Source organism: Saccostrea cucullata, unplaced genomic scaffold, assembly GCF_032062105.1.
Source record: "Saccostrea cucullata isolate Sc308-1 unplaced genomic scaffold, CSIRO_AGI_Scuc_v1 ctg102, whole genome shotgun sequence".
In the NCBI taxonomy this organism is placed as follows: Eukaryota; Metazoa; Mollusca; class Bivalvia; order Ostreida; family Ostreidae; genus Saccostrea; species Saccostrea cuccullata.
The window spans coordinates 758,759-817,500 of record NW_026938483.1 but is presented as its reverse complement, the minus strand read 5'-3'; the positions used below and the strand labels follow the sequence as shown (position 1 = coordinate 817,500).

Sequence of the window (58,742 nt, the reverse complement as noted above, 5' to 3'; positions counted from 1 at the left end):
CATTTTCGGCAAAATATTTAGTACTTCGTAAACACCACAGACTAGCTCCCATCACTTTTTGGGGTAGAGGAAATAAACATTTTTAATGTGCATCATTTTTTTTCTCGAAAAACAGGCGTGTGTCCTTGCACTATCCTCATTTCCTACATTCAGCTTAACAATTCTATTTTTATACAAGTCACGTGACAAACAGCTGATACAGATAACTGTAATAACTACGGCCCAGTTCTATCCATTATTGATTGCTATATTACATTTTCTACAAGTTGCTTTGTTACATTCTTAAAAAAGAAGTAATACAAACGGTGCAAAGGTCATATTTTCCACATATTTTCCACATCGGTCCTTAACATAGCTGAGTTCGCAAGTTCAATGACCTTGTCAGCAAATACAATTTATCATTGAGTCAAATGCTAACTGACGTTTTTTCATACTTATTGTTAGTCTTTTATTTATACACTGATCTATGGATTTTCCACTTTTCCAAACTATGACAAGGGGCACACGGCGGATGTGACCGGTCGGCTCACTTCTTCATGGCACCTGATCCCACCTCTGATGTTTTGGAGGTCCGTTTTTGCTCTGCTCCTTTTTGTATTGTTTTATGGACTTCTGATCTTGAATACTGTTCGTTTTCTCCATATGTTTCATTCATTCCTTTGTCGATGGCTCATTTCTATCTTAAACGTCTGAATTGTTCAGGTAAGTACCTGATCTCACTTCATGTTTCCATGGATCCCTGATTTCCCCCCTGTTGGCGATTTATATTGTTTTAAGTTTCATGCAATTATTCAACTTCTCTGTCTTTACATTTTCAACTTGTTCATACTCTCTGTCTTCATGAGGAAAAATGTTATTAATAACATGTATACGAGGGGCGTTCAAAAATAATGTCATTGGGGCTCGGAAAGAAACAAAAAAAGCTTTTCTATGACTTAGTCTTAATGATTTTACTAAAATATTCTTTTTCAATTAAAACGCATATCCGTAATATTCTCATTCAATTTCTAATTGTTTTTCGAACACATTTTTAGTATGACCCTTCGTATACTGGAATATTGCAGATCCTATGATTTACTGTACTTGTTTTTTAACTTTCTGATAGAATGTTTTTCTAAGTTTAGGAAATGAAACAAGTCAAAGGTTAAGAGATCTGGCAAAATTTGTTGGTGTGACAAACATAAACTTTCTGTTTATCCCCCAAAACACCTTTACTCTTCATGGCATATGGTTTTGGACGCCGTCATGAAGACATTTAAGGACATACGCAAGGTACCTTACCTACTGATATTTTTTCAAGATATTCTAAATTTAAACTTATATAATACCAATACATGTTCCGAGACAAAAAATCAGCATGCATTACCAGAGGTTTTGAAAAGATATCAAATTTTGAAAATTTTGCATTGTATAAAAATTACAAAACGAAAATTCCAGATTTTTCTTCATCAAAAATTGTATTAGAAGAGGGGTACAAATCGATATATAGACATTAAAAATATTGCACACAAGTCCTTCATTTAGTGGAACTCTTCATTTCCAGGGAAGAACCCAATAAAGTTCAAACTACGTAGCGTATTACCTTAATGTAGTGAATTCCTCATTCTGTTTCCTTCCTCTCATAAACCTTTCAATTTTATTTGCAAAAAAATGTTATCTAGACTCCTCCAGAAATTGAACTTCTTCATCGAATATGAATTTGAACAACAAGACCACTAATACTTAAGAAAATAGCAGATAAAACTGTTTTATGCTCTTGCAATTCTTTGCTCTTCTTATTAGGCCTTTTCAGTTTTGTCAAGTGCATCTTATTGTATACAGTGAAACTTCTCAAAACCGGCCCCCCTGAATACCGGTTCTCCCTCAATATCGGCCGATTTTAAAGGTCCCGGCAGAAATCTTAACATTCTTTTACCAATAAATTCTCATAATACCGGCCACCCCTGAAAACCGGACACCGGCCACTTTTTTTTTGTAACAAATTGTAAGAAACATAGGTAATTTCCCCTCATAATACCGGCCACTTTTTCTTACCCAAGAATTCTGTCATCGGCCAAAGGGTTGTAATCGGCTGATTGTAATGACCGGCCAAAGGTGTGAAAATGATCGGAGATCGGAAGTGTGAAAATGGCCTCAAGGGTTTCCTAACCTGTGCTCTCGAGTGTAAACAATAGCACGGTCATTGTACACGATTGATCTAAGGTGTATAAACATACATGTAGTTTGGTTTTATGCATAAATAAAATATTAAATGACCAATGACTTGTAAAATATAAACAAGCCGTCGTCGCCATGTTTTTTGCATTCATACTGCATTGTGGATATAAACGGCCTTATAATTTAACAATGATTAAATACAAGCTAACCAAAATAATAATAAAAAAAAAAATAACATCATTCAACATTACTATTTTACATGTTATAGTTGTAAAATATTTTGTTCATGTTTATTATTTATTTGATTCTTGAATTTTACAGATTTTGCTTTTGTTTTTGTTTTGAGGGCTTAAAGCAAAATGGATTCAAGTTTCATTATCTGTTAGAAATTCATATAAACGTGGATAAGTACGATTTTTGATTTTTTAAAATAATTGTTTGGATATTCCTACACGCTGTCGTGTTCACTCATTTTCAAAATAGGGTGACCTTTGAGTATTGAACTTTTTTTTACTATAAAATGTTTCTTTAAAACAGTATGAACTATCCCCAAAATGATTTTTATCAATTTTGCTATGTGTCTTAAAGTCAATAAAACAAAATCAGTGATAATTTGTTGAAATTTCGCAAATTTACATCGGTTGTTGTAAGTCATTTGCCAAGGACTGTACCCATTTTTTGATGCCCATTATATAATTTTTGTTTATTGAAATCTACATGTTCACTTGTTTATAAAACAGGCATTGGTTGCTGTAAATTACACATATTTCAGTTAATATATTTTTGGGAAATTTACAAGTTTTACAGCTCCTTAAATGATGCGTTTAATTTTACTCTAGTTCACTGATTTTTGACCATTCATTTTTAATGCAGTGTTTCGAATAGCCCTTGTTTTCCAGCTTCCCACGATGAAAGAATGCGATGAAAAGTGGTAACACAAACTGTTATCAATTCATTAAAGATTCAATAATGAGAGAATGTTAAGCTTTATGTTATATGACTACTATGTTGTATGTCATCGAGCTAATGACATTATTTATTGAACGTCCCTCGTTTAATAACTTTATAGGAACGTTTACTCCGTGTTCTAAAAGTATAAATGTATACAGTTGAATGCTTTATACTTGTTATTATCGCATACTTGGTCAAGCCCAGAAATACCAGATAGGATTAACCAGGAAAACTAAAACCACATTCGAAAGAAAGAGGATGTTCAATGTTTTGTAGTTGTAAGAAATTTATTTCACGTTTATCAGGATGTTTTGAAATTTTTATAAGTAAGAAGTACTGGAAAAAGTGATTTTTGTTGGTTTTCTTGTTTTGTTTTTAAATATTTTCCTTGCTAATCTTTAGTATCAAATACCTAATAGATTAAGTTCTTTATGCAATGGATTGGACTTAAATGCCATGGCAAAGCGGATAAGAGACGTTACAGGGAAGTGTTTGTGGGAGAATTTGGCTGTTTAACTCATTGTCAAGATGTTTTATTCACGCTCGCAATTTTTATCACACGTTTAGGTATATAGAATCAAAGTACTCAGAAGTACAGAGAGCCGGGCTCATTTACAGTAGAATGAATTTCTTACATGAATCACGTTTATATTCTGATGAAAAAATTATTTTAAAACTATCAATATAAATGATAAGACACTGACAGTGAGTTTTTCAATCCTAATACCACGGTCCGAATATGTTAGAATCAGAATTAATCTGGTACCGCAGCTGAATGTAAACAAACAAGCCAGTCTGGTTTCCTCTTCTGCTTTACCTAGTATGTGTAGAGAACTACGATAACACTGATTATCAAAAATCCTTACGCTAATGAACTATGTTCTTTGACTTAGGACTGAAGTTTTCAAAGTCATTACTACTAATGTTTATTCATATAGATAAAACTTCGTTTTATTATTGTTGCTTTATTTAGCGTTTGTATTATCTCAAAAGCGGTTGAGAGTAAGAACTATATTTTTGCACGTAACTTTAGAACATAACCTACTTATTCAGCCAATCAAATGCTTCCATTTCTCGCAAAAAATCGATTCTTCATGGTGAAGAATTCTTTTATTTCTGAAATATTTAATGGTGTCTGATTGGTTCAGTTGACAGATATATATGGGTGTGTCTTCAATGGTTTTTGTTCAGCACACAAAAAGAAACTATTCAAAGCCACGTGCTGTTTACAATGATATTTAAACTTTCTAGGCCCTGCTACACTTTTTTCCACTGTAATCTTTTGTCGCCTTTCTGAATATAATTTTTTTCACATTTCGGTACATACAGAAAATACAACCATCGTCATGTATATCAGAGATGAACCTTGTCTTTGAAGACAAATTTAAGTCACAATTTTCATCAAATTTTTATTTGACCCTAGACAGCGATACCCACTCCTGCTGACTAGGGTCATTTTTCTAAAATATAGATTCTTGTTACAAGGATATTCATTAGTTCAGTAGCTTTAATACCTTCTCCATACCATATCCCCAGTAAATCACTTACATAGCATCGTTTTTGAACGAACTTTTTACAATACCAATTTATTCCAGTTTCATTTTCCCCCGTACAAAACTACATTACCTTCATATTCATATACTGTAGTAAAAAGTGGGGGGGGGTGTCATTCTTTCATGAACATTCAATGAAATTTTCGATAGTAAAAGTCATGTCTGGAAAGAAGCCCCCCCCCCCACCTGTTGCTACGTGCCTGAATCAAGCTATTTCATAAAATCCCGTGCTAACCTGAATGGTTTGGAGTCCATTCTGAAACCGCGTGTGTTCGATAGTGATTGCGTGCTCGATATGTACAACGAGCGGTCAAGTTGAGCATTATATATGACACAGCCGTGGGAAGAGTTTATTTTTAATCCATTCATTTGATTGGCTGAGGTTCTGTTCTATGTCAGTAAGATCATATGAAGAGAAATCTTCGTCACGAAGAATGGGCTCCGCTTCGCTCCGCCCATTCTTCATGACGAAGATTTCTCTTCATATGATCTTACTATTACTTAAAATGGTGACTATGGGATTGACTTCCTGCCTTGAACAGGATGACATAAGCCGACAATAGCTCTTTGAGCAATAAGCCCGGCTAAAAATTAGGGCTGGGACGATACAACCTTTTCTATATCGATACTATCCCGATATTTGAGCCACGATACGATATGTATCACGATATGTTTAATTGCTTATAAAATCTTTTTTTGCATTGATATAAACAAATTATTCTTTGCAAATAAGAATAATTTATTCAAAATAGTTGTTTATATGTTGTAAAACAAAAGAATTTTACTCAAAAGGTGTCAATTATTATTTATTTCATATCTATATTTATATTAAGCTTATTTATCTTATATATGTTAAATAAACAAAGAAAAATAGAAGTAAGATTTTTTGGACGATATTTCGATATTTCTTCATATGTATCGATATGCGTATCGTCCTCACAGATATCACGATATATCGATATCTCGATATATTGTCCCAGCCCCACTAAAAATAAGGGTCTTTTTATAATGTAAAAATAATACTTTTATCATTTCTAGAATGTGACAAATACGTGTAAATTATCACTTTTATTCAAAGGTTATATTAAAATATTTTTCAGTTGGAAAAAAAAATAATGTTATGCATTCTAAAGGAAATCCCACTTGTTGCTATATAGAAAAAAAAGGTCATATACGTATCTCGACCGTTTCTCAAAAAAAAAAAAAATAACATTTGGAGTTTACATTTCAATTTGACACAGGAAAAAACAAGGTGACATCAAAACCATCTAATTAGAGGGATAATATATATTGTAAACAGAATGAAACACTCTCTTCAGCTGATTCGAGAAGGTTGAAGGTCCAGATGCGACAAAAGATCTTCGTAATGCAATCGAACTTTCCTGCAGGTGCGTTCAGTATCCAGCGGTTGGTGTGTTCGTGAGGCTGTCAAATTAACCACTGTATCCTATGATATCAAAACAATTTATGCAATTTTCTTAAGTTAAATCTGTATTTAAGAATGTAATAAAAATAAAAATGTCAGAGGTGTTGTTCTAAACCAGTACGGGTTTGTGTGAGCGATCATAAAAATGAAATAAAAGAACACACCTGTGTATTTCACTTACACTTGCGTGTGAACCCAGTGGTTTTATCCTGTTTGTAAATAGCAGATTGGAATGTATTTTGAAACGAGTAAAAATTGAATGCAAAAGGAATGAAGGCTAAATTTTCTTTATTTCATCAAAACTTAAATGATATACGAAACACATATTTGAAAATACAGCACAAGTTTTAAAAAGCAACTGAAAATGTGAAACAAAAATCATATAAATGTGGAGAAAATCGTTCTTTACAAACAAAAACCATTTATCTATCATTTGGGTTATTTTAAATGAAAAATGTTTGAAGCTTTCCTTTGGAATTTGTACTTTTTTATTATTTTAAAAATTAAATTTAAATTAAATTTAAGATAATAAACTTTCTGTAAAACATATATGTGGTTGAAGTTGTGTAATGAAAATAAAACTTGCAGAATATTGTATACTCAGGTTTCAATATGCGCTTTGGAAAATTCAGAATTTTGTTTTGTTTAGATATTTTTGCACGTGTTCATTTGTTGATTAATATTTGAAAAGACGTTTTGTTTATATCTATTCCATTATTGGTGTATAAATTCGATCGAAGGTGCAGAAAATTAAAGTGTATACTTAGGTTTACATTTATCCAATATCATAATTGTTTCATTTCTTAGAAACTTACATTTTTTCAACAAAACACCATTTTCAATATAGCAAAAATAAACAAATGAATAACAACAAGCAAACAACAACCGAAAGAAATAAAAAAGCAAAAAACATCATACAACTCAACAAATTTCAACCTCTTTTAATAAAAACTTGACAGGTATTTGTTATTTAGTAAATATAAAGTTCCACACTAGACTCTGTATTTGTTGTAAAAAAATTAAATCAAATTAAGATTCAACCATCACAGCTGCGGATGTGTTCTAAATGGTAATTTATTACAGATATTTACCTTTCTTAAAATTTTGTACAAACAATTAAGCACTGAGTGATATTCATTTTAAAAATCTACTATTAATGAACAGAAAAACGCACATAACCGTATTATGAAAAGTTGTTGCTTTGATATAGCTTTTGTCATGCATCCACTATCACTGCACTGTAAGAAATGTGTTTAGAATTCAAACACTTTTCTAAACACTTTTTTGTCACCTTCTTTTTTATATGTTTAATTCCTAGACATGTCTAGTTTCTAAACACGTATGAGAAAGTGTTTAGAATGGAAGCACATAAGTGTTTAGATTCTAAACACTTTCTCATACATGTTTAGAAATTTTACATGTTTAGGAATTAAACATATAAAAAAGAAGGTGACAAAAAAGTGCTTAGAAAAGTGTTTGAATCTTAAACACATTTCTTAATTTTGTGCTTAGAAATTAAACATATCTAGATTTAACATAATAAAACAAGTGTAACTGCAGAAAAAACTATAAACACTTGTAAATTTTGACACAAAGAGCATATTACTTAATACACATAATATTGTCAAAATTTTTAAAATATTAACCGATATAAATTATTCATCATAAGGCCTCTGATTGTTTAGATATGTAGATACTTTACAATTGTTTGGTGTTCTTTTAACACAAATTTAATATTTTGATCTCTATAAGTTTAATCAGCATGACAAACATTATATTTATAAGGCAGGGATGGGCAACAAAAATAAAATAAGCTGGCAATTTTATATCAAAACTTCCTTTAATCTTTTCAATAATGCATCAATAAAGATATTTCAATTAAAATTATAAAATATTTATTTTATATCATATTTTGCATATGATTAATTTCAGTGTCAATCGGTTGCAGAATATTCCATATGCCAGTCATCAAAATGTCAAACTTGATTAACTTTCAGCAGTCCTAAAGCACTACATAGCACCACATGATATAATATCCCATCAGTATTAAACTGCCAAAAAGTAATCCATTTCAAATGCACAAGGAAAATCACAAAATGATAATTTTAGGTACATGTATTCAAATCCACTGAACATTGTCGAATTAAGGGTAACCCAATACACTTCATAAAAATACGTTTCTTAGTGTTGATCACGGAACAACAATTTGCACTTGAAGATGACGCCATGCACAGATGCAGGTACTTTGATACATACATGTTTTGAGTTCAACCCGGACTACTCACATAACCTGTAGGAAAGAAAGTCAGATTTAAGTAAAAGGACCGTATGCTGCCCATTGAAGATGACATCAATTTTTCAAGTTGCATTGGAAACTATACTTAAATTAAAACAGTTATTTTTAATGAAATTATATAACCTCCTCTCCTACAAGTCTATAAACGACCTCAAAGGCACTGTTTACATTGCTCGTCGTGGTTTAATAATGCAAATCTTAATAAAAAGAAAACGTACCTTTAAATATATTGCAGTAAAAAGATGCCTTTCAAATGATTTTCAATATTTCTTCATGTTTATCCGTTGGTTTGTCAGTATCTCTCCTTGATACGTCCCTTAAGCCTTTTGTGATCTACTTTGTTTCGATGGCCGCTCAAATTAACGTTCAAATATACGAGTATCTTTGTCATTTCCGGGAAGATAACTCTGCATTTCACAGCAGAACGTGTTTAATTTCTAAACACATTTAGATATAAAACATGTTTAGACATAAGTGTTTAGTTCTTAAACATATTTCTGTACATGTTTAGATCTAAACACGTCATGGAAGTGTTTAAATCCTAAACACAATTTTTACAGTGTGTTATATACTCATATGGCATTAAATGTGTATAATACTCTAGTATTTATGTTTGTGTACTATGTGGACAATATACTCAGTATATTATGATGTTAATCCGATCATGTTTTTTAATTCCTTGAATTTTTATAAGTAGATACTTTACCTAAAGTTTTGACTAAATATGGTAAGATACAAAGTTGATAATCCTTAATCGATCATAATTTCCTTTTATACCCTCTGCCCTTTGGTTATAACTAAGGTACATTTTAAGCTTAAAATCTTGTAGAACATGAGTTTAATGGGCAGCAAAGGAGTAAGGAACGGTCTTTTATATAAACTTACACCTTCGTATCATAGGTATATAAAATACAAGATGTCGTGAGATTCTAGGAGGATGTTATAACGATAGAACATCCACATTACATTGTTACGGTGTGGTTACCTCTCCGTCTGAGAGAGAAACCTGATGAAAGTAAAAGTGTGAATATTAGAACTTGAGGAAGTGCAACGAGATAATTAAAAGACATTGTACTGAAAAGCCGTAAAACGTCAGAAAAGTGCGGCATGTCGTAAAATGTCAAAGAAGTACAGCATGGAAAAGAAGCCTCCAGTCATGATATCTTCACGACTTGATGTTCCTATATGTTTGATGTATGAACAGAAGTAAACAAAGTTTGTATTTTTGGATCTTTGTGTTTAGTATTTTCTCTTTATAGAATGATAAGCACATTCACAATCAAAAAATAAAACTATTAAAGGGCATAGAATCCTCGGTTTTTTTGGTTTTAAAAGATTGACACATGTTACAACATGAAGAAGTTGCAGTTTGTACACTGTCAGGCTCTAAACTGAATGCCTAACAAAGCAATTATCGTTTGCTTTTCAAATTTTCATATTTTCCAAAATTACCTGCCCAATTTCTACCAAACTTTACAAAAAGCATCATTGGGTAAAGAGATTTCAAGGTTTCTCAAATGATAAGCCACGTTTTTTTTCACAAGAGATATCTTAGATTATTTAGTATTTTAAAAAAGGCATGTTTTAAATGTTTTTTCCTCTAAAGAAGAAATTGGACACAAGAATTTATATTATGCAAAAGCTTCATTAAATAGTTAGTTTGAATTTAGATCCTGGCCAAGGAGGGTAGAGTGGGGCAACATTGTTGGATCCAAGATTAATCTAGGAATATAGACAGAAATTGTATTTAAAAACAATACATTGATATGGACGTATCTTCAGATAGTGAAGAAAATAATTTTATATCCACAAGGATTGCATGGGGGCACGATTGAGAATCAAAGCTTTATGGGGAAAAACATGAGCAAAGACATGAAAAGTCTCATTGAAATAGATGCGTCGTCACGTATTGTATTTTTATTTTTGATGAAACATGACCCCGTTGGTACAGTAGGGATATGATGTATAATCAAATTTTTACATAGAAATCTGAAGGAAAAACGTTATTTTTTTTTTCAAGAACAACAAAGTTGTGATCAGTCATATAGACATGGATGCATTCTCTAGCAGTTTGATTAAATAACGTCCCTGGTGGTAAGGTAGGCAGTTAATAAGCATCCAAATTTTGACATATGGGAAAACAGCAGAGTCTAAGTGAGTCAGGGGAGGCAGGTGAGCACTGTTTCCAATGTCTCCTCATCTGTTCTTTGTTTAAAGTCCATTCGTAAATGGCTTTAACTTTTCAATCGTCAACTTCTTTACTTTATGCAGCAAAAAACCCATATCCACTTCATATAGGGTTTATATATCTTAATTGATTCGATACGTGAAAGTCTGCTGTACATATGAACAATTTCTAAAACAAGGTTAGTTATTGACAAATAAGTTGTTGAAACAAGAAAATCAACATTTTTGTTTAAAGTAATCTTTTTCGAACATTTTGTTGTCGATACAATGACCTTTTCAGTAAATGCCGGTGCAATCTATCATTAAGTCAAATGCTGACTGACGTTTTTCATACTAATTGTTGGACCATTATTGACATACTGGATTGTCGACGAATTTTTCCTTTATTCCCCGATCATGACAAGGAGCACACGGCAGATGTGACCGGTCGGCAGGGGATGCTCACTCCTTCATGGTATCTGATTTCACCTTTGATTTTTAGATGTCAGTGTTTGCTCTGCTCTTGATCTGTTTTATTTGAATGGACTTTGAGCCGGAATATTTTTCGTTATATACCTCCATATTATTCAATGCTTCGTCATTATAGTAAAAAATATCAAAAATCACGTCAAAGATATCAAATAAATTTATTATCGTAATTGAACTGGTACAAAATCGGCCTTTTCATGACATGATGTATTATTCACCATCGAAAAAGTATCTGCGTTTTATGTCGTATCATATTCTTTTAAATCTATGTAAAACTGCTTACTAATAACTAAAACAATTTAGTGTATTAACACATTAAATGTGTTGCTGTGTTGTTGTAATTCAATAGATTAAAACGGGTAAAATACATTTATAAAGCATGCTATTTGTAAAGTGAAATTGTTCAAATAAAGAACAGACTTAAAATTTGTAACATACTTCATATTTTAATATATATGAAACACATGGAGATGACGGACAGTATTCAAGATCAAAAGTCCATAAAACATTATAAATTTAGTGTATGAATAATGGACTAACAATAATTAGGAAAACGTCAGTCAGCATTTGGTTCCATGATAAATTATATTTGCTGACAAGGTCATTAAATCGACCACAGAACTTACGAAATGATGACTTTAAACGAGATTGTTTATATTTTTGTTTCATCAACTTGTTCATCAATAATTAACCTCGTTTTAGAAATTGTAGAGCATGCTATATAAATATATATAAATAGAGCAGAGGTTATAACAGATTTCTTTCTTTATAGAAGGAATGCGAGACAACTTTTATTTAATTTGGCAAAAGTATTAACATTTTATTTCATCTATTTATTAACTGTAAAAATTTCCACCATACTGAAAATGCGTAAAATATTAAAATACGTATCATTCAAAAAGCAATAGACAACATTTTGTCTTTTAAGTGAAATCATAGATTTAGAAATATAATTCAGCATATGATACAATATCAGATAAGATTCATTTATTTATTGTTGTTTTCTAAGTTTTATGAATATCTCGATAAGATGACAAACAGTATAATATATGAACAATTTAGCAAGAGCTTAGCAAGCATTTTAAATCATTTTGTATGTTTCTCTCTCAAAGTAATTTTCTGTTAGGTTTCTTTAGCAAGATATCTCTCGAAATTCCAACTTAGCCGTTGTAAGCGTTTAATAATTATAACAAATACAATGCACTTTGTTTGCTGGCAGTGTGCTTTCTTAATACATGTACATTAAACATGTTTAGCTAGCAAAATCATATGCGCACAAAGATACTGGAGGACGTACTCGTGGTACTGATTGTATCTCAAAAAGTAGACAGCAAATATTGAGTGCGACTTTGTTTTGACAATTGTAAGATATAGAATTTATATTCCATGCTTAATGCCTGTGGAATGTGCGATAATGATATTATATGTTATTTACAAAATATCATTTACTCCGAGGGTAAACTCGTCAAGGTATCTCCTCGTGCATTGTTAGAGTTTCATGATTGATTTGGAAACAAAATGGCACCGTGCTGCTATGTCGATTAAAACTTGCCATCAGCCAGGGTCTCCACAATGGCTAAGCGACACCGTTCATTAAATGGCGTGTTTAAAATTAGAGTCAACGACGTATTGAGGATCCGTCATTGAAGATATTTTGTATCTTTTTCATAAACTTGTCCAGGTCTTTCTTCTCAACAGACCTCCAACAGAGACTGTTTGTCGAACAAAATTGGGTAAATAAATTGTTTAATTTACTCCAGAACGATACCTCAGGTTCCCGCCGGGCCTAATCGACTCGAGAACGAGGCCCGGCGGGGGGAATCACAACGACGATGATGAGTGGAGTGGCATATCGTTACCCTCAATGTCACAGGGTGGGGAAACTCGAGACGAATATGAAAGGAACGAATTCAATATAGGCTCCTGAATAGACTAAACAGTCAGTCATTTTCTGAATATGATAAATCGTAGGCATACATTCCAGTCACTTCTAAAACTAAATGAAAAATCAAATTTGTTTTTCATGTTTTGCCTAAAACTTCTCTAAAGCGTGATTAACATACCACCAAAATTATGATATGATTGTTGTCTAGTCGTTACAGATATGATGAATGTGGTTTGCTCTCAGATAAGGATAGTGTACTTTTAGTTCAAGATAAAATCAGTGATTGGTTAACCTGTGGTTTTGTACATATTGTGAAGCAATTAAGATTAATTTAATTAGGTTTCAACCTAATTATTTCATACAAGGCATACATTACTAACTTATGATTTCTTTTAAGCAATGTCAGCTTCTGGAAGTGACCTGTCTTGCAATTCTTTTTAACAATAGGAATCAGAAACAGAAAAAAATACAGATTCTTAAAAACGTCAGAGGGGGCTTTAATACTCTATGAAGCATATGAAGATGACAAACAGTATTCAAGACCGCAAGTCCATAAAACAATACAAAATACGAGCAGAGCAAACACTGCTAGGGATCAGGTGCGATGGAGGAGTGAGCTTCCCCTGCCGACCGGTAACACCCGCCATGAGCTCCTTATCATGATCGAAAATAACGGCAAAATCCGTCGTCAATTCAGTATAAAAATAATGGACTAGTAATAAGTATGAAAAACAACAGTCAGCATTTGACTCAATGATAAATTTTATTTGCTGACAAAATCATTGTAACGACATAGAACTTGATAACTATATGATTACTTTAAACGAGACTGCTGATATTCCTGTTTCATCATTATATATATCTTGTCTCATCCTTAGCTATATGATACGATTATGAGCAGAAACATGTCTAATTCTAGCAATTTGTATTTTGTAAATATAGCTTATAGGTTTGGGCAAGTAATATTATATACACCAAAATGATCAACCAAATGTTGGTATAAAGGAATTCGAGCATTGTTACAAATATTAGAAAACATTGGCTATTCACCTCAAGGAATCTTTGTTTTACTAACATTTAATTATCATCATTGAAATCTGCATTAAATATATAGCCACGTCCCAGTTTATTAAGTTCATTATGAATAGCTCTGATCCAAGTTTCACTGTTTTTTAATCTTTCTTCCAAGCATGTTGTGATTTTAGTAGAAAGTTTTGTGAACCCTTTAATTTTAAAAATATTTTATGATTTTCAATTTCCTAGATTCCCTCATAGGCATTCTTTCAAGTTCAGAATACACAAGATTGTTACAGACCCATTTCTTTTTACAGAAGAGACTGCGCATTTCTTCTACATCTGGAGCTTTATGAAATCCCCTCACTTCTGCTCCATAATAAAGAATACTACAAACAAACATTTTAAAAGGTAAACTCTGGGTTTCAGCAAGGAGGTGATTGTGGAATATTACTTAATAAAAAAGGAAGGTAAAGATAAAAAAAGCTGAAATCATCTCGTTTGTCACACAATTTTTTGATAAGTTGGTCCTTATATCATCTATAGTAAAAAAAATCAAAAATGAAACAGAAACTGCAGACTCCGCACGGTTTCTTTTACTTCAAGTTGTACTGGGATATATCGAGTGGACGTAGGAATGAAAATAATTGTTAATTGATAAAACATCGTCGACATACAATAGTTTCTAAATGTCGAGTTGAATGCCAAGGCAAGTGTTTTCCACTTCTCTTGTAGAAGTTTTTGAATAAATTCTGTTCAGGGCACATTAAAATATGTAAGCTGATCAAGAAGCCCACTATGGTCAATCTGTCTTCCAGCAGTTTGTTGGAAGACTTAATCGACGAGGAATACGTGAGGAATACATAAAGGTGGCCAGTGAGGAACTCCAGCATCCTTTTCATATCAACTTCAGAGTATGTGTACAAAAAGATTTGTTTTTAACGAAGTAATCTTGCTGATGACTCAATTGTAAATATAAGATGCGAAATGCCAGAGTTTTGTTTTTATTGAAGAAGCAGCTGTTCATTATATCAAAAATCTTGACTTTATCGTAAGGAATAATTGTTGTACGAAGTATAGGAATATCGTAAGATTTGATGTTTTATACTTTTGAAAAATTTAAAGTTTCTAAAATTCTTTAGAGTTTTTGAGTACCCATGTTTGATTTATACCACTTCTAGAATATGCTATTGCAAATTTCGCCTGAAATTTCTCCTTTAGAGCATTTAATATTTTGTATGGAGTAAAAATAAGAGCTTAGTAGAGCATTTGCGAGACCCAACAATTAATTTATCTATTTGTAAAGATTTTCATAAAGTTTAGGAATATTACAGGAAAAGTAAATCGAACACGACTTGTTTAATTTGATATTAAATGAATTATACATGTACCCAGGCCAAAAATGTTATTTTTAAAGATTTTCTTTTTTTTTTTTTTTTTTTTTTTTGGAAAGTGAATTGTGAGTATATGTAGGATTTCCAGACATAGAATTAAAATCAAGTTCTTCCAAAAGACAGTTATTATAATAACATAAAAACAAAGACGAAATTGTTAGAAGCCTCATCTGCGGAAACCATTATATATTGCTCATGTAGTCCAATTCTTTCTTCACTTCCCATGTAGAGAAATTGGAGGGATAGACAGATTGCCTTTTAGTTTTCTGTAAGAATCTAAAATATATTTCTAAAACACTTCATCCATTCTGACAAAGTATTTGTGTCTTCTTTTAAGATTTATTCCAAAGTTTGGCGTAATCTTCTAAAGGATTTATAATATCAAAAAAATTATTTTGTTAGGTTATCATGAAGGCTTTTTCTATTGAAATATCAAAACATTAAACAGTTATGTCAGATTTTGTGATAGTTTTATTTTTAAATTCATTTGGATACATCGTGTCGACATATGAAGGAAACTAACTAAATTGTTAATTAATAATATGTCGTTGATATACATAAATATCGAGTAGAAAGTCACATAACATGTTTACCTCTTTATCATGTTTAAGATTTTGAATGAATTCTACTTCATATGAAAACAGATAAAAAAACCTGGGAAATTTCGACAGATCGTTGAAAAACCTGATCTCTAAAAACTATACATAGATCAGAATCTCAAACATCTTTTCAATATAAATTTCAGAGCACTTGTTGAACAATTAGAATGTTTAAACAGATAATTTTGCAAATGTCCGCTGAGAAGGTAAGTAAATTTGCAAGTTCTTCTTTTATTAAAAAAGCAGTTGTCGATGATGTCAAAAAGCCTGCACTTTTTTTAATATATCCTGCAGAATAGTTATATAATGTCGAAAAGTCATATTTTTATGTTATTGATTTTGGTCAAATTCTGTAAAAATTCCCTGTTGTTTTTAAGTACAAACATGATTTATACCACTTCTTGAATATACCCGGTATTGTTGCATATACTATACAACTGGAGTTTCTCCTGTTTTCTTTTTTTCCATGAAATTCTTGTAAATTTTTAAATAAAATACAAGTAAAGAGAAAACAAGACCACATAAATTTCAAGTCTTTATAACAAATGTGTTTTATTTTGGAGAAAGCTAATAGTTCTCTCAAAAAGTAGTTTTAAAAGGTTTGAAAATAATTGAAAACAAAATTCTTTTTTAGTTTTTTTTTTATTATTATAATTCAGTATTATCATCTATTTACAATGAATTGTTTTTATGTTCTAACATTTTTTTATCTAGATCTTTAACTATATATACATTGTACTATTGAATTGCAAATCTTATTTGTAACAATTTTTTTCCGATGCGAGAAATGAGTCTCAGAGCAACTTTGATAACGGAGACAAAACTACAACTCCCAAGATACATCTACATTCAGGTAATCGTCATAAATATACATAAATACAAGATCTTAAAGTGTTTTTAACTTTTTATGCAATATTTAATCTGTTAATTAAATATTTACTCATTTAAGGGATGTCTTAAAAATCAGTATGGTGTAACTGTTTAAATTTGTTGTTTTTGTTATATGGAATGACTCTTTAATTTTGATTAAAATTGAGTGAACAACTGATGAAAACTGTTTATATGGATCAGAGAGAACATTTAATGTTTGCGTGTAATGTGTAACATGGATTGTTTATTGGTAATTAAAATAAGACATTTGTTACTTATGTAAGTGTATGTAAGTTATTGTATACTCTGCACATTTGTAATTGAATCTTTTCTCAAACATTGTCAAAGTTTCGATTAATATTTCTTAGAAGAAAATGCAATTACATGTAATATATCAAGTAAGAAATACATTATTCTGGTGCAATTATTTAGCAGGACTGGATGGCGAGGCTATTTGGAAAACAATGTCAATGAGCAGTGTTTTTCTCTGAATCAAATTTCTTCACAGATTTATTTTTAGCACCAAAGTTGGACATCATCGCGAATTCATTTGGCCCTCCAAAGTCCACAAAAGATCTCTCAATAGAATTATTAGTTTTACACCAGGACTTTAGAAAACACAAATTGTCAAATATGATACCTATATTCAGCCTATTGTCCTAAAATCGGAACCCTTTATTTCACCCAAAGGAACAAGGCTTCATAAAGCATACCCGAAACAAAACACAAACTCTGTGAGACGTGGTTAAAAAGACAAACTATAATTTGGCGCTCTGCGTGGTTCCAATGAGATGCACGCGCCCAACGATACATAAACAAAATTTTGCATATCATGAATGACTTCCATTTGGCATATGTGTGAAATCCTAACCATTAGCGACAGGAATGGCATCGCGACAATTACCGATAGAGCCAATTTCTGATACTCGATCTAGCTTCGGGATCGAGAGCCTAACACGTTTTACAAATGCTGCGGTATTTCCCGCAATCAATTAATACAGATTTACGATCCCGCAATTGCATTTCGTGCATGCGTTGAGAAATTAGAAATTATAGAAATAACACGGTCAATCGTTGCTCATTTACCTCTGCATAAAAAGTCTTTTTTTCCTTCGTATCAATTACTAAGCTAAAAGGTAAAGAAGTTTTTATTAATCTTTAAATTGTCAAATATTTTTTGAAAGAATTTTGCATTTCATAAAAGTGGACTTTATATGTGTGTCACAATTCTCTTCATGACTTGCATTAATAAAGCATTTTGTTTAAGTAGCTCCAACACTGTGTTTATCATATACCCACATCACCTGATTTATGGTGCAAATCTGTCTTTCTACCTATCTAAAATGTCAACAAATAGAGATATCTTCTTCTCCCGCGAAAGTTTCTTTCTTCCTGAAAGGCTTTTTACACAAAACAAACATGTTCCTACGACGAAATGCGAGTCCGCGAGTAGGCCTACGTTTCGAGGATTGAATATCTGATCGAATAATAAATGCAAGTGAATAAGTTTGGTCGATTAATTTCTGCGTGAGAGGGGACAATGACAGGGGTTTCTTTTTTTCTTTCGGGGCAGGTGCAGGTCCCAGAATCGCGATATCGCTTACGAAACTGGATGACTATGTTAGAACGGTAGAAAGTAAACTTATCTGTCACGAAAAGTCTTTAGTTATATCTAAAAACGAAGAAATTTCATATACTTATTGTACATCAGTTCCTTTAAGTTTCAAATTATACAGTGTATTATTGAAAATAATATGTAAAAATATTTTTATGTTTTATTTTTTAAAGCTGTAATTGATAACCTTGTAAAAAATTAATGCAGTAAAAAAATTGTCCGGGAGCAAAGCGTAATAATATTTTGTGCCAGTAAACTTTAATTTTCTCACAAGAATAAAATGGGTTTTTTTTTATTTATTTCTCATCTATTTCTTTTGCAGTCGCTCCAATATCATATTCTCTAAATTTAACACCTCAGGATCGACATAAAATATCGTGTTTTATAGCGCATTACATTTTCTATTCTTCATTTAATTTTTTTAGTAAATAAACACATATAAATCTTTTTCATGTAGACGCTTGACGCCTGAAATTCACAGGAGAGTCCAAGAAAGGACTCAAGGCGAACTAAGATGTCGTCTATATCAGACGGATTCAAAGACCCACCAGCAAACCGAACTGCGGGTGGGGGACAATAAAACTAGCAGACCTATACAGAAATGGGAAGGTGTTATCCGTGAGGGGAGAAATGTCGATTATTTTCAGTATTTTAACGTTTCATAGCAGTTTAATTTAGTTCGAGAAAATCTACGGAGGGTAAAAACCCGCGCTACATAGTGGTTTTATTGCAGATTGAGGTACCTTAAATGGATTAAGATAGTATTGAGTTAATTTAAATCCCGATCCTCGTTGAAGTGAATTTTTATGTCTCTGAGATCTATCGCAAACGTGTGAATTAAATGTTTATTGCGCATAATACCGCAAATACTGTCCATATACGATTAAGAAATTAACCGACTGTGATTTTTCGGGACAGTAAATGTGTGCTAATCCTCAAATTTTCTTTCTTATAAATTTGTCTTTATTTGATGTCTTGTTCAAAAGAGAAACTCATACACAATCAGACATTTGCGTACCCTTTGAAGTTTCTTGTTTACGAATCTGTTGGTGTCGTCTTCTGAATATTATATGTATACCTAAATTTTATACATTTTATTTGATAAATATATTTTGAATATCCTTACTCATCAAAATGATACTGTACATACAAAATTGGAAAATATAAATTTTTTGTAACCTACGGTACACTACCTTCATTTTTTCAGGAAAATACCTGAAGGCGGTCTTTCAGCCACGAAGACTTTTATTTGTTCAAGCTGTAGATTTTAATTCATCCAATATTTTCGATGTAAAATTATTTGTAATTTTTCAACGTCACTAACTGCATATATGCATGCAAATTAAAAAATGTTGGTACATTTTTTTTAATTCATGAAGTAAACATAAAAAAGTTTCCTAAGCAAAGCAGAAAGCTGTATATTTTATTAAAAAAAAAAAGATTATATGTGGAAAATATAATTCTATTTGTTTTTAACCCATCATCGTTTTTTAAGAATCTATTTTATTAATTATGAAGACAAAATAATGATATTGATTAATTATTGATTTGAACATATTTTATTGACAAAAAAGGATGATACAAGTTGAAAACTTAAATTCTTCTCCTTAAAAACACATAGTAATTGTCATGCAAAATGATAGCAAAAAAGTGTACAAATAAGAGTCAATAAAAAGCTAAATCTAATTCATATATAAATTTATTATTTTATTATTAAACATGTACTTGCTGGAGCAGCTTAGATTGAAAAGGCAATCTTGATTTTTTTTTTTTTATTTTGTATAAATCTGTCCATTTGTAACAACATTTTCAAATTTAAGAAAATAATTTTGACACCATAATGCGATAAAATTTATTAAGTATAATTTCATAAACAGATGAAATTTCAGTTTTTAAAAAAACAGGAACATTTTCTATTCAAATCCCTGCTTTATTAAGTCCATAAAATATTGGAGAACTTTATAAAAAACAAAATGAGCATCGAAAAATTATTTTGCTGAACCGAGAGAAGAACGTAATATGCTGTCACACAATTTTCTGCACATTTGCATCTATAATTTTCAGTTTTCTATTTTACGAGTTAGGATAATTACAAAGCGATTTCGCATTAAAGAAATCAAATAATAAACCCTCTATTTATATCGGTTTAATCTAAAATAGGGAACGCCCCCTACATTTTTCACATATCGCAGACGCATTATCCTGAGTTAATTGACCATATTGCTACCGTTGAACACGTGACGCGAAGTCGATTATGATTGGTCGATGACTATTGAACTGAAACTCTCGCGCGACGTGGCTCCCTCTTTGTTACACAGTAATAAATGTAAATTTTTAAAACTCAGTTCATTTTATTTGACAGAAAACGATAGCAAAATACTGTGATGACATTGATAGTGATGCAATAACAATGACAGCCTAAAATTCTATCGTTTAATTATATTATCAAGTATTTTCAAATATTTCCTGCACAAATTTTGAAGAAAAATGGAGACAGGGTCCGTTTTTCTATATTCACCTCCATTTAGGTAAGTGTTTATTTTTCAGTATAAAAACATTAATATAATGCAATTATTTACTTAAAAAATATTTATTTGTAGAAATCTCTTTGTCATAAGGCCGTTTTTAAATCTTTAGTATTTTGATGGAATAAGAAAGTAACCAAGTGTCCTGAATATAGTTTTTTTTTACCCTTTAAGAATAAGTTTTTCTTAAAAAAATATCAATTCATGTAAAATTTGTCGAAAATATGACTATTTTAAAAAAAACTTGTCTTAAAGGCTATAAACTGTAAACAGAAGAAAGTCAATATTTCAAATGAATATCAATAACCTTGAAAATAATTTTCATAATTAAACAATTTTTATCATATTTTTATATTTATTATTTATATAAAAATTGAATTCTTCAAACAAATATTAGAATTTAAATGAACGCTTTATATTAAAAAAAATTACTTCAGTTTATTCTCATTTAATAGTCTTTGGGCCTGATTATATTTTTAAAATTAATTTTTAGGTTTATTCCATTTGTTTCTCCATTTATTCCTCTTTGAACAACTGATAAAGAAATAGATTTTTCTATGAAATTTTTATGCAGAATGCACAAAAAGCGCATGTAGGAGAATTAAATCTTCTTACAGCACTGGTGAAATTTCTTTGTTTTAATTCATTGATCCAGTCGGCAGTTACATGTATCGGGTGATTAATTATACCAGTCTGACATCCATTTTCTACACGCGAACTTATCGGTCGGCGAAGACATGCCTCATAATAGCTATTTTCCAGTCACAAATTTTGGGAACACAATCTCCTCTGTTCTCGGACAAATGCACAGGAGTAGAATGGCAAATCTGTTCCCTTGACCCCGAGTCTTACAAAACTGTCGACCTTCTACGAATCCATCATACTGAAAACAAGGCGTGCGGTTTTATATAAAACCCGAGGTCCTCGACAGACTGGGCCTATTGCACCTGTAATGTGGAATCTCTGTGATTTAGGGCTGTAAATTTCCCTCGTGATCGACACCCGGAGTCGAGCGCAGTGGCACCGCATTCTAACGACATACCCTTCTCACGAGACCTCGATCTGTAGGAGAAATGTGAGAAATGGATATCAAAATCCAGGAAGAAAATAAAAAAATCCCCTATTTCAACATATATATATCATTAATCACATGCAATAAAGCCCGACTATTTCTCCTTAAATTCTCTCTGCTTTTGCCCCCCCCCCCTCCCCCCCTCCTAGAAAGAAAAAAAATAATAAAGTTGTAGTCATAGTTAAATTTTATTTATGAATGATGTACAAATCTTATGAAAATTTTTTGTCAACTTTTATGCTTTTACAACAAACGAATTCTGTGTTATGAATAATATGAAATAAATCCAAGTCTGTTCTAAATACCACGGTGACCATAACAATACGAAAAAGTTGCGATTTCTTGTCTCAGTAGAAGCTAAGTTAATTTTAGCCAATCTCGTACTGACCATCATTGTCAGATGTGATCTTGTTTTTTCACGTCTATTATCCGTGGGTACCAGACGATTAGTGGTCATAGTCAATTTAATGAATGATATTTTGATACTTTAAAACATTTAACTTAACTTTGAAAGAGTTATCTTTTGCCCGATTACACAAATGAGCATTTAATATTCATAATGCACAGCAAATTGACAAGAAGTGAAACAATGCGGATTAAACTATGTGAATTAAATTTGGTTTAAACGATTGTTAATGCGAAGTGAAATTATACCAGTTGAAAGGATGCAGTCACTTTCCACAACATACAGTGTTTATGACTTTCTTGTAATGTTTTTTTTTTATTATTATTCAAAACCGACAATATGAACATCAATTTATGCAGCTTTCAGATAAAGAAACTAATCATAAAATATATTTCACTCTAAAAAAGTTCAGTAAGAAATTTCAACAAAGACCAATCTCTTCTTTGAAAGGTCACAAAAAGTCTAATTGCAAGTGAGCATGTTTTGGCACCCTATTAAACTGAATTTTAAATTTACTTTAAAAACAGTTTAAAGGTATATATACGTAAAATAGTGGTGAATTGAAAATTTGATATTCCTTCATTTGAATTACGAAAAAAATATCGCTGAAAAGAACTAGTAATGTACCGGTACTACAGAAAAGAAAAGAGAATATCTTATCCTCAATCAATTGCTAAATTTCATACCAATTTGAAAATATACAAACACAATTAAACTAGAATAATTTATGTTTCATCAATGTGATTTTGTTATTGCTGTTTAAAAAAGTGATCTTTAATGAATGTAGAAAAAATACATCAAAGACTTTTGTCGACCGACAAATTATTAAAATTGTGATTATTCAGTGTTTCGTTGTTTCTGTAATGAACTATGGGAAGGCCTTTGTAAGGTTTGGGAGGGTGGCAGGGAACTCCAGAGAACCGTGTGTCTAGAGGTCCAATGAACAATTCTTAACTACAGCATTCATTACATATCGTGTCTCACTCAAGCGACATCGGCGCGGATCAAATTCTCATGGGTGTGTGAAATTTTTATAGCAAAGAAGAAAACTATATCTCCGGCAGCTGTTTCTTTTTCATTCATTTTAATGCAAAGATGTCATCACTAACACTTTATGATGCTGAGTGGTAAAATATAGGATTTCAAGCAATTGACAACATTTCTCGCATGTCTTTTTCCCTATTTCAGACCTATACCACTTTATGGAGGTCAGAGACCCGCCTTCGACTTCTCAAGGTATGGAGCACTGAATCCATCATGGCCCGGCTTGTTCCCTCCGTCTCCATGGAAACTGGGCGATGTTGCCAATCCCACAGGAGCACCTACGCCAAGTCATCTTGCAGCGTACAATTTATACCTACAAGAACATATCAAAAGATTGCAAGAAGCTACCTTTCCGAAAATATTTGATGGCACATCAACCGTGCAGCCTCCAAGATTGAATGGGTCTGCATCCGGTGAATCACAGAGAGAAGAGGAAATTCGGAAATCTCATTTGACCTTGGTTTCTCCGACAAACAATAAAGAGGTCAAAAGTCCCACTTTATCCTCATTTTCCGATTCCTATGGATCGCAATACAACTTGGGTAGGAAACTTTTCCCATGTCCTCAGTGTAGGTATACAACTGACCGCAGAAATAACCTTAAACGCCACATGCTTACAATGCATCAGACGTGTTCTAAGTTGTTAGAATGTTGTGGAATTTTATTCAATACCAAAGCTTCTTTACGAGAACACTCTATGATTTTCCACTATCATGGATATACATGTTTTTATTGCGGTCGAAGATTCTGTAGAAAAGCTCTGCTGAAGCGTCACTTGTCCGTACACAATGGACAGAAAGACTTTGTATGCACTGTCTGTGATTACGCAACTAGCCATAAAAGCAATTTAGAGCGCCACCGGAAGGTGCATCTGCGTCAAGATGACGCTTCAGACGAAGTCTCAAATGAAAACGAGATGGGGTCTGAAATGGGCCCCTCTGACCCAGAAAAGGACGCAGAATGTGAAAAACATGAAGATATTGACGTTTCGGTTTGTTCTGACAGTGAGGACGAAGAAATCAATGTGCACACGGACTAACACACAGACAAATATGGGCAAGACGTATTGTTTTCTATAGTTGTTGATTTTTGTCACAAATTCTTATATATTGACTGTTGTAAGGTAAACACATTTCCTTATTACACATTTTGTGTTTTATTCTTATATATTTGAATTAAAGTAATTTATGAAAAATTATAGCAAATTTTCAATTCATTTTCAATTTCAGCATGTTCAGTATATGGAGGTGCTATGTTGTACAGAATGTATATTTTGTAGTAAGGAGTAATTTCGTTTCCATCCTCAATGTTATTATTCTTTTATTTATTTATGAGAAAAAGTTTTAGTTCTCTCTAAATCACGTGCACCAGAGAGAGATGATAGCGTCCCGGAATGCCGGTTACCTGGTTAACTAATACCTTCCCTCCCAGGTATCCGGTCCCTCTGAAACTTATCGAATGTTACCACGCATCTGTCAAACAATGCCCAAAACGAAAGTGTCCTTTTCACATTACATGATCCTAAAAATTCACTCACGCAGTATAATATGCAACAACAATGTAAAAAACACCGGGTTTATTTCCGTGTAGTTTGGGACACAACAAGAAAACTGAGCTCTCTGGCATTGTTTCATAGTAATATTATGTCAGTTCAACAGAAATAGCAGCTCCCCACTATTGTTTGGGGATAGTATCATGTCAGGGAAGCAGATTTAGTTGAATTTACCGAGTAGAAAAAAGGAAAAGTCGACCTCGGATAAGTGTCAACATTTTGGAGGGGAAAAAAATAAAACACAATTGAAATTTACTAACAAACTATTATACATAGAGACAAAACAGTTTGGAGACTGCCAGTGCTTTTAGGTCACGAGAAAATAAGGATCATTTCATTTTGTGGTATTTCTGATTATATTATTAAACGTATTTCTTGAATACGGACAGACGAAACAAATAAGCTTTTTCTTAAAAATTATGAAAATAACCAATCATGACTTTAATTAAATGAGTTTTAAAAGTAAATAAACTTAACAGCAAAAGTTTTAAACTTTTTTATTTAAAGCTTTACGAATATATCCTTATAGAAAAAAAAATTAACTGAATTATAGATTTATATGGGTGATTACAGAAAGGTATCGTTCTGAACATCATAGAAAGTTTTAATATCTATGTTATATATTTATACGTACATCATTAACAACCAAAATAAATCATAAAATGAGTATCAACACAATTGTTTGTATCATTTGTCCTTAAAGAGAAATCATTAAAAAGTGAAAGAATTTTATATGCAATTGTTAAATACATATACACATTATTATAATGCATTAATTTAAGAATCATAATGGTTTTTTAGCTTAACAATGAATGCATTTTAAACTTTTAACATTCCAAAACAACATTTGGTTTAAATTTCCCTTTCTGTCCCACTCATACTTCACAGAAAGGAAAAAAAAATTAAACCCTTTTCATTATCTACGAGGGCTATTCAATAAATAATGTCCTCGGTGCTCGGAAAGGAACAAAAAACGCTTTTCAAGGATTTAGCCTTAATGATTTTACTTAAATATTCTCTTTCAATTGAAACGTTATGTCCGTAACATTTTTATCCAATTTCTGATACATTTTTGAGTATTGCTCTTCGTATACTGGAATATGGCAGATCCTATGATTTCCTTGACTTGTTTCTTTCTTTCTGAAAGGTGTTTTACTCAAGTTTGGAAAATGAAAAAAGTGAAAGGGTGAAAGATCTGGCGAATATTGTTGGTTTTACAAAACATTAACTTAAGTTTCTGTTTATCCCCAAAACTACTTTATTCTTCATTGCCTGTGGGTTTGGACGCTGTCATGACGAAATTTAATGTAGTGGATTCCTGATTCTGGTTCCATCCTCTCATAAACCTTTCAATTGTGTTTGCAAAAATTTGCTTCCTAGACTTCTCCAGAAATTGAACTGCCTCTCTGAATAAGAATTTGTATAACAAGACTACTAATATTTAAGAAAATGACATATAAAACTATTTTTGTGCTTTTGAAATTGTTTGCTTTTTTTCAGACCTTGGCTGTTCTTGTCAAGTGCATATTACTGTTAATTTGTTATCTGGGTTTAAAGCAATGAAATCGAGTTTCACTTTCTGTTTGAAGTTTAGACAAGCGTGGATTACTTCAATTTTTGATTTTTTAAAATAATTGTTTGGATATTCTTACACGCTGTTGTTTTCACTCATTTTTCAAAACAATAGAGTGACCATTGAGTACGTATACTAAACTTTTTTTTACTGTCAAATGTTTCTTTAAAACATTGTCAACTAAACCCCAAAATAATGCCCATCAATTTTAATATGTTCAAACATCATTAGTGATTGTTGAATTTCGCAAATATTACATTTGTTGTTGTAAGTATTTGTCGCTTAGGACGGTACCCATATATCATTTTTGTTCTTTGAAATCCACCTGCTTATGTGTCTATAAAACAGACATTAGTTGCTGTAAATTTCACATATTTTAGGGAATATTTCTTTGGGATTCTTAACGAGTTTTACGACAGCTTTCATGAAGCGTTTAATTTCGCTCTTGTTTACTGATTCTTTACCATCCTTTTTTAATGCAGTGTCTCGAATAGCCCTTTCCAGCTTCTCGCAATGAAACCATGTGATGAAAAGTGGTCAAATAAACTGTAATTAATTCATTAAAGATTCAATCATGAGAGGAAGTCACTCTTAATATCATATGATTTCTATATTGTATGTCAAAGAGCTCAGGACATTATTTATTGAACAGCCCTCGTATTTATCATTAATATTCAACAGCAAACATCCAGTTTATTTCTATTTAAAACACAACATCCAGTTTATTTCTATTTAAAACAATTATCAATTATCTTTAATCTTTGTCAATTAGTCCTCTACAATGATTTAGAAGTTTTAAAAATTCAAATTTGTATGATTGATTGATCTGTATGTTATTCAACGTCCCTCTCGAGAATTTTTCACTCATATGGAGACGCCACCACTTGCCGGTGTACAGCTGCAAATTTTGTCCTATACTCGGCACTCACTCAGGGCCATTGAGCAGGGAGGGATCTCAATCATGCCAGCATCTACTGCGACACGGGACCTCTGCTTATACAGTCTCATCTGAAGGACCGGTCTCCACATCCCACAGTGGGATTCGAACCCGCGACGTAAGGATCAACTCCTTACTTCGCGACTGAAATTTTTGTATAGAAGACAAATTTTCTATTTTTAAGTTAAGTTATAAAGGATAAAAATATACATCTGGAACCATATTTTTTTTACTTATATATTTATGTTATTTATTTTATCATCGATTCACTTTATCATTTGGTCTAATGTAAAAATGAAATTTTGATTGTCTCATTGTTCAAAGAAGAGGAATTTACAGTAAAAATTAACATACTATAACTACGGCACTATGTTTGTTTTAGTTTCATAATATTAAACTGATGGATATAAAATTAAAATAAAACTGCATAAAAACTATTACTATCTTTATCATAGCGAAGAGAAAAGAGAGTTAAATTCGGTGTTACGGGCATATAATTGGGATGAATTTTCCGTTAAAAATGTCCTTTAAATTGCATCTTGTAAACCAAAACATATCTTGATTAAATAATGCTGTGCATCTTTATATTTTTTCAAAATTTCGTAAAGTCCATCAGACCATGTTATTAACGAGCTGCAGTTTGCATCTGGTAAGTTATTCAAATCAACCGTCACAAATATTACTTTTATTATCATTCTTTAATCTATTAATATGCATTTTTAAACGTATTTGTAATCGGACATAAATTTGCATTTTCTTGATTATTGATATTTGTTATTATTTGATATGCTGATTAACCAGACATTGTTTGTACATTATGCATCTGATAAGGACTCTACATAGAGCAGAGAAATGCACATCCATAGTTCGTTAAATGGAACTCGTACTGCCTGCTTACGCACCTCCAATTATCCCTCCGCCAATATCGCCGGCCACGAGAACTGACAGAATGATAAAGACATTTACTTCTGAAGATAAACTTAGAATGTGGCTTAAGGGATTTCTAGCGATGTAACTTGCCTGTGATATTCCTTGTCTTTTTTATCTAGTTATCTTTAATTTACAATTAATGGCCTGGGTTGATTCGCTACATCAGAGATCCCGGCGCTCACTTTCAGCGACTAATGGCGTTTAATTAAAGTCGTTATCTCTATGTGATGACAATTGACTTTGAAATTCTTTACAGTAGTTAACACATATTTATGACTGTTTTCCAAGCGTGTCCGATTCCTCTATTTAATATCAACCGGTATTGCACTGAGTGTCCGTTTTGCTCCGAGTTAGACAATTTAGGCGTGAGCCGTATCCTATTTCGTGTGTCATTTCCGGTTGGGCCTTCGGGAGCATTTATCATAATGCAAAGATAAAACAAACTAAATTTTATGCTGATCAAACACCACATTGATTTTTGTTTAATCACTGCCTCTCGCTCACCTTCCATTTCGAACAACATTTCCTCGCCGCGATAAAATACCTTAAATTGATAGATAATTAACCATAATAAGCTCCGTAAACGAGGCAGAATTCGCATAATTATGGCGATTCTATTTGATATCTTGAGTCTGTACGGGGAAAAGTCATAACCGTTTACCGATTTGAATTTAAATATTTTGTTTTGGATGACAGAGAGAGTTCCCTTGGCCACGCGGCCGATCGATCATCAAGATAGGTACGATAGTCAATCATTATTTTACAGCACTTGACAAGGAGCTATATTCTGATGGCGGAATGCCACGGCAGGAGCACGCGACCACTTGAGAGAGGTGTACGCACTGAATGGTCCATTCCACCTTATCGCCGATTGCATCTAAAAAGCAGTTTGTTCTTTAGACGAGCGACACGCTCTTCCACACTTACACTAAGTCCATTATCCGAAATAGTGAATTAAAAGTTTCAAATTTATACATTATTAAAAGTGATTTGAAATAAATGCCCTATTAATTGAATGTTAAGAAGAAAGGATTTAGTTATTTCTGCACAACAAAGAAACCGTCTCTTGCATTTATTACATCAGCACTTTAATCACCGAAGGTTAAAACGGTGCAGTGTTAAATGAAAACTGACTGAAAAGAACAACTGTGGATGATTATAGGTCCCCTATAGCGCGAATTCTTCAAGTCAGTTAGAGGAAATATTAACTTTTTTGACTGGTTTTGAACATCCTCAATTTCTTGCATCTTTTGATATTTTGACGAATAGTCAACTAGTTACTTTGCCCTTGTTTAGTTTCTTTTCAGCAGGAAAACATTGTTTTAGACAAGCTTTATTTAAATATGCTGTTTTGAAGTCAAATTTTATGTAATGCTAAAAAAATCAGTGGTTTGTGGTGTTATCAAATATTTATTTGTTTGTTTATTTGTTTCATAAACTGCTTAATGTATCACTATAATGATATTTTTTTCCAAAAGTTTGAAAAAATATTTGTGACACAAAAGGATTAATTCGAAAGTACCTCATTTTTATTTGCTTGTATTTACCTGTACATGCTAAATATGATGATAACGTGTGGTGATCAATCTCAGAATTTCAGTCAGTAAACAAAAAATCTGTGAATAAGGCAATGAATAAGGCAGAAAAGAACCGACCTCTATAAGGACAACTATGCTGTCTTTGTAGCATCAAGTTAATTGTCACTAGTCTGCCTCTGTTTGAAAAAAATATTGCAAAAATCCAAAGATCTCTCTCTCATAAACACAAATTTATTTTTGAAGTACCTTTATATGACAACTTTACTATATGTGAAAATTGGAAAAAGTTAAATATAGGAAGCATATATAAAATAATAAACATATAATTTATCAAATATCCATTTTATTTAAATTACCTGTCATTCTTATGAAAAAAAAAAATAAAAATGTTTAATAAATAAAGATATTATTTTAATGTAAGTTAGTGTATTTTGCATAACACTGTTCTCTGTTAATATATTCGTTTGTATTGGAGACATTCAACCATTTTAAATGCTAAATAAATTTAACGTAAAATTTTGTTTATGTACAACCATTCACAAATGAAGCGATAGTGAAACTCATCGTAAAAAAAAAATTAACAAATCATTTATCTGTGGACCTTTTCTTATAAAAAATATTAATAAAAAGGTTAAATAAATAAATATATTTCAATGGAAGTTATTGTATCTTGCACAACACTGTTCTTTGTTAATATATTCGTTTGTATTGGAAATTTAATATAAATCTTTGTTTACGTACAACCATTCAGAAGAACTGTCAAAGTTAATGAATTGATGTTTTTTTTTTTTATTCTTTTGTATAGTTTACCTTTCTTTTAATTCTTTTGTATATAGTCTACGCTTTTTTACGGACAAAGTGAATTAAACATGCAAAATGTTTTTATTGCTGTTCAACTTTTTTATTGATTAAAAGATTCTTATTTTTTAATTGTAACCTAAGCTAATCCATATATTAAAAAAAAGAGAATAATTCTGACAATTTAAAGCTGATTTTACCACAAATCCTGCACAGGTGTTTATTATTTAAAATAAATCATCTGCTTGATTGATGGTGAAGACATTAGAGGTCCCTTTTACCTTTGTAGACAGGTGTCATTTATGCTTCCTGATTTCTCTGCTGATCCAGGTAATGATAAATTGACTTAAGGTTACATATAATTATAAAAATATATAGAGAGTTCTCGAGAGTGTAGAACTATCCCGTGATAGCTCAGTTGGTAGAGCGGAGGACTGTAGTGGCTTAAAACTGTCATCCTTAGGTCGGTGGTTCAAATCCGCCTCGCGGGATTTAATTTTTATTAATCCTTCAATTTTTTGCAAGTATTTGGAAATATACAGTTTTTTTCTTCTCAAACAGAAGAGTTAAATTGCTATTTTTACAATATTTCTTTCAACGGAAATCTGATTTCGAAAACATAACATTGTAATATGAATTATGAAACTTGGAGAAAACGAACAGTATTAGAAGCTCAAAAGTCCATAGATCAAAACAAAATAGAAACAGAGCAAACACGGACCTCCAAAACAGCAGACGTGGGATCAGGTGCCATGGAGGAGTGAGCATCCCCTGCCGACCGGTCACACCCGCCGTGTGTTCCTTGTCATGATCGGGAATCGTCGTCAATTCAGTGTATAAATAATGAACTAACAATATGTATGAAAAACGTCATTCAGCATTTGACCAATGATAAGTTGTATTTGCAGACAAAGTCATTGTATCGACCATAGAACTTACGAAATGATAACGTTAAACGAGATTGCTGATATTATTGTTTCATCAACCTGTTTGTCAATACTTTATCTCGTTTTAGAAATTGTTCATAGCATTCTCTTGCGTATCGAATACACTGAGACACATAAATTCTGTACATGTCCCTAAAGTATATTGCTGCATAAGTAAGGGAAGTTGAAGATTGAAAAGTTAAAGTCTTCACGCTTATCATAGAGCTTGGTTTTTAGATTACCATTAACGTCTTTCTCAAGTAAAATATTCAAATATGAAACAGATGTGTCAGGCTCTGTGGTATCTTTTATCTCAAGCTCACAGGGTTATATCGTATCGACAAAAGAATGGAACTTACCAATGTTAATTGACAATACGTCGTCGATGTATCTGAGTGTCGAGTTGAAAGTCACAGAAAGTGTTTTGTTCTTTTTTTTTAATTTACATTTCCATTGTATATAAACAAAATTCCATATAAATTGCTACAATGTGGTATACACAGGATTTTAAACTCACACACACACCCTCACACATGGGAATATCAATGGATTGTTGGGAGATAAAGCACATACTCAGTAGATATTGTCTCAAGCATCTTTTTTATGTCAACTTCAGAGTACTTGTATGTACAATCAGAATGTTTTGTAACTAAATAATTTTGCAAATGACCAATGACAAGGTAAGTAAACTTATGAGTTCCATTGAGGAATGTTTTTAAGTTTTGTGTGAGTTATTGGTGTGTGAATCAAACAGACTTGTCACGTAGGCATGTTTCAATGAAGCGCTAGAAAAATATGCCTATGTGCAAGTCTGTGTGATTCACACACCAATAGTTCACACAACGCTTAAAAACATTCCTTATATTTACATTTTACATGTTTGGAAGCACAAATATTATACTTAATATTTCAATTTCTCATTGCCCTATATCTTTATACTTTTACTAACGTCGCTGTAGCATTATTGTGACGTTTCTCTGTGTATATTTCTACGCGTGAGTATACACGAAAATGGTTTTCAAATCAAATTTCAAAACACAGCGAATGTAAATGTTTTTTATTCAAAAAGCAGTTGTCATATCATTTACATTCAAATTGTATTAGACGTTGTTTTTTAAGGTAAATGATTTAATCACTCTGCTGACAATTATGTCTAAAAAATATCATCCACTGATAGGTTAGCCAAATTTAAAGCTAGTGTTAACTCATTCATGTTGAGTGATTTATGTTTTCAAATCTTACCTTATGCAAAGAAAATCTTTGTTCTTAATCAAGCTTCCTGTCTTGTTTTAGAAATAAATTTTACCAACAAGTTAATTAAGAAAGATTTTTGTTCCTGAACTTTGAACTTATAGTTCCTTTGCCAAGCGCTCGGCATTAGAAATGAAAGTCATGGATCTTTCGGATATGACCTTAAAAACATAGGTCCTGTGTCACGGTAGGCGTGGGCACGATGAAGAACCCTCACTGCTCAAACGCCCTAAGTGTCTAAATGTGCAGTCCTTCACCGGCATGCGGTGACGTTTCTATATGAGTGAAAAATTCTCGAATGGGACGTTAAACAATGTACAATCAATCGATCTCCAAGAAAGTTCCAAAGGTGACTTTTTTTGCCACTAAACCCCTTCGTTCTACCATCTCAGGTTGAGCTTTAAGAAATGATGTTAATTTCGCTTTATTGTTTAGAATAACCCAATGCCAAATAATGCTAGCAAATATAAATACAGTAAAGTTGGATATATATTCAGATGGAAATATACCAGGTTTTATGTCACAATAATCCAAGTTTAAAAAATGCTGAAGTATTAGCCGAGCTAATTTAATCATGAAAGATGAGTACAAGTAGGCTTACTTTAAAAAAATGAATTAAAAGAAATAATTATATCATTGTGTGGAGATATATTCGTCAGTAAGTTGTCTTATCAAATTGTAATACTTAAAGATTTTGAATTAAATATATTTGAATTCATTATAATGTTGATATTTTTATTTTACTAATACACACCTGTATATCCGGAATCGGTTCCGTTACTTTCAAAAGAAATTCCTTATTATATCAACGTCCCTGGCTTTATTTGCTTGAACTTTAAACAACCAGGATCTCCATATATTAATTGCTTCAGGAATAAAACAGAACGACAAACTTATTTAAAAGGATAAGTCGAATATTATCCCGTGATAGCTCAGTTGGTAAAGCGGAGGACTGTAGTGGTAGATAGCTGTCATCCTTAGGTCGGTGGTTCAAATCCGCCTCGCGGGATCAAGATATTTTTTTTACTCAACTAACCTAAAAAATGAATGTATTAGGAGTATAATATGGCTTTTTGAGCTGAAATAGTTTTGAAAATGCTTCATATGGTATATGAGAGCAAGTCATTATTTGTTTTCTTATTGCTGAAACGCTGTTAATTATACTCTCTCTCTCTCTCTCTCTCTCTCTCTCTCTCTCTCTCTCTCTCTCTCTCTCTCTCTCTCCATTATAATATTTAAACCACCAAGTCGACCGTATAAACCGAGGTCCCAGTCGCAGTAGTGCTGGCAAGAAAAAGATCCCTCTCTGCTCAATGGCCCTAAGTGCCGAGTATAGGACAAAATTTGCAGCTCTCCACCGGCAAGTGGTGGCGTCTCCATATGAGTGAAAAATTCTGGAGAAGGACGTTAAACAATAAACAATGAATCATTCACCACCAAGACACTGCTACATTCGCTCTATAAAATAATATCAGCTATCACATACTTTTCATTTTTTGAAATTTCTATTCTTTGTTTAATGGATTTGTTAGCCTAAAGAATAAATATTTAATGCAAATACCCTACATGATTTGAATATACACCAAGAGGAGATTTGTGAAAACGGTTGTGTGAATTACGGCATATATATATACACGCCGTTTTTACTGCATTTCATGTCATTTACCGTCATTTTAAGGTCAACTCTCCTTATGTTATTTGCCCGAATAAAGTAAAAAAATTAAACAAATGCATGAATATGATTGAAAATTATATAAAGGATTTCGCATTTCTTTTCAAGTTGCTTTTTATTAATAACATATTGTATTTGATGTTTACATGTATATATGCTATGAAATAATTATTCCATATTGATGTGCAAGCTACTTTTGAATATTCATACCTTAATATACCAAGGTTAATTAATTTGATTTACCTTATATGACCAGGAAGTTACTGGTGTTTTGCTCCAGGCCTACACTAATACCATCGATTCCTATCCCGTGATAGCTCAGTTGGTAGAGCGGAGGACTGTAGTGGTATAAGACTGTCATCCTTAGGTCGGTGGTTCAAATCCGCCTCGCGGGAGGGAATTTTTTGATAATCTTTTAATTTTTTGGTACTATTTGGAAAATACACAGCTTAATTTTTTTACATCCCTAACAGAAGAGTTAAATGACTATTTTACTATATATTTTTTTGATGGAAATCTGTTTTCCGAACCATAAGGTTGTAATATGCATTATATATTCAGTGATTCAAGTTGTTTTAAATGTTGTTTCTTTGAAGGATTAAGAATTAAGTTAAACTTTGTGAAAGTGGAAGAATGTGTCAATCAAACCCGCCTAAAAATTTGAAGTTTTAATAGCTTTTAATTGAAATAAGATTTTTAATTAATTTTTGTGTAAAATGCTATTAGAATATATACAGTAATTCGTGATATTATACAGAAAATATTAACTTCAAATCTGTGTCTACGTACCTTTAAGAAAATGAAATAATCATTTTGCTGAAAATGGTATAACCAAACTTTGTAGAATGGAGGAACATGTATATAAAGACTAGTGTTAACTCATTCATATTGAATAATTGCTGCGTCAAATCTTACCTTAAATTAAAGAAAAAGAAAATCTTTGTCCTTTATTGTACCTGTTGTCTTGATTGAGAGTAAATTTGCTTCACGAAATGTTATCAGTTTAGTTTTATTGGTCAGAATAATCTAATGCCTAATAATATCATACAAAATAAACGCAGTATAAGGATTTCCATTCCTAATGGGACCAAATTTTCTACCCTTAAATGTCCTTCAAATACATTATACCCTGATATCAAATTAAAGCATTTTACAGTAGAAAAGAATTGTCCTCGAGAAACTTTCAAAAGTTTCACTAACTAAGCATTAATAAATTATCAAAGATTGCATTGAAGTCTACGGGAAAAGCATTTTTAATTATATAAAACTTATGGATATTAAATATTATTGATTCTATTGAAAATTACACTAGACGATGGGCCCGATATGAAAAAATAGACGTTGACATGCACCTTGTCAGAATGGATTAAATGTATCAGATCCATGTTAAAGTCGCGTTTTGAAAGATTGAAGGGCAAAATAAAAACCATCTATCCTTCTGTGTTCAATAAACAAGAAGTGAAAAAAGAATTAGATAGATTACATGATCAGTACGTACTGGTCCCTGCCGACAAAGCAGGTAACAACATTGTCTTTGTTTGTAAGACTCATTATATATGTATATTAGAAGAACTTGGATTTAATGCTACAAGTGGTAATCCTACTTATTCTCATACTTCCCTTTCTAAGGAAGAAATTCTTCAAAATCATATGTCAGTTTTAAATATTTTTAATATTCCACAGAGCCAAAATGAATTTGAACTACCCTATATATATTGGACTCCAAAACTTCACAAAAATCCTTACAAACAAAGATACATTGCGGGTTCCAGTAAATGTTCAACCAAGCCTCTTTCGTTACTCCTCACTAAGATATTGACAGCAGTGAAAGAAAAACTCCAAGAAAACTGTGCAACAATATATTCAAGAAGTGTTGCGAATCAGATATGGATACTCAAAAATTCCAAAAAACTTTTGGACAATTTGAAATCACAAGATTTTACCAAAATCAACAGCTTAAAAACTTACGACTTTTCAACTTTATACACAACCACTTCCCACGATAAATTAAAGTCCAGGCTTTTTGATATCATTGATAGCTTCTTTTTCAATAAAAATGGAACTCGTAAATTTACTTATCTGGTCATTGGTCATTTGCAAAATTATTTTGTTAAAACACATTCTGATTGCACACGCAAGTACTCTGAAGTTAACATCAAAGAGATGCTTGAGTTTTTGATTGACAATATCTACATGGTTTTTGGAGACCAGGTATTCCAACAATGTATTGGAATTCCAGTGGGTACCAATTGCGCTCCGCTCCATTATTAGCAGACCTATTTTTATATTCATATGAAGCAGAATTTGTACAAAATCTTATGCGAGAAAAGAACGAAACACTTGAGGTGGCCTTCAACTCGACATTTAGATATATCGACGACGTATTGTCAATTAACAATGGTAATTTCCATTCCTGGTGAGCTTGAGATAAAAGATACCACAGAGTCTGACACATCTGTTTTATACTAGGATATTTTACTGGAAAAAGAGGTTAATGGTAATCTAACAACCAAGCTATATGATAAACGTGATGACTCCAACTTTTCTATCATCAACTTCCCTTATACTTCATGTATACCTTCATCACCTGCATACGGAGTATACATATCTCAGTTGATTCGATACGCAAGAGCATGCTCTACGTATGAACAATTTCTAAAACGAGGTAAATTATTGACAAGCAAGTTGATCAAACAAGAGTATCATCAGTCTCGTTCAAATGCTAACTGACGTTTTTCATACTAATTGTTAGTCCATTATTTATACACTTAATTGACGACAGGTTTAATTTTTCGTTATTTCCCGATCATGAAAAGAAGCGCTTGGCGCATGTGACCGGTCAGCAGGGGATGCTCACTTCTCCATGGCACCTGATCCCACCTCTTAGGTTTCAGAGGTCCGTGATTGCTCTGCTCCTATTTTGTATTGTTTTATGGACTTTGAGATTGAATATTGTTCGTTATCTCCATATGCTTCTTCTTATTGAAAATAAAAATTCAAATAATAAGAATATCTTTAAATACTGCGGTGGAAAGATGCATTAAAATATTAGAAGTAGATTGACAATTTTTCTTATGGTTTCGGTGTTGCAAAGTCCTAAGGATGCATATTTGCCAGTCTTGAATTTTCATGTTTTTCCACAAGTCAGTAGTATTAACCCAAACTTAGTTACTGATTTTGCATGGTGGGGATAACGAACAGTATTCCAGATCAAAAGTCCATAAAACAATACAAAATAGGAGCAGAGCAAACACGTTTTTTTTAAGTATGGTAGAACTTTTTTGTGCTGAAAAAAGTTCTGAAAATGCTTCTTATGACATCTGAGTGTAAATATATATATGAGCTAATCACAAATTTTTACGATCGGTTCAATTTTTGAAATTTCTGTTCTTTGTTTATGGATTTGTTAACCTAAAGAAAAAAACATTTAATGCAAATACCCTAATAGATTTAAATATTCATTATGAGAAGACTTTGATAGTTAATTTTTTTCCCTGTATGTTATGTGGAAGACGACGTACAGCCCCGGAAACATGCCATTCATTACAGCATTTCATGCAAGAAAACTACCATTATTGCAAGATCAACTTTCCTTATGTTGTTATTTTCCCGAACGAATTAAAAAAAATGAGAGAAATGCATGAATTTATTTGAAAACTAAATGAAAGCTTTCATGCTTATTTTCATATATTGCTTTTCAAAATGAACATATTATCTCGAATCATCTGGGGAAAAAAATATACTAAAAAAAGATAATTTGCCCATATAATTTGTAAGCCACTTGACACTTGAATTTTCATACATTTCATAACAAGGTTAATTAAGATTTGCCTTATTTGATCAGGAAGATTATACCTGTGTTTTGCTCGAAGCCTACAGTATTGTTCACTACTCCTATATTGATAGTTATCCCGTGATAGCTCAGTTGGTAGAGCGGAGGACTGTAGTGGTATTAAAAACTGTCATCCTTAGGTCGGTGGTTCAAATCCGCCTCGCGGGAATCAATTTTTGTGCTTCCTTCAGGTTCAGTAGTGCTTGAAAAATAGACAGCTTAATATTTTTTTACCTCCCACAAATTGCTATTTTCCTGAAAAATTTCGAAAGAAACAAAAAAAAAAAATATCGTAAAATATGCAATGTCCATGTATATCCAATACATTCAAGTTTTATGGAATGTTATTTCTTTAGGCTAATGAATTAATTATTCTTCTGAGAATAATGTATACAATTGCAATCTATTGATAGGTTACCCAAACTTGGTAGAACATAGGGACATGTGTATACTGTGGTAACTCATTCATGTGAAGAAAATCTTTGTCTTTTATCACATCCCTTCTTTTATTTGAGAAAATTTTAACAAGTTAATTACATAGAACTTTTAATTAAAATTGACAATTAACTATCTCTGAAAAACTTTAAGTTTGACCTATTTTCCACTATACCCCTTCGCTCTCCCTTCCCAGACTGAGCTTGACGAAATTAGATTTTGTTTTATTGGTCAGAATAACCTAGTGCCAAAATAAACTGTAGATATAGTAATTTAATCGTAAGAAAGTTTACGTCATAAATATTTGAAACGGTTTAAGTAGTCGCTGAATTCAGAAATAAATATTCAGTACAAGTAAGTATAATATTAACATTACTTTCATTGTGTAAGATAGATTCGTCTTATTTGCTTAGAAAATTTTAATTAATAACACAGCTTTTCATTATTTTGTTAAAATTTTATTTTTCTAATACATATACCCGGACTAGGTTTTCAGGAGAAATTCCTAATTATACAAGCATTACTGACTTAATTTGCTTTAGATTCTAATAACCAGGAAGTCTAAATAGCCGAACATTTTGCTTCAGGCTTAAAACAGAACTACAAACATATATTTATTTTTAAAAGAAAGACGTGGATGCTCAAACCGTGAATGCTCATAGGACTATAGTAGTAGATAACTGTTTTCCTTAGGTTTTTTTATTCAAATGAAAAAAAAAAATTTCTCTTTTCATTTCGACATTTTAATATCTCGACGATGTATTATGATGGTTACTTCCAGTCTGGTGGTAAAATCACAGTATTCTTTGGAAGAAAAGATATGACATCTGTTGTTATTTGAATATTTCACTACAAAAAGACATAACATAACAATAATATTTTATGAACAACATGATAACTTCAACATTCCAATTGTTACGTTCCCGTACTTATGTATCAACATGCCCAGGTCATCTGCATATTGGGTTAATGTCTCTCAATTGATTTGATTTGCAACAGCATGCTCTACGTATGTACACTTATTAAAACGAAAACAAGGCAAGTTATTGACAAACAGGCTGATTAAAAGAAAAGCAACATGCTCGGTAAATGTCATCATTTCGTAAGTTCTAAACAATGCCCTTGTCAGCAGGTTCAACATGTCTTAAGTCATTTACTGACTGACTTTTTTCATACTAATTGTTAGGCTTTTATTTAAACACTGAATTGTCTACAAATTTTCCCACTCATGAAAAGGTGCGCATGGGAGAGCAGCAAATGCTCACTCCTCCATGGCACCTGATCCACCTCTGAGGTTTTTGAGGTCCTTCTTTGCTCTGCTCCTATTTTGTATTGTACTATGGACTCTTGAGCTCGTTATCTCCATCATTTTCATATCAGAATATATAGGAAGGTATACCGATTTCGGAATGAACTCTGCGGAAATTTGTCCAAGCGTACTTAAAGAACAGTCAAGGCATATATTGTAGATTCCTATTCCTATTGTAATTGTTATCGAAACAGCTCTTCCGCGTCAAATCACGAGAATAATAATAAGAAATTGTTTTCAAAATTATCATTAGCTTATTGTTAGGTCAACTTTAAACATGAAAGATTTTTTAAAAACTTTTTTTCAAACAGGTAAACACGTCAAACACGTCTTGAAAGTATAATATGTTCAAAGGGCCATGACAATTGTAAAATTTGCATAACGAGTGTTTTAAAAATATTTACATATAACGCATTTTACATCGCTTTTTAAAATCAGATTTTTTTTAATGGGAAAAAAATAGCAATTAAAGTCTTCTGTTATGGAAAGTAAAATATTAAGCTGTATATTTTCCGAATGCTATAAAAATTTACAGGTTCAGACAAAAAAAGGTGAATCCCGCGAGGCGGATTTGAACACCGACCTAAGGATGACAGTCTTATACCACTACAGTCCTCCGCTCTACCAAGTGAGCTATCACGGGTTACAATACAATTTGTAAAATATAAAAATATACATTCACCTAAAGATAAATCTTGTTTTTTGTTGAAGCCTGGGGCACAATACTAATCGACAGCTAACATCCTTATTTGAAGAATGTTTTGACATTTTAATATTAAATGTTTTAACATTCATTTTTTCTGTATAATATCACGAATTATATATTTTAATAGCATTTCACACAAAAATTAATTAAAAATCTTATTTCATTTAAAAGTTATTAAAACTTTAAATTTTTTGGCGGGTTTGATTGACACAACCTTGCACTTTCACAAATTTTAACTTTATTCTTAATCCTTAGGAAAATTGGCAATTTTGATGTGTTTTAATGAGAAATATTAAAACTTCTATCAAGAAAAATAATTTTATTCAGAGTAGAAATGTTAGAAAGCAAAACACTTTCACAAGTATTTTTTCGTACAGAGTTTAGCAAATCGAGCACACTCGTGTTATGTACACAGTTTTTGTAAACAGGGCTCGAGTTCTGTTATTGTTTATATTTAGAATTCACCGGGTGCGTTGACAATCGTCACAGTCTGCTTACCACAACTGCACGGACTGACAATATATTGTGTGTTTGTTTTGCTTTCGAATGTGTCTACTCTGAATTTTCTGGATTATAGTATTAATATTTTTCATTTATACAAAACGAGATTGCCACATTTCCTAAGGATTAAAAATAAAATTAAATTTGTGAGAGTGCAAGGATATGTCAATCAAACCCGCCGAAAAATTTGAAATTTCAATTTCTTTTAAACGAAATAAGATTTTTAATTAATTTTTGTGTGAAATGCTATTAAAATATATAAGTCGTAATATTATAGAGAAAATAATAACTTCAAATATATATATATATATTATTTCTCACTACTGGAAAAAATATTTATGATTTCATACAGATTTCATAGGTTGTTTGTTTGGGGAATTTGGGAGGAGGGAAACGATTTTATAAGCTTTTGCCATATATCCATTGACGCTATGGGGTATTTAATATCATTGTTCTGTTTTGTGTTTTCAATTTGAAGAAGTATATTCATACATATTAAGGCAAATTCAGAGCTCTATTTTTTTTTCAGAAAAAATATACTTATTTCATTATTCAAAGAATATTTAAGAAACATTGTTAAAAACTTAATTAATCTCATGTGTCAGAAAAGTTAATTCTTCTATTTTTTTTTAAGTCAAAAATGAAATAATTTTTTTTGGAAAATATTAGGTAATACTCCAATAAAATAAAAAAATATGTACAAATCTATGAGGTGCCGTTTTGGTATTTACTGTCAAAAAGTAATATCACCTATTTGAAAAGGTGATATCACCTACAATAGGTGATATAAATATTGTTATTAAAGAATTTATAAAATGCATATTTTCTATATTGAATCAATTATTCATTTTAAAAAATGTTGACAAGGGAATAACTCCTTCAAATAGGTGATATTCAGCTTTATTGGAAATGAATAGTTGATATCACAATTCAAAAGTGAAATCACCTTTATATATAAGTATTTAGGATATCACCATCAGAATTATCGATTTCACCTTTTCAATTTGAATTGGTGATGCTTACAAAAAAGGTGTATCAATTTTTGATTTCATACAACATTAAATTATGCTCCCTTGATATACAGTGACCACTACATTTTTTGCAATTTTCCAATTTTTCTTAAAGTATATTGACAGATTAAAATAAATAAATTTGTTCTTTGAACAAAACCAGCTACAATTTCTAATATCATCTCAGATGATTAAAATTAATAAAACTTTGATTTTTTTTTTTCTCTTAGTCTTGAGAATAAAACGAATTTGAAAATAATAATATTTACATTTGCTGTTGTTTCTACAAATAATGTGAAATAGATTTGAAAACCATTCGTGTATATTCAGCGTGAAATATTTTGGACCTATTAACGTGACGTACAATGATTCAGCGACATTAGTAAAGCAACAATATAGGCCATTCAGAATCAAATTAGGTATATTTTGGTTGCTTCCAGAAATGTATATATAAATATAAAGAATGATATCAAGTTTTCGAGTGTGAATTATTGTTGTGTGATTTCACACAGACTTAAATAGGCATATTTTTCATGAAGCACGCACCTAACGTGACAATCTGTGTGATACACACTATTCGACACAAAACTGATATCACTTTTTCAATAAAATAACAAATATGGACAAATCATGCTCAATAAAGGTTTACAGATGAAAACAAATTTCAAAATATGTTAGCTTCGTGCTAAAAGTGTAATATAAACTTTTAAAAATCATACAACAAGCCAAGTAAATTTTATGAGGAAACGCAAAATGGTTAAGCTCAGCCCATGTGATTTTTCTGATTTTTTTTTTTACAATTTTGCGTGTCATTTTTTGAACAAATTCAAAGAAATATCCACTTTTCTAAGCCTATGAGATGATATAATTCTCCTCCAGAGAAAAAATTTGTTTGTATCATCTGTCCTTAAGGGTATGGAACTGCGAAGTATGGCAGTGATCATATGAATTCGAAGTAAACGATCCGTGAAAACGATAGAAAGGTCCTCTTGAAACAACAGCGGTTGGATCAGGTGCCTAGATAGAAAAACTGTCTCACAGTGAGCCCTCTTAAATGATCAGATGAAGGGAGTTGTTAAAAATGTGGAAATTTCTAGTAATTATTAGCTATAAAACGACCCAAAGAAGGCTTTTGGAGACCTGGCTCCAAGACCAGAAAACCGATAGCAAAATTAAGTCAGCATTTTAAATAAGTATAACTTTAAAATAATTTTGGAAATAAATCAGAATTATATTAATCATGAGTTTGAATTTTAATATTTTATTCCCATGAAACTTCTAAAACATGCTAAGTGGCATAATAGCAGAGATCTTTGCAATATAAATTTTAATGTATGATCTTGGAACCTGGTCTTCCAACAATCTTTTGAAATTCAGATGGACATTTAATATATTTTTTAATTAATAAACCTGTTATTTATACTCCCATAAAACAGAATTCATAAAAAAAAATATCCTACACGAAAGGAAAAAAACACTTGCTGTGGCCTTCAACGTTTCATTGACATAAATCGACGACGTTCTATATATTATCAATTGTTTCTTATCGAGAGCGCGATCAATGTTTAAACCTAAAATATAAGTTGATGTTTCAGAGATTTCAACTGTTTAATTTAAAGAGATTTTAACTATTTTGTATAAAAACTGTCTTTGATGAAGTTATCACAGAGTCTGAAACAACTATTTCCTATCTGGATATTTTACTTAAAAAAGACGTTAAGGTCAAGATTTAGTAAATGAAAGGTGCCTATCAAATTTGTTTCCTTTAGCTTTACAACTTTAGCTTGGTCAAATAGTGTTTGGGGCATAATTTGAGGTAAACTTAAAAACTGTATTTTAAACTGTCATTTTCAATGAAAAATTAAGAAAACCAGTCATGAATATGGGAGTTTTTTCATATTCGACAGAGGAAATGTATCAAGATTGCCTACAGTCTCTCAGAAAACGGTAATTAGTATGTTCGTTGCCTCTTCTTTAAATCAATATCAAATTTTATATAGGTATCCGGTTTTCTTTTCATATGTTTTAAATTTGAATGTCATGAAAATATTTTAAATAAAGCTAAAGTGAAAAAAAGAAATTGATTATGACGTTAATGGTAATTAGTCTAACATTTACCAAGACTTTAATGATAAACGTAAACGTGATGACTTTAACTTTTCTATCATCAACTTCCCTTACCTTTGCAGCAATATACCTTCATCATCTGCATACAGAGTTTATATTTTACAGTTAATTCGGTACGCAAGAGCATGCTCTACGTATGAACTATTTCTAAAACATAGTAAATTATTGGTGAACAAGTTGATGAGACAAGAATAACAGCAGTCCCGTTTAAAGTCATCATTTCGAAAGTTCTATGGTCAATACAATACAATTTATCACTGAGTCAAATGCTGACTGATATTTTTCATACTAATTGTTAGTCCATTATTTATACGCTGAATTGACGACGGATTTTCCGTTATTTCCCGATCAAGACAAGGGGCACACGATGGGTGTGACCGGTCGGCAGGGGATATGCTCACAATTCCATGGCACCTGATCCCACCTCTGATGTTTCGGAGGTACGTGTTTGCTCTGTTCCTACTTTGTATTGTTTTATTGGACTTTTGATCTTGAATACTCTTCGTTATCTCTATTTGTTTCATCAATACACAGGGCTCACGGTGGGTGTGATCAATTAAAAGGGAATGCTTTATTGCTCCGAGGAACCAGATCGCACCACTAAAATTTCTAGGATTCCTGTTTTTGACCTATTCAATGATTTGGTCACTGTTTGTTATCTTCAAGATCATGATGTCGAAGAAAAAATTAACAAATGGACGTTGCAGTATAATCATTTTATTTTCAATAGTTCCTGCAAGCTATCAGTGACAGTTTAATATTATGATTTACAATGAGGGGTGCCAAAGAGTCACAGTCAATATTCAATTTTACAAATCGGCTTGTTGCCCCCTTAGTTCCAGAATCCAGTGACGACCGTTGCAATCAGACACAACCAGCATGTATCTCTTTAAACCTGTCCCGGTTTTCATTGTAATCCTCTTAGTAGCGTCAAAGATTGTTCTTTTGTTGACAAAAGTCAACTAACAATCCGGAAAGGAGACGGTAATGGAGTCGTCTTTTATACTCATCATAATCCCTGTCAGTCCTAATGGATGATCCATTGATAGACAGAGAGCAAATACTCCATCAGACCTGTGTAATACCTTTGAAGTGCTGGAGGAGGAGCAGACGAGAGCAAATCATTCTTATTCTTCTGATAGAGAGTCTGTTTACAATAGATTTGTCCGCGTTTGATTCCATTGTCGGTCAAAATGCCGCACGGTCAATGGACCATTTAAAGAGAAGAGCAGGAATAGTTATATAGTCGACACTGTGGGAATGAATCAAATTTGAGTTTTATTTTTATTTCTTACATTCTAGTTTGGGGTGGTCTACCTATTGTAAACTCCTTCGGAGTTCTTATTTTGCAGATTTGCAATTTTCTTCGATTTTTAATCAACGTTCGTTGCAGTTTATGCCCTTTATTTTATGTATTCGCCGATGAATATCCAGATTACATGACATCGTTGTTGCACAGTTGTCATTGGTAAATTGCGCATTTCAGTGATGTACCAGTGATAAGTAATTGTTCGATACAAGTGTCATGTTTTAAGCTTCGGTGTTATATGTCAGGCCTCTGTGAGGGAAACTGTTTTTTACTCTACATGTCCCCACATGTCTGTTCGTTGCTTGAAACAGAAGCTGGAAGAGAGTGACAGGATGGTATTACTAACACATTTATTTTACGCTTGTCTCGGGTGTATTTAGTTTTTAATTACCATTGATTATGAATACTTCAGCAAGTCACTGCTTATAAGTTTTCAACACGGGAGCAGATGTTGATTTATTATTAACAGTGTATATCGTGTTCAATGAACATTGATCGCGGCTATCAAATTTAACTGCGTAGAGATACAGCTTTACGTGAGGATACAAGTAATAGTCGCTGTTAATTTCGACATTGACACACCATGGATTCGGAAGATAACTCACTGACAGCTAAATTCTAAAATGATTACGAAACGATATACATAAGTAATTAACTGGAACAATTAAATTACTGGGGCTCAGTAATTTTAGCTTATTGTGGCTCTTTATACACAAAGAATTATTACGGCATGTAAATATGCATAGTACGTTCATCCAACGGGTCATTGCGAAAGAAATCACTCTTACAGGCTACAACAATCACCGAAGTATAATACAATTGAAAACTTATTTCTATTACCATCCGATTTAAGATTTAACATTTTATTCTTGTGGAAATCTATATATTTCTTTGACTTGTTTAGGCATCGCAACTCTTAAAAAAGTTGAAAATAGATTTTTCAGTATTTCATTTACGTGACTCACTTTGGTTGATCATGAAGCATTACTTTCTTAAGTATACAAAAGGCATGAGCTTATCCCACTTGGAGGTAGGTCTGTCGAATCCAGTTGCGTTTTTTGTCTGCTTGTTTGCTTTAAGTTCTTAAAGAATATTCAATTTTCTTGGCAGCAGAGGGTTACAAAATTTAGACCTGCAATCAGCGTTAATGGTCATTGACCATGAAGGAATATGTCAATATTTCCAGCATCTACGGTTTAACGACAGGTCAGCCTCATCACTCGCCACGTCCTGTGAAACATATGGAGATAACGAACAGTAATCAAGATCAAAAGGCCATAATACAATACGAAATAGGAGCAGAGCAAACACGGACCTCCGAACATCAGAGGTGGAATCAGGTGCCATGGTGGAGTTAGCATCCCCTGCCGACCGGTCAGATAAAAGGATTCGAATTTCGCGACTTAAGGACAAACTATAAAAAATGAATACTGAAACTTAAAGCCTAAACATAGCAAGTCCTGATCTTTCAGTTGTCAACAGAACTTCATACAAATAATAAATTCTGTCGAAGATTGTGCCAGACCTTCGTCTAAAAATGAAAATGTATGACCGGAACACTTTGTCAGAGTGGAAATAGACCTTAAATGATTCGTATAAGATTTTAAAAGGCAAACTGCAAACAATCCTCTGTTTTCACTGAACTGAAAGCGATGACGGAGTTAGAAGGATTACATGAACAAAATGTTATGGTACCAGCAGACAATGCTGGTAAAGATAACGTCTTTGTCTGTTAAGCTCATTTTTTGTAACAATTTACTGTATTTTGGAAGAATTTGGTTTTAATTCTACTTCTTGAAATCCAACATACACTCACTGATCACTTTATAAAGAATAAAATCTTTAAAATCATATTTTAGTGGTAAATAATTATTTTATCTACCAGCCAACCAGGGTGATTTCGATCTAACCTGCTGTACTGGATTTCTGTACTTTTATAAAATCCTTACAAATATACATTGCAGGGTCCAGCAAATGCTTTACCAATTCCTTATTTTTACTCCTTACAAAAATATTGGTACCGCATACTCTAGAAGTAGTGTACATTAGATGTGTATTCCAAAGAGTTTTAAACTCTTAAATTTTCATAAGTCTATAATATTAAAATTTACACCTTTTCTTCACTTTACGCATAATTCCTCATGATGGGTGAATTGAGTGATATAATTTTTGTATTACGATCAGAGCCAAGTCCAATCATTACATGTTTACATTTAAAATCTATTTTCAGGTAAACGCTTGATATGTTCCATATTTGTTCTTTGACCTTGTTTTAACCTATCACTGGGTCGATTTTTGGCTGACTTGTTTCGTGCCAATTGTGAGGTCTTTGTTTTCAAACTGAATTTTTAAACGGGATGTTTCGTCCATCTGATTAATACATTGGGCTAACAGCGAGTGTGACCGGTCGAGAAGGATTGTTTCGTCCTCTTAGGCACCTGATCCCGCCTTCGGAATGGGTCTATGTTGCCCTCTTCACACATATGTATAGTTTATAGGTTTTTAAGATCGATCTCTGTTCGTTATCTTCATCTAGGCTTGATTGAGGAGCCACGCGGGCGGACATAAGGTCAGGGGCCCGTTTTACAAAAGAACTAACGACTAAGACCAAAAACTTCACATGATTGTAAAATTTTTCAAAATTAATAATTCTCTTTGAAATTGTTTGCCTAAAAATATCTTATCACATTCCTTTTTAAAGGGTTAAAATAATTTTCGATATAATGGTAATAAAAAAGTTTTATGAAGAAATAAATTTGGTCTTAAGTCGTAAGTACTTTTGTAGAACGGGCACCTGTTACGTAAAAGGTCTCTCACTGCTTTATGGCCATAATTGTCCAGATCCCAAACTGGACGCCCAAACCTGAGTGATATATTTTTGATTATTTGTCTCAAGGCGAACAAAATACCCAACAACCCCAAATTGTAAAATTTGACCCCTTTTATTGCTTTTCCTAACCTGATGGCAGGGATTAAATAAATGATTCAAAATATTACCTTGACCTTGACTTGGACAAAGGTAAAGGAGTACCTAAGCATTTATATTCTCTATCCCAGCAATTTAAAGAAGAAATTTTATGTAAATCCTATCATGGTACATCTGTAATATTTATTGCAAAATTGAAATTGGCCATAAGAATATGCTCAAACAGAACAGTCAATTGATAATATCTAGAATAGTTCACCTAATCTCATATAATAGTTCGAGTGAGATAACAACAGAATAATAAAAAATCTCATCGTTTTGTGTTGTTTTTATAATGTTAAACTCTTGAGGTGAGAGGTTTGATATTGATGCAGAAATCAAAAATGAAATTTCGTAATGTGAAATGTCGATATACACATTCCAAACCCGAGATTGGATATCACCAATATAAAACATTGCATAATTCATTGCGATACCCTAAATATCATTACTCAGTCACCAACATTGCTTCATAATTTATATTTTTACTGGACCCGCCACCCAAATTTTCAGATTTTACTATAAATAATACACAAGTCTGCATTCAGATCGCTGGGTGCATCATGAAAGTTTCCCCCGCTGATGAAAAGCAATCCACTTCTGCATTATAACAGGTGTTGGGAAATCGGGATCGGGTTTCCATTTATTTCGAACACCTGTATAGGGCAGCAGACGAGCGTTACGTATCACTAGATTTACTCTTTTCAGCCCGACTCCCATGATGCGACTGAGAGATTCCCCTGGTCCTGCACACCGTGCACATTCGGTCTACTATGATAATGACTCCATTGTTTGGTTAAATTTCATACACTCCACCAATTTGCTTCTGACTCAAGGTATGTCTGACACACTTGCTGTATCAATGTTTCAAACAACATCATGGACTAGTGACCAAATCAGATCGTAGCTTTCAGTAATGAAATGAGTTACAAATGTTTGCTTTCATATTTATTTTAATAAACGGTTACATGATATAATGTGAGCCATTCATCCAAGGGGGGTCTCCAGAAATTCAAGAGTTAAAACGGACGACAAGACCTTAGGCATGGCACGTGTATTTTCTGATATGTAATGTTACTATGCTCCGTGCTGTGAAAAAGCATGCAATCTAACGTAAGATCCCTTACAACAAACTTTATGAAAATAAGAAACGCTTCACATTATTTTCTAATTAGTGCTCATTCATAAAATAGCAGTAGGGGAACCAGAATTATGAAATATTGGACCCCTCTTTCGATTCCATACTGCAAGCAATGACAACTTTGCTGACGCGCCTGATCATCAGGTGTCCTTGGCAACGTGGGTTCTACATGTAAAAATCATTGGGAAGAATCTTGAAGACAGTCATTTGATGATAAAAATAACACAGTTAATCGTTAACATTTCTTACACCCACTCTATTTATTATGTGTATATCTGTTTCTGTTTTTTTTATATTGCATGCGTAAAAATTCTTAAGGTTTCGTCAAAGGTCAACATGTCCAAAAATTTAATTTTACAATAGCTCCAAAACTATGTGAAGTAAAAGGTCAAACTTTAAAGAGTTTATAAATATATAATTGATTAACAGATAGAAGGTATTATTCGATAACAAATACTTGGAAAAAAATATTTATTGAGAAAAATTCTTTTTAAAAAATGCATATATATATTTTTAAATACACCTGATTAATTCAATGCCTTTAGTGAAAGCCATCATTGCAGAAACAATAAATGTTTATCAAAAGGGCAAGTTTGACTTAAGGATGTACAACACACCTACCCCCAAAAATTCCTGTCGTTTAATTTTCGTTCTTTTTGTATATATAGTACATGACTATATCTACTGCATGTATGCATATTTTGGACAAAATCGTTCGAGTGGTTTTTGGACAGGAACTTCCGAAAGTTACCCCCCTTTAGTTGTTTACAAGGAGAGAAAATTTTTAATCAATGAACTACTTAAACCTTGATTTTCAAAAAAACCAGGTTAGATATAAATGTCAAATTTCATTGGCTTATTCCTTAAACCATTTAACACAAAAACAAAGTCATCTTTTTGATATGCATATCATCAAAACAATTTTTAAAGACCTTAAACTGAAAAATTATGAATTTTCTAAGCCTTGAAAATTGCATATTTTTCAAATTCAAAATTTTTTTGTGAAAAAATCTGTCGTTTAATTTTGGTAAAAAACTTTCTTTAGGTAGCTGGTAGTAAAAGTAATCTTCATAATTTTTTTTTATAATTTTTGAACGACCAGTTTTGATTTAATAGCGGAAAATTATCCCCTCCCCCTTTCTCAATAAATCACGTTCCCGCGCGTCTTTCAGACGGGGTCGATCACTTTGTTATATGAATCTACAAATACACAGTAAAAATAATTAAATAAGAATATTGGTTTTGCTTCAAAAATATATAAACTTACAAATTTAAAAGTTATAATATGTAAAGCGTATTTAAATGTTGATTTTTAGGCAATTTTTGAATACCCCTATCACCCCCACCCCTTCCTTTTTTGCGTCGCAGACCATTATCGTTTGACGAAACGTCGTTTACGGTGCAAATATACTGGTATTTCGTCAAGAATCCCGGAGGCATGCATTAGTTTTTAAATTCATGAATGCAGAATAAATATTGACTACTCTTTTTATATGTATCAGGAAAAAATTACTGAAAGATTTTAGTGTTTAGTCCATATACGTATGCGTTATGCATTCCATATCACATGAAACCTCGATACGAATTCAAGTTTTGTTGAACTTGAATATGTTGATTTTTAATTTTATTTCTTTTATTTTATTTATTAAAAAATGGTGTATGTTCAACTCTCCTGTGATATAAATGGAATAATTGTAGTTTCTTTCATGTCATTATTTCAAACGAGACAGTATGTGGCCGTGGGGATACATCGACATTTGCATTATATAGATGTACATGCACCCTCATGATATTGTACGTACGCAGTGGCATTTCTTTCATTGTCGTCGCTTCTAAAGTTAAAATGAAAATTCCGTATTCGTCCACATTAACTTCAAAATATCAAACATTAAACTCTTCATCTATTTCAATTTATATCAAATCGTACATTGATATTTTTTTTAAAAATCTTATGGGCTACGTTTTGTTTTGATTCGAGGAAATGCGAACCGACATTGTTGACAGAAAGTTAAAGTTACGATTTGCTGCAATAGGATATTCATAAATGCAGATAATTTCAGTACAAGTGAACAATTCTTTTCAATTGTATACTTACATTGTGTATATGAGGTCTGTAGTATTCAAATCTCGGATTTATCAGGTCTTGCTGTAAATGTATCTGATTCTGTGGAAAACCGTGAATAAAGGGAGGAAAATAAACATCTCCTACATTTTCAGAGTTGTTCCTCTTTGATCAATAAGGGTCTGAGAACAACATCGATTTTACATTGTAAAAAGTTTTTTGTTTATTTATTGTTGTTTTATTTAATTAAAGAAGAAAACCAATACATTTATATCGTGTATGCACAAATTGTAATGAAGATCATTAATCGGAATGTTATATAGCCAATTGTACATAATGAGAATTAAAATAAATTTTCAGAATAAAATAAAATGCTGCGCTTTGATAAAAAATACAATTTATTGTATATGAAATGAAATGATATAATCATTAAGGGATGGTATTTTATGTCTTGCTTTTTACGGAGTTTAATCGGGTTAATTAAAAAAAAAACTTATTGATTGAATACGATACGGACAATCACAGCCAAGCCCCATATCCCAATTTTCTTTCATGATTGATATACATCGGGATCGTTTTACTCGTCGTTCTGACGCTTTATTTTTGACGTTAAATTTGACGTCACGTCAAACGTTCAATTGAAATCGCAAGAGTTATCTCCCCCAGTGTGTTGTACGTCTTTAATAGATAGCCTCTGGAAAGTTGTTTTCCATGTTTATTTTGTCCAAATATTAAGATCTGAAACAAAGTACATTGCAAATGGCGGATTTTATAGGGGTCATGTCTTTATACATGTCATGCTTTCAATAACATCCTTTCAGAGACCATTCACATCCAACTTGCCCTTCATTGATAAACATGTATTATTTCTCCAATGATAGTTTTCCCAAAAAAGGACAGATTTAAGCAGGTGCATTTTTCTTTAAATATGCACATTGTTTTGATACAATTTTTCTCAAAAAATATCTTTTTTTTAATGTTTGTTTTCAAGTGATACTTTCTATCTATTAGTCAGTGATATATTTATAAACTGTAAAAGATTTGACTTTATTCCTCACATAGTTTTGGAGCTATTGTAAAAATAAATTTTTGGACATGTTGACCTTTGACGAAACCTTAACAGATCATTTGCAGTATGTATGATTAGCTGAAAAAGACCACTTATGCAATGGGCACTGGATGGCAGGTGGCCTTCAAAGTGTAATTTCTTCTGGGCTGTACAATTGTACATCATTTTCAGGATACGATTTGTCTTTTTTCTAAACTCTGTCAAGTTGTAAAGACATCTGATTCTGACTGAGCTTTTGTTTTTGATCTTATTTAGTTGTAAAGAATATGTCTTTGTAACCTTATCTTTATTTTCATTTTTCATAAGTCCTCTTTTTCTTGTCGAATTGCTACGACTATAATTAAAGAGTCTGGTACGATAGATTGATTTTTAACACCCAAAACACTCAGGAAGTTGTTTTAAAAACAATGAACAATTCACAAATAGATAATGTTTGTTCGGTGTTAATACGTAGCCCCTGCTATGATGATTTATGCTTGATCAGATAAGAATCCAAAACGAGAGTCAACATGATATATTTTGGCTCCTAATGATTTCTCACAAGACTGCGGTTGCCTCATGAACAAGACATTGCGCACTTGGACTACAGACTTGGTGCAAAAAGCATGAAAATGGAATATGATCATTAAGAAAATAATTGCATACCTACGAAATATTTAAAGTTCAACAGGTCAGTCAAAATATACGCCTTGATTGACCCGAACGAGCAGAATAGGCATACGATAAGATCTCGAGTATTTAGGAGGTTAGATTTTTATCAGGCATTGGGTGGGGAAGGCAACAAAAGCTAATATATCATGTAACAGACGAGAGCTGTGTTTTCTCTTTCTCGTAATCAATCGCTGCTTACAGGTTTACATCCCTAATGATACACGGGGTAGCTCTAGCGTGAGGCCTCAATGCAATACACAATTCTTCCACGTGGGGGTTTCAGGTAAAACCTATTACAGTAAACACAAGGTTTCATTTTGAGATTTTGGTTGGTGATAGCGAAAAGCAGCTTGACATGAAATACCTGCCTGCTGAAACAATACGGTGTCTATTTCGGCAATATAAGACATTTCTAAATGTTGTGGCAAATCATCTTTGATGAGGTCTCTATCTAAAGTTTCGCTCCGTGATGCCAAGAGGTCGCTTTTGACATCTGTGGGACAAGAGAGGTTCTTTCTTGTACTTCTTTAGGAAAAGAATGCGCTCTCTTCAACTCTTTTGAGTTTTAGCCAATTATTACATATCATTTTAAGCTACAAATTGTGCATTCGTTGATACTGTAAAATACAAAATTCAAAAAAAAAATTCTTTAGAAGACAATGTTTTCTCTTCCGGAGAAGATGTCGAGAAACTCCGTCTTTAGATGCGGGCATTATCCGAACGGTCCAGATGTATGTTTTAAACTTTCTGACCAGAGAATACCTGTTGGTATCATTTACAGGTAATAGTAGTAATACTAGTAGTATTCACTATTCAGAATCACTGAATTTAAACAGAAACCAGATGTTAAGGATTCCAAGAGTCTAACAGTTTCACATTGCGATAACAGGAAATGACGTGACTACTAGAGGTAATCGCGTCGTATCGAGTTAGACATATCTGTGTCGTTATGCAACAACTTTACTCGGTCTAAAGTGTTGAAGCTGTGTTTTAATCGTTTTGCTATGCATAGTTGATAGTTGAGAGTCTACCAAGTAAAGTATCTAAGATTTTGGAAAAGCCTTTGGTGGAATCTATTTGTCGATGACTGAAGCGTCTACTTTTATAGTGGCATACTTAATAAATATCGTGTTCAAATATTGCTTGTTAGAAAGTCGGGTGACTATAATATCTGGCGCAGAAATGGCTTTAGTGATAGACAAGTAATGGCAATACTAGTATCTGAACGAACAGTATGGAGCAGGTATTTTCAAATTTCACAGAATTAAAACCGAAGCAACAAATATCATTCCCTCGTAAAAGTGCCAAACTTCAGTCAGGGGGAAGGATATAATATTCAGCTTTAACATTTTTACGGTGTGTGTAGCGTATTTTAATTGTACATATTTTGCTGGATGCGTTCTCTTTAATCCTACATGTCAAGGTTCGGCTCACCAAAGATAGAAACATTACTGCTTTGAATGACTCCCTTCCCTAATTTGTACTTCAACACAATCGTGATGAGACTATCTTTAAAATCTTCGTATTCTCTCTATTGTAATGTGATTTGAATGGAAAGACGATAAAACCAACTATAAAAGAACTTTGTCAAACCAAACTTATAATAAAACCGATATCAAGAGTCTACCAACCCCCCAGTTAGGTGCTATCAAATTCCGGCACTGTAAATCGGCTCCATACATGGTCCTTCATAAATAAAATCTTGAGAGTCTAGATTGCTCGCTGCAATTATATTTCAGTGTTCAGTTGCAGTGAAAAATGGGATCGGGCTCAGAATTTGCATATTGAAGCGGCATTAACATACATCCCTGTAATTATTGAGCTCCTACACTGCACCCCTTCTGAGCTAATTTACATATATTCCCCAGGTATCCTATTCCAGCAAGGTATGCGCCAAGTCATCCTGTTTTATTAGATAGCGTCAATTGTCTCTTGTGACTGAAATAATTTGTCTTACATCGTGTTGTGACATAACGAATTATGGAAGATCTCTTGATATTCAAACATAATATCAACACCTCATACAGATCATGTAGAAGGTTAGAAAGTATAAATAGCCGTGTGATCGATGTCAATTGGCTCAGAATTGTTCCACAATGTCGGATCAGCAGCATAGCTAGATTTACCCTACAGCATCCTTCTTTATCAGAGAACAACTACTAAATACAGGATTTATATCGAAGCAAAAAGTAACCCTTTAATCCGCGGAAAGAAGAATTACAGTATTAAATATTTTTGTATGACATAAAGGGAACATTGATCTTGTTGATTGTATAATTGTACCCTGAATTCGAGTGAGTACTTGGAGATTTATTTACTGGGTCATATAAAAAACCTAGTACAGTGGGGTAACTGATATTAATTTAGCAATAAATGTCGGTACGGTGCATCATCTAAAATATCCATCAGCGGCATGGTAGGTTTATAAAGCTTAACCCACAATGGCGTGATAAAGAAAGAACATTTGAATTATACAGGGAACGAGTACATATTACTTTATATAGGTCGGATGTTAACGATTTAGTCAACTGATGCAATGTTCTAAAAAGTTGTTTTTTTTAATATTAATATTTCAGGTATTTTATTCAATTACTAGAATACTTAAGTTATCGATAGTTAGGGAATATCAATTTTGTTTATTGGTAATGACTGTATAAAGTCCCGAAAATCGGAGAAACTGCGTTCTCTCTACAATTATTTATGTCCTCAATTCAGATGGAATCGCGTGCTTCGTCTTAAACAGATGTAACTCCAATATTGGCGCCTTGATTTGTCTTTCTATAACAATCATTTTCTGTTGAGCCTGACATCACTAACGCGCCATCGCTTGATGCTGACGCGCTAAACGTTATTGTTTAGGGTCCCCTGTTAGTAATATATCTAATTCCCAGGAATCCACAAACAAGCCTGCAGACTAATGTCTTCACTTGCGGTGCGATCTTTCAAGAGAAATGCACAACCGTCACGAAGCCGTCTCACCGGTCTCCGAAGTGTTCCTTATAATATATCGCTGGTTTAGCGTTTTCCTTGATTCAGCGCCCGAGCGCACGGCTCTGTGGAGACTTGGATATTGGAGGCTCGGAATGGACATCCGTGCCTCATGATAACCCCACGAGAGTCGTTACAGACTTCGTCACTGAATTTACGATCAGGCGATATTCTAAGAAAGTAGTACGAGACTCCTGGCGCCCTAGACAATAATGCAAAAATTCAAAAAAATCAGGACATGAAGTTATTGATAGGAAATATATTAACTTGCTTTTATTGAAGAATAAAGTCTCCTCTTGGACAAGTAGGTCAAAGTTGAAAAACGGCAAGGACAAATAATTTGTGGTAAGAAAATTCAAATCCGCTCAGTGTACAAGAAATGTATTTATATACTGCGTACTGTATTTGTTAAAAATCTAAATATTTGTGTCGCTGAAGACCTGTCTTTCAGAGTGGAAATGTCGAACCACGGGAAGTCAAATATCCCGTCTCCGCTGTTTACAGCGATTCATCGACTACAAAAGGAAGTGCTTCCGCAGAAAAATGTTCCCCAGCATGTGCCTTATACAAGAAAGAAAAACCTAGATTTTTCGCTTTATAAACTGGTCTGTTTGTATGACTTTGATTGTTATTCAAAACACAACATTGGATTTCAGCAAGCGATTTTAATTTAATGCAGACACGAATTCCGGAATGGTCCGTTTCTTCTCGTCTAGCCGACGTTGGTTTCTATTTTTCTTTACAATAAGAATAATGTTACAATGTTTTTTTTTTGTAGAATCGAAAGCAGGCAATTACCACATATTAACGCAGTAACATTGCAGTATCTGCCGTTTGGCGCAGTTCATCTAACGCTTTGTGTCTTTTTCCACGTGCAGCCGGGGTTGCAAGACCGATATTATTCAACACAAACCAATATTTAATTGTAATAAATCGTGCGCTTTAAATTGCGTCAGCATTTGTAAACGAGACATAAAAATTTCCGATGGATTTTTCACATGTTCATTTTATATTTTCTGGAATAATAAAGTTGGATTTGCATTGTTTACTGTGTTTTTGAGTTCCCGGAGACAGCGTTTTGGTAAACCGAAGAAACAAAACTGCTCATCATTTGATCGTGAAAGTGCCAGAACTCGAGAAAAAACTCGTCACGTAATTTTCCACAACCAAATATTAGTGGTTGTAAAAGAGGAATTTTCTTCGACAGGAAAACAATGTTCTGATCTTGGCAAAGTTCACCAATTTCAGCACGTTATATATGAATTTTTAAAAAAAGAGTTTCTGGTATGCATTCGCCAATATTATATAATTTCTTTCCAGTTTAATAAAATATGTCATTAAAAAAGCTTTGTTTAAGGTTTGGTTTTTAAAATTCTTTAAAAATCAATATCAGAGTCTGATCTCAATAAATATTACTTTTTAAAAATAGAAACATGAAAATATATTCACTGTGTACACTCGTCATTCTCGGAATTTATAAATGTTCATTCTTGCAGTGGTAAAGTTTTCACTGGGTCCTGTTTAAGTGTCAGTTCTGTTGTATATAATATCTTTGCTGGCATTATTCTACCCACCACGCTATAACCCACAAAATGCTTTCTGAAGTAAACGTCCTTGCTTTTACATGCTTCGGGCATACACATTAATTTAAGTGTCAATTGCTTAGAATTAAAACGAACCCATCATTAGGATCACACCCTATTCTCACGGAGAAGCGAGGATATATAATTATCAACCACCTATAGCATGAATACGAAAATAACAATTAAACGTTTTACTGAGCCAGATCAAGAAGTGCTCTGCGAGTTTCCTATTAACTCTTCGTTTTTCGCGCAGGCTCGATAAAAATTTTCTCTCCGGGTGGCACAGGTGTTTGGAAATAAAATGGCGGTGTTCCGTAGTGATTGTCATATTATAGTGACACTACAAATAGAATTTGATGGGACCGTAATTTCAAATCGCATTTCATATTGCTCTGTACTCTTCAATTAAGTTGTG

The 58,742-nt window shown here is 32.5% G+C and overlaps 1 protein-coding gene and 4 non-coding genes across 5 annotated transcripts; all 5 read left to right on the top strand.

The window, feature by feature from the left end:
* Positions 1–20,753: 20,753 nt before the first annotated feature.
* LOC134250382 (zinc finger protein 32-like) lies at positions 20,754–24,614 on the top strand. Its single transcript, XM_062732735.1, has 2 exons — positions 20,754–20,943; positions 23,607–24,614. Exons 1-2 carry the CDS (start codon positions 20,903–20,905, stop codon positions 24,499–24,501), a joined length of 936 nt encoding a protein of 311 aa, XP_062588719.1. The 5' UTR covers positions 20,754–20,902; the 3' UTR covers positions 24,502–24,614.
* Positions 24,615–31,193: 6,579 nt separating this feature from the next.
* Positions 31,194–31,281, top strand: Trnay-gua (transfer RNA tyrosine (anticodon GUA)). The gene is given in 2 exon segments: positions 31,194–31,230; positions 31,246–31,281. It is a non-coding gene; the product is annotated as a tRNA-Tyr (tRNA).
* A 2,607-nt stretch (positions 31,282–33,888) lies between these two features.
* Trnay-gua (transfer RNA tyrosine (anticodon GUA)) lies at positions 33,889–33,976 on the top strand. Its single transcript is given in 2 exon segments — positions 33,889–33,925; positions 33,941–33,976. It is a non-coding gene; the product is annotated as a tRNA-Tyr (tRNA).
* A 970-nt stretch (positions 33,977–34,946) lies between these two features.
* On the top strand, positions 34,947–35,034 carry Trnay-gua (transfer RNA tyrosine (anticodon GUA)). The gene is given in 2 exon segments: positions 34,947–34,983; positions 34,999–35,034. It is a non-coding gene; the product is annotated as a tRNA-Tyr (tRNA).
* A 3,515-nt stretch (positions 35,035–38,549) lies between these two features.
* Positions 38,550–38,639, top strand: Trnay-gua (transfer RNA tyrosine (anticodon GUA)). The gene is given in 2 exon segments: positions 38,550–38,586; positions 38,604–38,639. It is a non-coding gene; the product is annotated as a tRNA-Tyr (tRNA).
* The last annotated feature ends 20,103 nt before the right edge of the window (positions 38,640–58,742 follow it).

What these genes read in the sequence shown, in the direction of transcription:
- LOC134250382 (XM_062732735.1), top strand. Translation starts at nt 20,903, where the DNA reads ATGGAGACAGGGTCCGTTTTTCTATATTCACCTCCATTTAG. An exon ending in CTATATTCACCTCCATTTAG is followed by an intron (nt 20,944 to 23,606) that starts GTAAGTGTTTAT and finishes TCCCTATTTCAG; the next exon opens with ACCTATACCACTTTATGGAG.